The sequence below is a fragment of the Lactuca serriola genome, chromosome 9, assembly GCF_051521515.1.
Source record: "Lactuca serriola cultivar US96UC23 chromosome 9, Lser_US96UC23_V15, whole genome shotgun sequence".
In the NCBI taxonomy this organism is placed as follows: Eukaryota; Viridiplantae; Streptophyta; class Magnoliopsida; order Asterales; family Asteraceae; genus Lactuca; species Lactuca serriola.
In genome coordinates, this window is record NC_136416.1 from 61976752 (window position 1) to 62043461 (window position 66710).

Below are 66710 nucleotides of genomic sequence, written 5' to 3' on the forward strand. Positions count from 1 at the left end.
CGAACAAATATGACCAAGCATTGTTCATGTTCGTGTTCGTTCAATTCATTTACAACAATAGTTACATCCACATCGTCTGCCATGGCTTTGATGAATACATGCACATATACATACACTTACAAAACATATATACATACATACATAATAAATATAAAATAAAAATAAAACTATAACAATATTAAGAATAGAGTAAGTTATTAAAATCGTCCCTATGGTTTGGTTAAAATTGCACGTTTGGTCTCTAACTTTTTTTTGCACTCGGATCGTCCTTTGTTTGATTTTGTTGCGTTTTTGTCCCTACAATTTGATCAAAACAGCACGTTTGGTCCCTAACTTTATGTATGTAAGGGACGAAAAATCAACAAAATCAAACCAAAAGGACGATCCGAGTGCAAAAAAAAAGTTAGGGACCAAAAGTGTAATTTTGACCAAACCATAGGGACCATTTTAGTAATTTACTCTAATAATAATAATAATAATAATAATAATAATAATAATAGTTCTTTTTTGTTGTTGTTGTTGTTGTTGTTGCTGCTGCTGCTGTCGTCATCGTCGTCGTCTTCTTAATATGTATATAAATAGTTTCGTGTTCTATATTGAAAGAGTTTTATTAATGTGATGCTTATCCACGAGAAAATAGTATATGTTTATTTAATTAAGAAATAGTATTCAAGAATAGATCGTGATAAGCTATGTTATCTTTTAACATATAACTCACTCAATCTACACCTTTCGTGTCAAACACGATTTAAGCAACATATTTCTAAGACTAGTGAGTATAGGCAACATGTTATAACACCAAAAAGATGTCACCTCACATGTCACATCACACGTGGTGTTATAACATCATTGTAGGAAATGATCACTATGTTATAATACACCCATGGTGTTATAACGTAATTTGTTCTCGTTCGCATCGCTCCTCCTCCCGTGCTTACCTACAAAGGAAATCTGAGTGCTCAGGTTGCAACTCATTTTTTCTCTTTTTGTAGTAAATTGTGTTCATCAAACTTCGCTTTCCTTTTCACCATATGATGTGCTTTCATCTCAACATCCTCTGCATATTTTGCAGCGTGCTTTGCTTTTCTGCATCCTGCCAGTTGTTGTGGCGGGGAGATCTCTTTGATGTCATCCGGAATCTCATCGGTGTCGGCGTTGAGGTCAATGTGAGTTTGTGTGTCTGAAACGTCTAGCAAACTCGAATTTTGAGACCTCTTCAATTAAACCTCTGTTGATGTAGGAGTTTTAAGCCATTTTGGATCTATTCGGATCATCTCCCATACTTTATCAAACTCAAACACATGACACATCATGACCTAACTGAAGCATGTTGTAAACTGCATTGAATTTTGTGCACTGCCTATTTATTTGAGTCCATTTACTACTAAGCATATCGCAATTGCAATATGGTTTTCTCTTTAAAAGACCATGAAATTTGGTGAGCACTACTTCCCAATAAGCACATTTCTTCTGCCCATTTTTGTGACTTTCATTTTTTGAACTCCCACACCACGCTTCCGCTAAAGTGTATTCCTCCTCTGGTGTCCACCATTGTGGAATTTCTTCATTTTTCGTGACAACTTTTCCTTTTCGTTTCCCTTTTCATTTACATTTCCTTCTCCCTCTCCTATTACCTCCTGCTTATGTTTCGTGTCACACCCCCAAACAATGGATGGCGGAAACGTCCGGGGGTGGAGGACTTCATGTATAGTATCACAACAACGAGTATAATAATGATCAAAGTACAAACAACCAACATAAATATAATTGAAAAAGTTACACCATAGTAGAAGTTTATATGTTTCTAAATCAATTACATTATGTTGACAAAAATGAAATGTTTGACGCCTTAGCGTCCCATCCTCAAAAGCCGATGTTTACCTGTTTTACTGATTCCCTGAGAATACAAGTAGTTTTGAAAAAGTGTCAACAATTAAGTTGGCGAGTTCATAAGCTTTTGAATGAAATGTTGAAATCGTTTCTTTATAAAAGTAATGTTTGTCCCAAAAAAATCCAATATTTTCTTTTTAAAATGTATCGTAGTCTTAAATGCCAAGACTAATAACGTACTAGTATTTTTCCATATAAATTGTAAATCATGCAAGTTTAAATTGACATAAACTCGTTTATTTAAATGGAAATCCCGTAAATCTTATGTTTTGTCAATACCCCCATGTGATACTATGACTTAGTCGGCCTTGTATACGACGTTCTTCAGGCGTCGGAATGTTAATGACATTTGTCACCCCAGACCTGCCGATCTAGCTGTTGCATGAAGCTAAGGTGTGGGTTTGTCAGCCCCAATATAGATCTATACACAACTATCACACTCTCCCTACAACAGATTCTGGTTATAATTACAAGACTTTTGTTGCGCTACTTTGGAAGTAACGTGAAGTGAATGTCTCACAAATTTATTCATTAACAGATTTACGTAGTGTGAAACTAAAAACCCCCCTTTTTGTAGAAATGTACTCTTTCGTAATGTATATGAGACATAAACTATACATATTATAGTTTATCAAAATGTTTGTAATGTATAGTAACCTTTTCTGTGTAAGTAGAATATGTAGCAACATAACTATGTTTACTATGCCTCATCATGCATTAATTGTAATAATAATGGGCTCTTACAATTTAGTGAACATTTTCCTATTATATAGTTATATCCCAACAGAAAACACATGCAAAATATGAAGTCATCAAGGATTAACACTTTGCTCAACATGTTACAAAGTGTTATGAAAGTAGTAATCTGTAAATTCGTTTTTACCATTTCTGCACCGATTTAGAAAAATCACAGAAAAATCATACGAAATCGAAAACTAAATCCGTAAACTCTAAGAGTTTATAAAATGTGTCTAGTTTGTTCATAAATTTCTAGTTTGTTCATAAATTTTATTATGATTTTTAGAAACCCCTAACTGGTGTGAAAACGTTCATATTCACAGACTGGTCCGAATTCGTAGCTACAGTGATAGGCTGTTTTGTAAAAATCACCATAAATTGTAGAAAAATTGTATGGACATGTGCAAGTAGTCAATTTGAAGGTATAAACCTGAACTATTTGTACCTAATACATTTTTAAAAACTAAAAAGTTTAATATGTTCAAAACAGCTCGTGAATGAACATTAACTTTTCTGTTGAAAGTTGAGGTTTGTGTTTAGTTATGTTGTTGGTGTTTTAACTTGTATTCCCACCCTAAAACTTGAAGAAAACATGAAAATGTGGGGGTATGAACTCACCTTGAGTGATTTCAGTAGATGGATGATGAAGAAAAGGAGGTTCCAAGTCAAGAACACTTGGGAGATGCTTGAAGATTTGAAGGTTCTATGAACAAATATGATGATATTTGTGTAAGGAATCCATGTTTTGAGTGAAAGGATGTAAGATAATCAATTGTAGGATGGAAATACTTACCAAAAGTGAGTGAGAAGCTTCAATCACAGCCTTGGAGTCTCGAGTTTGAGAGGGAGAGAGAGAGAGAGAGAGAGAGAGAAAGTGAGAGAGGTGTGTTTGTTCTTCTTGAGAAAGAGTAAATAAAGTGGGGGGAGAGATAAGAATTTACAGCCTTTGATCAGGTTATGAGCTGGAGAAAGATGGTGAAATGACAAATAGTTGACTAAGTATGGATGAATAGTGACTGATTATGGCCCTGGAGTGGGTGTGGAGGATTGCTTGTGTCATAACTTAAAGGTAAAGTCAACACTCCACCTCAATATCTTACCCACTAGATTTTATTCTTAGGCAATGATTTCCCTTAAAATGTGTTTAAATTATGAATATATAGGGTCTCATATGTCAAAATATGAGTTTGGGTGAAAATCCCACGTCAAAATCATGAAAAACAGGCTTAAAACGCGAAAGTGGTCGAAAACCGGGAAAAGGAAGCGAAACTGTGAAAATTCGGATTCAGGGTCGAGGGTTCGGTCCCTGGGAAGCCAAGAACCGAAGGTAGTTTCGGTTGTATGATGAGAACCGAGAGTAGGTTTCGGTCTGGGAAATCTCGCAGGCGAACACGAGGAAAGGAGGCGAAGGCGAAAGTAGGAAGAGAAGCGAAGGCGAGGGTGGGTTCGGTCCGAGCGTCGGTTTCGGTTCCTCCGGGTTTCAGTCCTATTGTTTCGGTTCTTCAAGTTTCAGCTCCCTGGTCTTCGGCTTCGGTCCTTTGGTTTCGCTTCTTAGGGGTTTTGCTTCTTAGGGTTTCGGTCCTAAGAGGGTTCGGCCCTATAAGGCTGTTTTTCAAGTAAACTTCCTGTTTTGCACGGTTTTTGGCTAAGTTAAGGGTCAGGATCCCTCCAAATCATTATAGAAAGTTGGGGGAGGTTGTGAGAGAGATTTGGGAGAGATTTGAGATAAAGAGAGATAGAGTGAGAGAGATTGAGAGAGACTTTGTTTGTGACCTTTGCGAGTCTTTAGCTTCGAAATGCAAGGTTTGTAAACCCCATTAAGCCTTGTTATGAGTGTTATATGTCCCCAAAGGGTATGTAATAGTGTTTTTATCGAGTAGTTCCATCACTTGCCCTGATTAGGGTATAAAATTTCTGAACACATGAAACTTTCAAGTGATTACTTTGTATTAACATGGCGAGTTGTACAACTTTAAACATAATGCAAACCCTAATATACCAGGGTTAGCTACGTTGACCTGTTCGACTTGTTGACTTTATTTGACTTTGGATAAGCCAAGTTTGACAGTTGTCACACTTCGGTAACGATTTCGACCAACGGTTATGTTGGTAGTGGTTAGGTGGTTGTTTGTGTTTGTGGCATCAAAGAGAAAGTCGAGAAAAGGTTTTGTTGTGAACTTGGGTTTTACCAAAAAAAACAATTGTTGAATGGAGGGTGATGAAGGGAATTGGATTGGAGTTGAGGTGAGATTGAAACAAGTTCCTCAGTATGTGATTTGCGGTGAACTTTGAGAGGATAATAAGTTAAAATAATTTTCGTAAACAGTAAATTCGAGAGGAGAGGTTGTGTTTGGTTGTGGGTTTGGGTTTGGTGAAGGGATGTTTGGGTTTTATTCCATTTTTTGGTTGAGGAAGTAATGAATTTTATAAATGTAGAGAGAAAGAAAAGAATTGTGTAAAAAATATAGGGTAAAATGTTTAGTATTTATAGGTAAGAAAATAAGTTTTTTTTATTAAATTGACCGTTTATCAACCGCGTAGTAAGCAACGGTCATAAATCTCCCGTTTCAATCTATCGTAACACGCACGAGAGGCACTATAACGAGGAAGGGGTGGTGTGTTCCCCATTATCATGCCGTTATGGGCATGCCACATCAGCCTTAATGGCATTGTGGTGACCCATACCGCTTCCTCTAATAAATGAATATTTTTTTGTCACATGTCAATCTCTAATGGGTTTTAACACTTGTTATTTTGTGATATTTTTTAAATAAATAATATTCACATATCAATTTATGGTTTTTTTTTAATTTTTAAAATTAAAAAGTCATATAATCTTATACTTTTATATATGAAAGTATCAAATGTAATAAATATAATAAATTGCAATTAACATGTTTCTTCATTCCTTATTTTAAAATTTTATTTAAAAATATACTTATTATTTACATTTTAATATTTTATTTTTTTTAATCAACTCGTATAATACATGTGTTTTACACCTAGTCCTCTCTAATAAATGAATGTTTTTTTTGTCATTTGTCACACTCTCATTTAATTTGTCAAATATCATTTTGTGGTTATAGATGATTAATTTTTTTTCCACATGCCATTTTATAAGTTTTCTTTATTTTATTAAATTCCACATAATATTTTAATGTAATAACTGCAATAAATATAGTAATAAATGGATATTAATTTCACTAATAAACTTATCTTTTAATAGGGATGTTATTCGGGTCGGAACTGAACCGAACCGAACCGACCTGAATAAACCGAAAACCGAATAAGGGTAATTGTATGAACCGAAAACCGGACCAAATAAGCAATACGAGTTCGGTTTGGTTTGGGTATTATTCGGTTCGGTTCGGTTCCGGTCCGAATAACTCAAATAACATGTACAAGATGATTAAGGAGTCGAATAACCCGAATAACCCGAGTAACCCGAATATTTTGTATTACTTTTGTAGCTTATGATTTCATAACAAATCTTTTAAGTAAACAAATTAAACACTAAAAATTAAACATCCAAAACACCCAAAAATCTATCTATAAGTATATAACTCAAATAACTTCATCAATATGGAATGAAACAAGTAAAAGAACATATATAGTTGTTTTCATTAAATTCTCTTATTCAAGGTCAAAGTCCACATTGCTTGGACTTATAGAAAAAAAAATAACTGTTAACATAGCACATTCAAATTTCAATTGATAACATACATAATAACACATTTAAAGATTGAGTAGTAGATTAACACATCCAATTTTCAATGAGTAACATACATAATAACACATTGAAAGATTGATTAGTAGATTAAGATGCAAAAAAGTTAACTGTTAACATAGCACATTCAAATTTCAATTGATAACATACATAATAACACATTTAAAGATTGAGTAGTAGATTAACACATCCAATTTTCAATGAATAACATACATAATAACACATTGAAAGATTGATTAGTAGATTAAGATGCAAATTCTTAGTTGTGTTTCTTGATTTGGAACCCAATTTTCCATGAATTGAATGGAGTAGAAACTAGAAAACAAGATGAGGAGATGATTCACAGAAGTTTGAAGTACGGAAGTCGATCAAAAACTAATGCCGATCAAAGACTAATGTCGCAAGGAGCAATTGTCGATCAAAAAAAATTGTCGGAAGGAGCAATTCGCAATCAGCAACTGTCGATCAAACAAAATTGTCGCAATCATCAATATGGAAGTAGTCGACTCGATTTGGTGTAATAGGATATTCGATTTGGTGTATTAAGTGGGTAACGATCTTCGATTTGGTTTTTTTGGGATCGATTGTGATGATCACAGAACCGAATACGTAAATTGTGCAAGGGAAAAAACGACTCTTCATATTCGGTTCGATTCTTTGGACCGAATAAGCCCTTATTCGGGTAACCCGGACCGAATAACCCGAAAACCGAATCGAATTGCTTATTCGGGTCTAATTCGGTTCGGTTCGGTTCTCGGTTCGGTTCGGGTTTTCGGGCCAAATTCTCATCCCTATCTTTTAATTTCAAAACCTCAAAATTAAAGCTCATTAGCTTTTTTTTATTTAAATTATTTGTTTAAATTTAAAAGATAAAAAACATTTCCATTATAATAAATCATTATTTTTCTTATTTTTTTATAAATTCAAAGTTCTCAAACATTTTGACATTTATATTTAAAAAAAAAATTAATTAACGTGTATAATACATAGGTTTCACAACTAATATATATGATACTAGGTGTGAGACTCGTGTGTTACACGAGTTTATTAAAAATAAAAATTTAATATCAATATATAAATATGAAATATTTTATAATGTAATACTTTACATAACATAACAGAATCTAATCTTTTGAAAATTTGCAAAAAAAATTAAATCGTTTGAAGTATTTATGAGAATTTATTACCCAATTAATATGATGATTTTATTTCCTTATAAAACTCATTACAATTTTATGGAATTTTATTTTAAGAAAATGGAAATCCCTAAAATATGACAAGTGGAAAATAAAATTTCTAAAATTCTCATAAAATGACAAGTGGCAAAATGAAAGAGAAGATGACATGTGGCAAAAAAAAACTTTATTTATTAGAGAGGATACCAAATAAATTATATATCGATTTACCATAATAGCATATTTTAGTAAAGATTATATAGGCACAATATAATTTTAGTCAAAATAACCTATATTGATGTGTATAGTCCAAAAATAAGATTCTAGTTTGAAAAATATCAAAACTAACATATAAACTTGTAGCATAAAATAATAAGTCCGTGATATACCAAAATACATTATATATCAACTTACCATCATAGCATATACTCGTAATTTTATATAGGCATGCTATAGTTTTAGTGAAAATGCCTATATTGCTATATGTATGGTAGCCAAACCTAGGAGTCTAGCTTGAAAAATATCAAAATTAGCAGGCTAATCAATGATTCCTAAAATCGTGAAATCAGCCAAATTAATCTACCTAAACTGTGTAGTGAGTTTCTATATGATTACATATATAAAGAGGGGTCAATTGAGGTATGGAGTGCTATAAGGTATTACCAACAAAGTTGCTATAAGTTAGTTATTAAACGGATTGCTCAACTGTTGAAAATGGGTTCGAGGGAGGAGGATTTCGCATATGCAATGCAACTGGTTACCTCTACATCATTGCCCATGGTGTTGGTGACTACAATCAAGCTCAAGGTATTCGATAAAATAGCCGAGGCGGGGCCCGGTGCACAACTCTCGGCTCATGAGATCGTGTCTCGTTTGTCCATGACAAACCCGAGTGCCCACCAGATGCTTGATCGAATGCTTCGGTTGCTTGCTAGTTATTCGGTTGTCACTTGCAATCAACGAGATCATGATCAGTTGGGGTTGGTTCGAGTGTATGGACTCACCTCTGTTGCAAAATACTTTATTCCAAACAAAGATGGGGTCTCTTTATGTCCTGTTATGGAGTTGCTTCAAGATAAAGTGTTCATCGAAAGTTGGTATGTCGAATTTGTACGCGTAATTTTAGTTTTTGGTTTAATCATATTTTCTACGAATTTTGATTTGCATATTTGATAAAAAAAAAATGAATCAACCATATTTTTATACCGTAAAGATCAATTTAGTTTATTTTAGGTTGTGTTTGGCGCGCCACAGCTAGCTGATAAGCTAGCTTATTTTTCGAACTTTTTTATGTTGTCGTGTTTGGTAAGCCAAAAAGTAGCTGATAAGCTAGCTTTTTGAAAAACTACTTAGGTTGTGTTTGGCGCGCCACAACTAGCTGATAAGCTAGCTTATTTTTCGAACTTTTTTATGTTGTCGTGTTTGGTAAGCCAAAAAGTAGTTTTTAATTTTTGAAAAGCTACTTAGACTAGCTTTTTAGGAGCTTTTTTAAAATTTTCCAAATACACCCCTTAATTAATTATAGAAACACATACTTCTACATGTCCTTTTATGTAATTTTATATATTTCAGCTAGTTTTTCGGCTAGTTTTAACCAAACGTTATTTTTTATCAGCTAGCTTTTTATTTAACAGCTAGCTTTTCAGCTATCAGCTAGCTTTTCAGCTAGTACGCCAAACATAGCCTTAGACTAGCTTTTTAGAAGCTTTTTTAAAATTTTCCAAATACACCCCTTAATTAATTATAGAAACACATATTCTTACATGTCCTTTTATGTAATTTTATATATTTCAGCTAGCTTTTCAACTAGTTTTACCAAACGTTATTTTTTATCAGCTAGCTTTTTATTTAACAACTAGCTTTTCAGCCATAAGCTAGCTTTTCAGCTAACAGCTAGTCCGCCAATGATAAGAGAATTTATCAATCAAGCATTTGATGACATGAGTTATAGACGTATTTAATATGCATAAAGTCTGGTAATAATGTATTTTTTTATTTATCTCACTTAAGTTATTGTTTTTTCTCTTACAAACCTATTCACTTTAGTTTTAAAAAATGTATCATTTAATTCATTCGATAAAAACATCTCACATTCTTTTGTAGGTTCATCAATATTTTGGTTTAATGCAACTATACACTTTAACATTTACGAAGTGTATTAGTTGAAATTCTAACAAGTTATAACAGTTATCCCAACATATTTTCAAAATACTTTGTTGGTAACTAATATATTTTGCCAATTGTTTCGTTTTTTTTTCTTGTTGATTCTTAGCATATGTACTTTGTATATGATCTAGACTGATTGTATTTAACCAAAATATTGATGATGAAATTACCAAAAAGCTAACGTGCCTAATTCTAGTTAAGGTCAAAATTAGGTATTAAACTATTAAATTTATGCTCATTTAATAACTAAACTTTGTTTAAGATTTAAAATGTCCCTGAATTTGTTTTTTAGTTAGTTTGGTCGGCTAGATATCACTAAATTTGTTTTTTTGTTATCTAAGGCCATTGAATTTTTTCTTGACTATCTAGTTTCTTACATTTTTTTACAAATCATTTTTATAACTTCTTTTTTACATTTTCTTTTACTTCATTTTTACATATTTTTCACATTTGGTTTGTTGAAACAAATTATGAAAATGTTTTAAGAGCAAAATAAAGAAAATAAAGTTGCAAAAATGGATTGTGAAAAAAAAAATGAAAAAATGAATTTTTAAAAACATCTAAAAACAAAGTAAAAAAATAAAACATGTAAAAATGAAATTGTAAAAACGAATTGTGAAAATCAATGTAAAAGCAAAGTAAAAAAAAAAAAAAAGTTGTAAAATCATGTTATGAAAAAACTTGTAAAAAAGAAAAATAGATTATGAAAAAACTTGTAAAAAAACAAATCACAAATTAAGTTGTAAAAGGAATAGTAAAAAACACGTAAGAGATCTAGCCAAATAAAAAAGTTTAATGACCTTAAAGCATCTTTAATGGTTAAATCTTCTAAAACTTTTTATATTTTCAGTTACTTTAATTTAACAAAATACTATCATCCTGATCATAAATCGTTTTTCATATTAAAAAAAAAAAACTTATTTTTTATCTTTATTTATATGAAATTTTATAAAACATCATTATCTAATTTTATCTTTTAAGCATACATAACTAGAACATTATATTTTATGTTACTAAATGACATCAAATTTGATGTTACACGATTCACCAACATCAATTCTCTTTAGAGAAACTTTACACCAAATTTAGTATAAAAGTTAGGCTTTAGTGTTTTTATACCAAGTGAGATAAATTTTGAAAGTACAATGACTTTGTTTGTAAGAAAAAAATAAATTAATAAAAAAAATAATAAATAACATCTAATTGGAGACGTCAAAACTATTTTGTTATTTACTTATTTTATGATTGATCTCATTTCATATAATGCTCTATTTAGTCAAATATGTAACACATAAAGTATATATGTATGTATTTGTGTGCATGTATGCGTATGTATGTATATATGTTTGCATGTATGTATGTATTGACGTTACATTTTTTTTCTATTCCTTGAACAAGGTTTAAACTTAAAGATGCGGTGCTAGAAGGTGGTGTTCCATTTGACAAGGTTCATGGAACACATGCATTTGAATATCCAGCATTAGATGCGAGGTTCAACAGGGTTTTTAACAATGGCATGTTAAATTTTACTACGATCATGATGAATGAAATTCTTAAATGCTACCATGGCTTCGACAACCTTAAATGTGTTATTGATGTTGGAGGTGGTCTTGGAGTTGCTCTCAATATCATTACATCAAAATATCCCACCATTAAAGGCATTAACTTTGATTTGCCACATGTGATCCGACATGCACCCGTTTATCCAGGTATATTCATCTAGTCGTTAGGCACAAAATCGAACAAAAACCATTACAATTAGGTTGGTTTCTTGATTTTAGTTTTAACATGATAGAAATTGATGATGAATGTAGGTATAGAACATATGGGAGGAGATATGTTTGAAGAGGTTCCACAAGGTGATGCCATTTTTATGAAGGTAGTTAATTTTCCTCAAAACATGTTATATATGTTTTGAATTTAACATCTTATTAACTAATGGAAATATGAAATCCAATATAATAGTGGATACTACATGACTGGAGCGATGATCATTGTGCAAAGTTGCTAATGAATTGCTACAAGGCTTTGCCAAATGATGGGAAAGTTATTGTAGTTGAATACATTCTTCCTTTTTTGTCAAACACAAGCTCTTTTGACAAAGTCACTACACATATGGATGCAAGCATGATGACACAAAACCAGGGAGGAAAAGAGCGCATGGAGGATGAGTTTCTTGTGCTGGCTAAAGGTGCGGGATTCAAAGGGATTCGAAAAGAATGTTGTGTTTGTAACATGTACGTGATTGAATTTTACAAGTAGAATTATTTATGGGTATGATATTGTTAAAATAATTTATGAGAAATATTTTATGTAATAAAACAAGAACATGTCATTAGGAAAGATGTAACAATCCCTTTAATCATCTCTTCAATACAAAAAAAAATGGGTCATCCTGTTAATTGTGAAACATGTATCATTGTCATTTTACAAGACTACTACTTCATGACATGACAGGTGGCATCAACGTCTTCTTACTGCTGCACTTTGTCCCCGGGGAGCAGCACCAACTGCCTGCGGTGTTGGGGCACCACCACCACCACCAGCCGCCTGTTCCTCAGGCAGGTTCATGGCTTGGGTGACAGCATTCATCACAACAAGTCCAAGAGGAATCAAGTACATCCACTGAAACAAGGGAATTATCAACATCAACTTCATCACAAACACTTTAAAAAAATAATAATAAATAAAGAAATAGAGTTCTCACATATTTAGCCCAAAAGGACCTCTCCTCCAATGGCTTTACACCTTCCTCATTTCCTACTCCTGCCTCAACACCACCAATAATATCTTCTGAAAATGATGGAGTCCTGTTTAAGTTGTTGCAACAAACAACTTTTAATATTAGTATAAAAAAAAATGTGTTCAACTCTTTGTGGCAAATAAACCGGATTCTTTCAATACTCAAAAAGTGAAAAAACATATATACAAAACATGGAAATTTCACCTTGGTGCCAGCTCACTGTACTTTAAGACTGTGTGAGAGTTGAAGGACCACTTTGAAGGCTGGTTAAAAAACAACAAATTACATACCAAATATAAATGGTCAATTTATAAAAACTAAAAAAAAAAAAATTATAACATAGGGTATCCATGTCACTACAAATTAACTTACCAAACTCAACTGCCTAGGATACTGGCATCCCCCCAAAGAACCATAGTTGACAGCTAGAATGTTAACACCTTCCTGTGATGATACAGAATTAGTACAAGATTTACAACTATATGTATATTTGGTGTTATAATGAATGTAGATCAAGGAAATAAATAGGCAGATATATAATTTATAGTTACTGAAAAGTAGAATTACCATGTGTATAATAATATGTTCATCCAAGCTACCCTTTGGGAGACATCTCTGAAGTAAATAGAAAGACAGTGAGCACTTTTAAGTAACTTATATCACAAAAAAGAATGATGTATAATGTCTGGTTAATGGTTTTAAACTTACTGCCTTCACTGAGGAAATGACATACTCTTTCCCAGAAGGATGTAATACATTAGATGGTAACCTAATTCTGTAGAAGTCATCACTTTCCAGTAGTTGCTGAAGAAACATATGATTAAAAAGCAGAATTGAGTCAAAACAGGTAAAGTTTAAACAGAATGGATAAAATCAGAATTCAGAAAGAGTATGTTGATGAAGAATCACTTTAAACTTCTCCTTCTCTGTTGCAGTAAGATCGTTCCTTGAGAACCGAAGCTTTGTAAGAATCTGATTCACATGATAGATGCCAAATCAGCAAAGAGATATAGAACTATACAAGGATCACATGCATATATCAGCTGCAAAGGGACAGTTATACTGAGCTTCATGACATGGCAAAGTAACAACAGTGTATGCTATTTTTATTTGCATTCAGTTACTTTACAAAATATTTCTTTTGACAAGTTATTAATCTTCAGACAGACTAAGAAAGATAGTTATGAAATTTTGAGAGGCAATGGTAAACCCTATGTTTCTTCCATGTGCAATTACCGATAATCATATACGTTTGAAGCCATCAACAACTAGAAAATCCTGAATCAAATAAATAACAAGCCGTGTTCGCCTTCGCAATTGATATGTTTTTTTTTTTTTTTTTGCAATTCAGAGTAAAGAATCAACTACATACAGTAAATCGCATAACAAATAACGCAAAATGAGAAAGCATTTCAGTTTAATTCCTAGCAAATCTAATCAGTAATCAGGTACTAGTTCTGTAGTATAAGATTCAAATTTGCAGCACTCATATACTCCACATCTCCATACAAATTCACCACCAACTATAAAACCATCATACCTGTCCGCCATGAGCAGAAGTCTTAAGTCGAGCAGTAAAAGTGCCGGCGGCGGAGAACTCATCGGAATCCTCGAACGCGTGTTCAAGAGCGAACTGAACTCTAGAGTCAGATTCAGAATCTGCCGATCTCTTCCTAGTAGGTTGTGGAGGGGAATGAGGAAGAGATATGACTGGAGGTGATGATACCGTCACATCGATATCAGGTGAACGGCCGCCTTCTAGACCAAATTCTTCATCGTCGACGAGAAGCTCGTCGGATTGAAAAGATGAATTCGATACTATCAGGAGAGTGAAGAGGAGCAGGAGAATCAAAGATTTGGGGAGTTTCATCGTGGAAGGGTGGAGGATTTGCAGATCAAACCACTGTGCTTGTATACAAGAGTTCCGTACCCAGCCCCTTCTTTTCAACCCTTTTTCTTGTTGCATCTTCAGTATATGATCTGATAACGAATCAAAATGTTTAAACAGTTAAAAAGGGTTAATATCACAATGGTAACTTGAAATACAATTTCAAATATTCTACTTTACCTCTTTACAATTATCTATATGTAATTCATTAAATTAAAGTCCAAAAAATACATTTTTAAAGAAAATAACTACTTTTTAGATTTTAAAAATATCATTTACATTTGAATGCATTATTTCATACTTGTTCTTTAAATTTAAAGTTTTTTTTTTCTTTAAAAAAATGTCAAACAAACTTTTCTAAATATTTATTTTAAAATAATTAATATCACTGTTTTTAAATAAAATGTTTGAATTTATGTTTTTTATAACAGCTTATATATGCACACAATATTTACTCCTAAATCTAAATCTTTTGTGATTGAAAAACATATCGGTATTTCTGTCAGATGTCATTTGATTTTTGATTTTATGCATTAATATTGTATATTAATATTATACATAGTTCTTACTACTATATTTGTTTTGTTAAATTTTAATAAAAACGGATTTTTTTTCTTAAAATTGTGGATTTCTTCATGAAATTCCAAAAACAAATTCAAACTTCAAAATTTTAGTTCGAAATTTGGATGTCAGTCTCGAATTCGGAATGCTGATCCGAAATGTATTTTTTTGTTCGGTCTGGAATACTTTAATCGGGAATTGATGGTTATTTTGCCAAAACATAAATGGTTATTTTTTTAAATACATATTACATTATAGTTAGTTTAGTTAGTTTTCCATTATTTATCTTATTGTAGTTAGCTTTTGAAACATCCGTTTTCCAGAATAAATCGATTGAGGACTTAAATGGATCAAGGTAACGTGGTGAATGGAGCACCATGATGTGGCGCGACGTGGTGAATGGAGCACCGCGATGTAACACTTGTAATGTGGTAAGTTTCCTTTTAGCCCTTATTGAGAAATTCTTTACATTTTGGTCCCCTTGCTAGTACGCGGGGCGTGTGACATTGTGACATCCCCAAAATCTCGGCCAGAAAAGACCGATTTTCATTTATGCTTTTAAAATAATTTCAGAGTAAATCATTTTGATTTGAAAGAGTTGTGGAATTTGTTCCCAATAACAAAACATGATAAAACAATGTTTACCGAAGCATTTCATAAAAGAAATGTATTTTCATTATATAATCAAAACTCGGGGTGTTATGTTCCGATACAGACCAATAAGCATAAACGATAACATTACAAGTCATTCAACAAATATATACATATACAGACTTGTAAACAAAACAACTTGGTGGTTCATCCATCTTATGCTCTTGCGCCACTTCCTGTAATACAAATAAAACTGAGTGGGTCAGGCTTGGGAGCCTGGTGAGCATATAGGGTTTTCAACCCACAATAAATAATTATATTTAATTTCCACCAACCAACAATAACCCAATTACCCATTCCCGTTATTCTCACTTTATGTCCCTAAGACAACTAACATAAGGGACCTAGTCTAAGAATATTTCATCGGGGCGACAACACATGCTTCGGGGGTTCCTCAGCAATATAAGTCAAATAAGGCAACCATGAGGGGGATGGAGTACAGCGAATGAACACCCAAGTTCATTAACACCTACAGGTGGCGAGCCTGCTAATGTTCCACAAGACTGTCTAGAAAAGTCTGTGGTCGTCATCTAAACTCCGCTAGATGACTAAATCAAACAACAACGAGGCCTTTCATCTGTTTATTACACACCAACTATCTACCCATGTTCTACCTAACATATTAGTAGATAAAAATATACATTTTTATACATAGTTTAAAAACCTGTATAGCATGCTTTAATCAATACATATTCCACATAACAGATGAGGCACACACACACACACATAACACGTATTTCATAGAGAATAAATCATATCTATGAGATAGAAGAAACTGAATACACATTCACACACATAACCACAAAATTATACACATAATACGTATTCCGTATAAAATACTTCATAATTATGCGTTAGAAGAAAGTAACTACACACTCACACATATAAACAACAATATACTTAATACACTCAAACCATACTTGTATTATTACCGTGTTTATGAATGGTAGTATACACTCACTTGATCAGAAGATGATCGGACAGCACTACGGCTTACAGAAGTAGTAATCCTCAGCAGATCTGGAAGATCTCTACAAAAATCGAACTTCTCACGGACAGAGCTTCGGCTCGGGAATCGCACTTCTCGGGATCTTCGGGATCTCGGGACTTGCTTCGGGGCTCGAGAATATTACCGGGGCTTCGGGGTACTTCTGGCACGCAAATCGAGGTAACACGGGAGAGAGAAAAGAGAAAGATAGCAAAGGAGTCGGCTGCCTTCGGATCCTATTTATAGAGGCTGGAACCTCAGAGTACGCGGGGCGTACGCCTCGAATCGTCATGACTTACGTATCCGAAATACTCGAGTGCGAATGTCAACATACCTCGGTGTACGCGGGGCGTAGGCTAGTACGCGGGGCGTACTTCGGATGAGTCCGATGACTCGTCTTCGGATAATACCGGGATTTAATAATTAAATTTAATTATTAATTATTTAATAAACTTCGAAAATTCATATCTTCTTCATACGAACTCTGTTTTCGACGTTCTTTATATCCACGCGAAGGTGAGACTACGCTCTACAACTTTTGTTTAGACTCCGTCGGCTAATTTTGACTTTATTTTTATTAATTATTTTTAGTAGGCTGGGACAAAAAAACTTCGTTATAAATTCATAACTTCTTCGTTTGACGTCCGTTCTCACCTAACTTTTCATCGCTTCGATACCAACAACAAGATCTTCGATTCTCGTTTAGATTGATTTGACTAAAAACCGCTCGATCTCAAAGCGAGTATTTCGGGCTGCATACCACTAAGTCGAAACTTCAGAAAATCATAACTTCCTCATACGAAGTCAGATTTGGCGCTCTTTATATATTCGGAAACCTCGTTTCAACTACTACAACATTATCCAAAGATATGAAGTTTATTTTACACTTAAATTTTGACGCTTATTTTTATTCTTAATTAATCAAACCACATAATTAAGCAATTAAGCACAAAACACATAATACTCAAATAATACACTTCTATTATTTCGAAATGGGTTACAAAGGTTAACCTAGACTATTACATCAACGAAAATGCCTAGCCTGGAAACGCGGGCGTTACAGACATCCTCAAATTCACGGTCATTTTAAAAAATTTATTTATGCTTATTTAAAAATCAGAGTATCAATTTTAAAGAATAATATTGCAGAATTTGTTCCCAAAAAACATGATAAAAATATTATCAAAGCATTTCCGAAAAAATGTATTTTGTTTATATTCAAACATTAGAATGTCATCGTCAATACAGAAGCATGAGCATAAACAGACCTTACATTCATTTACACTAATGATTTACATCTTCTTTAATCTCTCAGTGTAATGTATCTTCGTATCGACACCTGTGATATAAATAAATTGAGTGAGTCAGGTTGAAAAACTTGGGAAGTACATAGGATTTTCAACCCACAATAATATAATTATTATGTTTAATCATCAAACAATTAACCCAACTTCTCATCCCCATTATTTTCTTTATTCTTATGAATCTACCCTAAGCATCATATATTTTCATTCATTCATTCATAAGGATTGTCATAAGGAATAGATACGAAGTCCATCGCTGCCAGGATTTATCTAACAGGCACTAAGTCCATAGCTGCCATGGTCTTTAGAGTACATCTGGTGAACACGTAGTTCAAAGGTTATCTATTAGGCACAACTGGCAATATTATCCTTTAGGCGCAGCAGCCAGGATTATGATGTTCTCTATTAGGCACAACTGTCAATATTATCCTTTGTGCGCAGCTACCAGGATTTTTATAGTACATCTGATGAACACGTAATTCAAAAACACATACAAGTTGTGGCGTAGTTGCCAATGTTCATCTATAGGGAACTAAGCCCATAGCTGCAAATGTTCATGTATATCATCTTTCATCTCTAATCATTCATCTACCCATCTTTACCCAATATATTTATATGTATAAAATACATATACATTTTAAATCAAATAAAAGTTGTATATTTTTGTTCATCCAACATAGATATCAAGAACACATCTAATATGCACACATAGCATGTAATTTATATTAAATACTTCATATCTATGTGTAAAATGAAAGTAACTACGCACTCACTTGTTAAAGTGATGACTCCAAACTCGAGCAACGCTTTGCTTCTAACAATTTTATTTTCCTTCGACAAAATCTAGTATCATTATCACTAGATTTTAGTCTAATAGTTATTGCGACTGATTATTAGTCTAGATTAATCATTAAGTCAAGGTCTACGAGCAATATTGTTTTTCTTGTATTATATAAGTGTTAAACAATACTTTTCAACTGCTATGTACAGACAGGGGCCAAACATGAAACACTATAGGGTAGGACCATTTTGGCATTTAAGCTATTATGAAATCCAACAACCCTATGCGGCCATTCAAACTAGATTCCGCATACTGCGAGCAGTTAAAAGGTATTATAATAACACTTTGTATAATTTATATTTTATAATACTTAACACATATATTGTTTATAGGTTCATAATAACGATAGTGAACTTAAACATAAGTTATACTTAAAGTAAGTTAAGTATAACTAACTTACAAGGGGTTTAGCTAGGAGTCGGGCTCTACAGGGGAAAAACTTCTGAGCCAAAAGCTCTTCTTCTCGGAGCCTTCTGGCGCTCCGGGCTTCGCCTCCAGCACTTAGGAAGTGTTAGGGAATGAAAGATAGGGTTTGGGGGTATTGGGAGAGAAATAATGGTTTTGGTGTAAAGAAAATGAGAGATTTGCACCTCTATTTATAGGCTGTCCGGGGCCTCTTACGTCGTGAGACATGCCTCTCACGTTGTGAGTCTTGTGTAGGCACCAAGGTGAAGCCTGGTGCTGACACGCGGCACCGGACGCAGGTAAAACAATCAATTTTAAAAAAATTCATAACTTTCGCATACGAGTTTCGTTTTTTACGTTCTTTATATCCACGTGTAGGTATTGAAAAGATCTACAACTATCCTTTTGACCTCATTGGCCAATTATTGACCAATTTTAAATTTAACATTATGAGAATATTACATTGTTAAAGACCGTGTAAAATTCATAACTTCTACATACGGGCTCCGTTTTCGACTGTCTTTTTATCGTTGAACTCTTATTAATGAGATCTTCAATTCTCATTCAGATCATTTTGGCTAAAAATCGATCGATCTAAAATTCGATTTCTGGGTAGTGCACTGCTATGCTAAATCTTAAAAAAAATCATAACTTCCTCAAAAGATGTCAGATTTGGACGTTCTTTTTATGTACGTTCTCGATTTACATATACTACGACTTTCGTTTAAATTGCTAAGGCTAAAAAGTAGTTTATCGCAAACTCACTTTTTACGATACACAGCGTCGTGTCGGTTTTGTCGTAAAACTTCGACGGGTCATAACTTATTCGTTATAAGTCGGATTTTAGTGTTCTTTATATCTCCGGAATCCTTGTTACGACCACTTCAACTTTCTTCATAGATATTGGGTCTATCTATTATTTTATTTTTGACACATATTTTTATTGTTATTTTATTACATCGTTATAAGCACATAAAGCACATAAATCATATAATACTCAAATAATTCCTCTTCGTTAGTTCAAAATATCTTACAGTTGTTGACCCTGACTATTACATCATTACACTAATGCTTATCCAGAAACACGGGTGTTACATGGCGTACTCTATGAGTACGCTTAACGTACTAGCCCATTAGTTGATCGCGGGTTTCACCCACGTACGCGGGGCGTACGTGGAGTAAACATGACATACGTGGTGCATCTGCAAAACCTAATTTTTAGGGTTTGCACCCTATTTAAACAACTTAAGCCACCTCTTGGACATTTATTGACCAACCTTTATCTCTCTATACCCTGAAAATTGAGACTAATTCCTTGTTCGCATATGTATGTGAGTCAAGTGAAGGACTAAAGGATCTAGTACACTTTGATGTGTACAAGTCATATCCACCACAAAGAATGATAAAGGTTATTCATCATAATTTACTAAAAGTTTAGTAAATATGGTTATACTTACAAGATTAAGTGTAATTCTAATACCTTGAAAAGTTTCAAGGTATAGGAGAACGAATAAGAAGAATCGATTAGGCAGAAACATAAAAGTTTTCTCCAATCTGAAAGGAAAGGATAATACTTTAGTATCGTGTTTTATGATCATCTTAATGATTATGGAACCATGTTACAATTGATCCTCAAATTACACCTTAATGCATTTACATGACTAAGAAAAGGTATCGGAAATTGTTGAAGTGGTTAAATCAAGAAGGTGAGTCATACTTCGTTCCAAAATCGATTCTTAAAGTTATACTTCGAGATTGTGTCTTGAGTGACATATCCTAAGCAGGTTTATAACACATCATGAAATGTGGAGTAGAAAAGTTTTCTTACTCATGCACATTTGAAATTGGTAGTTGTGATGTATTAGATAAGACAAAGACCAACTAAGACCAATTATATGAAGTGTTTTTCTTGACAAGAACCCGCACTAACTCTTGAATATCTGTTTGTCAAGGAATGTTTCTTGACAAGAGAATCTTATATGTCAAGAGGTTAGTGGGAGCCTTAAATATCTTGAAAAGTTTCAAGAACTAATCTAAAGTAAACATATTGTTAATTTCTAGCACACGACTTGACGTTTGTAACCCATCGTGTAGACATATTCTTGTTTATGTGCCATTCCAGTTAAGTCAACTATGCATTGAGTTTTATGAGTCCTCATTTGATTGCATAAGGCAAAGCACCTTGATCAGTAAAAGTACATTGATCAATATGGGTGAGTTGCTCAATAACTTGGAAGCAATGGTAGGCCCTTGTGCTACCAAATGGCAAGAAATTAAGATTGAACAAGTTTAGTCCATATGAGTTTGGATTTGTCACAAACATTGTCTTGTGATTATGGTTATGACAAATTCACATGGATAGGAACATATGCACTATAAAATCTAAATGGCAAATGTTTATCTCCGCTTCTTAAAAGGATTGTGAGGAAACGCTTTCACTAAGTAGGTTTAAGGGGATAGTGATTGTGTTAAGTGTGTTCTCAAATTCGATTATGATTATGACATCCCTCTTCATAGTTCAAATTGTGAGAAATGGAGAAATGAGAAATAGTCTGAACATTCGGGACTTACTGTTGTAAGTTCTAAAATAGTTTAAACACACATATGAGCTATCTAAGGAAAGGAGTATGAGTTTGAGAAGCCTAGATAAAGTCTTATCGAAGCATCTCGTATCAGAAATTTGAACTTTGGAAAGAAAGTCAATAAGTATTGATTTCTAGAAGTCCAACTAATTTTTGGGTACATGTAAAATCTAGTGGGAGCATAAGTGTTATGCTAGTAAGGACATAATTATTATGCTAGTGGGAGCATAATCTTTATGATAGATGTTGCGAGTTGGCAATGCTATTTATAGGAAACAAAGTTTTGACTTGCAAAGTCGCAAAGTTTGAATGTTGTTTTGCTATTGTAATGGGGAGGATACTTATACTTTATTTCGAATCTAAAAGTTTAGATTGAAGTGTTAATCAGACTTAGTCATGAGTATATATGAATAACAGGTTGAAATGTTTCAACATTGGAAATTCTAAATATGGAAATATTATAGCAAATGACTGTCAAGCATCATATCTTTATGTAAAACATTATGAATCGTATTCCATATGTTTCGGGTATAGGATCAATTGCATATGCTGTAATATTCGACCATTTTGTCTATTCCAAATACCTAGGGAATTAAGAGGGAAAAGGACCAGAACCGGATATGACTAAAGTAGTTAAAAAACCATCAAGGACAATCTAAGGTTCGTTAAGGATTGGTCACTTGTGGGGCAGTTGGAAGTATAGTAAATGAATGGATCATATTGACCTTATAATGAATAGATAGGATTCTATTAAGAATGAGTTATCGTATGGTAAATATGGAAATGTTTCCATAATGGGAGTTGGATATTAAGAATCTATGTGTAGGTTAGAAACTTTTATGCAAGAAGGATGTTCAATTGAATGTACTTTAATGTGAGACTTCATATCTATGGAGTTGTCTTGTAACAATCTCCAAATGGAACGCTCTGTAATATCAGTGACAAAGCCTTTGCGACTTTGGTGCCTTGACATTACAAAAGGATAATTGCATGTAAGTTTAGATCTGACGGTATTCTAATAGTGGTAAGAATTTTGTTTTATTACACTTATAACAAGGATTAGGGGATTGTGAAATGAGCATCATTGGAAATGTGTTCGACTGATCTATTTCACAAGGTAATAACCATAGGCAAACATAGTGTGCATGCTTGGAGCATGGCAAAACTAGTGTTTTAATTCAAGTATTGAGTTGATTAGTCGAAACATTATACAATGAATAATGTGTAATCAATATGGGTGAGACTATATTAGATTGGATTATTCTTGTGTTTCTCTTTGCATGTTTTACTTCCCGAATAATAAGATTATTCAAACATCCATAGTCAATCATACTTTGGAAGTAAGTAATAAGGTAAGACTATCATGAATCCGACTGCAGATTTTCTAAGTGTTTAGACATAGCACAAGTTTGTTGCAGTGTTCATGAGTACTCTTGTAATAAGATTTGAGTATTGGATTAAACCCACACTCATCTGAATCACTTCATGGATTTTATCACGAGTGATTATGAGACGATAATATCTTATATTTTTGAAACAGAAACATATGAATTGTAGTTTACAAGTCGGTTGCACATTGATTATACGTAAACGCACCAGTAACTTGGTGTTATAAAACGTATTGTTGTGTGTGATTTGATGAGTAAATTGAGAAAGCATATGAGTCGAAGTTTATCCATTCCTTTTACCCTAATAGGGATAAAAGTGATATCAGTGGGCCCCTTGATGATTTATTGATGACACCCTAAGCCCTTGGCCAAGCCTGGACTAAGGTGTTGTTTGTTTTTTAGAAAAAAACCTATTCAAACCTCTTATTGTTGCACGGCGCAGCACATGTTTATTTTTTAGAAGTCTTCTGAGTCAAAAACATCTGCGCGTGCTCTGTTTAGCGCATCACTTGTACTGCCTCTTCCAACCTCTTCTTCTTTTTTTTTTATTGTTGGAATTTTGATTATATGTTGTTAAAATTTTATTTCACATTTTTTTTCGTTTATTCTTGTTGAATTTATTTTTCGTTTTTTTATATTCAATAATGATAATTTTTTGATAAAATATCATTATTTTTTACTAATATATCTTTATTTTTGTTGAAATATCATTATTTTTTACTGAAATATCATTAATTTTTACCGAAATGTTATACATTATTAAATTTTATGTATTAAAAAGCTATTTCCGGTTTATAAAGTTAGTTTATTTTAATTTTTTAATATCTGCAGCAGTATGCAGATGTTAAAAAAACTAACACGCTTCTTATTACAATATATATGCAGCCGTTTGGTCTACCTCTTCTACCACAAAGGGTTGCAGAGGTGGTCCGCAGACTTCTTGAATTTTTGCTTCAGAAAATCAAACAGCACCTAAGTTGATGTGTTCAATGTAGTATGTTGTCAATCGTCATAAATCGGAAGTTGGGAAACAACACATGGACATAGAGAATGATTATAATCCATGTCTCAGTCCATATAATATCTTGTAGAATGGAGGAATATTTGACCCCTTATCTAAAGGAAGTGTTATTTATCAGAGTTCAACAGTGACTTTTGAGAGCTACGATTGCTAATCGGATTTTGAAGTCGTACTTGCAATAATAGTTATTAGACTTGTCCAAGTTGGAGACTATTTGAGTAGGTTTCTAAGCCCATAACTATAATTGGTATGTACTTGACCTGATAGTAGCATGGTCCATTTTGAGTTGCATTCACCAGAACAATTTGATAGGATGGATATTTGAGAAAGAGGTTATTTGTGATTTATTAATATATTATAAGTATAATATATTAATTGAGAAATCATATTATTTATTTATTATTGATTAAGAATTAATTTGGAATTAATTTAGTGATCAAAAGAGACTGACTAAATTAACGAGGACTGATTATGTAAATCAGTGATACATATGGTTTGGGCTAATGATGCATGATTGATTTGTGATGGACTAAGCTTATGAGACAGTCCATGAAGTCTTAGTCCAAATCAATTGTTGGATCATAAGCCTAAGTGTAAGAATTAGAGTTTACAGGTGACTCTTGGAATTCTACACTATATATGTAACCTCTAAGCCCCTAAAATGTAACGACCATAAAATTCCAACCAATTTAAACTTTTCAAAAACAACCCGATTTCATAAAATTATTACAAAAAGGTTTTCAATACAATTATTTCAGAGTATTCCCAGAATCACTTCACAAAACATAATCATGAGGAGCGGTATGATCATGCCTTTGCCTTGCCACGGTCTCCTGAAGAACCTGAAAAACATTAAACCACAACTGTAAGCCCGAAAGCTTAGTGAGATATCCCCAAAATACCAACCATATATACCATACACACATAACATGCCATAACATAACAGAACACAGAACAGCCATGCACTTCGGGTCTACTGTGTGACTGGTCCGCCGCACCGGCCAACAGTCCACCTGGTCCACCCTCCGAGTCTAGCCATATACGTCGAGTCTATAGTGTGACTGGTCCGCCCGCACCGAGCCTTCAATCCACCTGGTCCACTCTCTGAGTCTACAGTATGACTGGTCCGCCCGCACCGGGCCTTCAGTCGGTCTGGTCCACTCTCCGAGCCTCGGCACGTCTGGTCCGCCCTCTTGGGGCCTGCAGCCTATCCGGACCGCTCGCTGGGCCTTCGGGATAACCGGTCCGCCCTGGGTATGTTGGCCTACAGCACAAAGCAGGTCCCGCCTCAACCCAACCCCAGTCCAACAACCATGTGCACATAAACATTCAATCATATAACATATCGCATCCAATCAAGCCGATCTAACATATCACATAGCATAACATCATCCTAACCAGGATACCGACCTAACCGGTCACTAGCATAGCATCATCCTATGTACCAGGATTCCGACCTTAACCAGGTCTCTAACATGTACCATCCTAACTACTAGGATGCAACATAGCAAAGCAATAACATAACAACGATACCCGGATCACAATCTGATAAAGGGTCGGCCTTGGTGCCGTAGACCCTGTTGATATAGTGAGGATAACTCACCTCGCAACTGCCGACTGAACAGATAAACCCAAGCTGCTCCGACCACTGATATGATCTCCAACACTGGCCAACACCAAAACTCTGAACTCAAAAACAAAAGCCAACAATTACCAAAATGCCCTTGGAAATCAACTGGTCAACCCTTGGTCAAAGTCAAAGTCAAAGTCAACCCCTGACTGACTCTACTCGCCGAGTCAACCCGATGACTCACCGAGTCCCCATGCACAAAACTTCCCCAATCCGCGACTCAACTCGCCGAGTCACCCCGAGACTCGCCGAGTCCAACAACTCTGAGTCCTTTCACACTCGACTCACCGAGTCATCCCTTGACTCACCGATTCACAGCTCAACCAGAAGAAAAGTTAGGACCTCACGACCAGACTCGCCGAGTCCAAGGCTATCTACAACCAACTCGCCGAGTTGTTCTTCCAACTCGCCGAGTTCCTGCCCATATTCAACCAACTCGTCGAGTTGTTCTTCCAACTCGTCGAGTTCCAGTCTATCTTCAAGCAACTCGTCGAGTACACCTTTGTGACTCGCCGAGTACCCCTAGATCTGAAACCATACAGAGGCTTTCCAAGCCATGCAGAAGCTCTAAACCATAGATCTACTCTTTTACAAGCCATCCATCGCATAAAGTGGCAAACTTTATGTGGATCCAAAGAGATCTAGGCATATTACACTCTAGGGCTAGGGTTTGGGACAAAAGAACTTCACCAAACACTCAAGAATCGGGACTTTATGACATATATGACCATCACAAGCTTAGATCTGAAGTAGCATCCTCAGATCCAAGCTTCTATCTCAATTTAGATGTCATATCAACCACCACACATGAACCCATGAAGAAAATAGCTTAAGGAAATGGTTCCTTACCCCTGGAATGAGCCCAACCAACTGTAGATTCCTGATCTCCCCAAGCTTCCTGATACAAGCCTCCAATCTTCAAGCTTAAAGCACCAAAGATCCTTCTCCAAGCTCTAATTCACTCAACAATGGGGTCTCCTCACGAATTTAGGGCTTCTGGAACTCAAGGAATGGTAAAGAGGCTGGGGAGAAGATATGATGTTCTTTATACAGGGCTCAACCCTCGAAATTAGGGTTTTCTCCACTCAGCATCAACTCGTCGAGTCCATCCATGCTACTCGCCGAGTTGGTCACTTAACACGCGACTAGAGTCGCGACCCTACTCGCTGAGTCCACTTGTGGACTCGCCAAGTTGCCCTTTCCCATTTACACTTTTAGCCCTTCAACTCTACTCTTGATATTTCGGGATGTTACATAAAATCGGCACCCAGAGTATTCTAATATGATATAGCTGATTTTTGGAGCTCCAAGCTCTCTCTCATTATCATCCAATTGTTGGTGGTGTTTTGTGAAACATTTGAGGCATCACACTTGAGGTGCTAAGCTCTTGAAAGACCAAATTCTACAGGCTACAACAAGAGGTAATCATCTAACTTGTTTTTATGATTCAAATATCAATTTTGTATGCTAGTTATGCTTCACGCTTTAGGAAAATAATATTGCATGTATAATTGGAGAAAACTTAGATCTAAAGCATTAGGGTTGTATGTGCACCATATGGATGTTATAGTGCTCAAAACCCAACACTTATAGCTATAAATCCTGAACGTTCAAAAATTTCCTTGCCATTTCTCACAATTCGAACTGTGAAAAGGGATGTCGTAATCATATTGCGAATTTGAAAATGCAATTATCACAACCACTAATCATAATGATATTTATCAGATCTTTAAAATCTACTAGTGAAAGTGTTTCCTCATAATCATTTTTATGAATTAGAGCGAAACTTTTTTCCACCTAGATTTTATGGTGTATGTGTCACCATCCATGTGAATCTATCATTTTCAAACCTACAATCACAAGGCAAGGTTTATGAAAAACTCAAATTCCAATTTAGCTTTCATGGAATGAACTTTACTTGTTCTTAATTTATTTCCCTCTGGTAACACAAGGGCCTACCAACGCTTCCATGTTGTTTAAGCAACTCACCCCCATTGACCAATGTACTATCATTGACCAGCGTGCTCTGCCTTTTGCAGTCAAATGAGAACCATAAAACTCATAACCATTGCCAAATCAATTGAAAGGTGCACAAAAACAATAATGTGTCAACTTAACACGATAGGTTATCAACCTCAGGTCATGTCCTAGTGATTACTAAAAGGTTTATTCTTGATTGACTCTGAAACTTTTCAAAATCAATAAGACTCCCACTAACTTCTTGACATATAAGTTTCTCTCTTAAGGAACATTCCTTAACGAGCAAAAACAAATATTCAAAAGTTGGTGTGGATTCTCGACAAGAAACACTTCATGGAATTTGTCTCAGTTTATCCTTTGTTTTAACCAAAACATCATAAATTCCAATTCCAAATGTGTTAGAGTAAGAAAACATTATTACTCCACACTTCATGAGGTGTTATAAACCCACTTAGTACGAAATTAGCTTCAAGATACGGTTTGTAGTTACTAAAGCATGACTCTAAAACCTGATTGGATACGAAGTATGACTCATCTCTTTATTGAACCATTTCAACAATATCTAATTCCTATTCTTAGTTAAACATTTGTGATATAGTTGCACAACCATTAAGATGATCATAAAACATGATACTAAAGTAATCTCATCTTCTTTTAGATTGGAAAAACTTTTATCTTTCCGCCTAATTGATTCTTTTTATTTGTTCTGCTACTCTTTGAACCTTTTCAAAGTGTCAGAATTATGCTTAGTCTTATAAACACAACCATATTTACTGAAACATCAACAAATCATGACAAATATAACTATTGACCCTTGTGGTGGCTCTAAATAGTCCACATCAATATGTACTATATCAATTAACCTTTCATATGAACATGTGATCAATGAATTATTCATAGTCTTCCAAAGACCAAGTTTCTCATACATCACACAATTCGAATTGCATGACTCCAAGTTTCTATCCAATTGAAACTTGAGTGATAAGAATTATTTATCACTTAGTTAATTATGACATTTCCACAAATGAAATAACAAGAATCAAATCCACAATTAATATTATTAATGATAGAAATGTAGCCACCAAATTTCATAAATGTCATTGCAGAGAAATATAAAGTAAACCAACCTGATAAACCAAAATTTCACTTTTATTGATAATAAATGAAAATTTGGAATTTGTCCTTCTAATGCTTAAATACCACCAAAACCCTAAAAATTAGGGTTTCCTCCTGACATTAGTACGCCCCGCGTACATAAGTTTACGCCCAATGTACTAGGGCGTGCCCTAGTACGCTCAGCATACACACATGTACTGTTAGGTGCATTTTATGCACCAATTTTGTAGCTTTATTTCATAAAAGTACATTGCATATAAGCTTAAACTCATGCATTTTGCACGTTTTTCGGGATTTTTCATGAGGCAATTTCATTAACGCATTTTTGGGATATTTCAGAGACTTTTGGAGGTAGGATCTTGTCTGAGGAGGTAAATAAGAGTTGCGGACAAAATTCCGGGACTTGCGGAGCACCGGGGATGAAGATATCAAAGAAATGAAGATTTTGGCTTTTCAGAGATTTACACGGCCGTGTAAATGGAAGCCTTGTGTTTACACGGGCCGTGTAAACGAAGACTCTTGAGTGTTCTACTTTTTGCGTTTACGCGAGCCACGTAAACGACAATGTTAATTTACACGGGCCATGTAAACGTAAATGTGGGTTTTAAAGCAGTTTTTCACATTTCTTAAAAGGGGGAACCCATTTTTTACTTTGGGGGTCGACTTTTGGAGCAGGGAAGACTATTTTCTTGAGGATTTTGAAGTTGATTAACACTTGGGAACATTTGATTTCATTTTGTAAGAACTTTGATTTCATTTTCTAGATTTGTGATCTTGTTTTAGCCATGAGTGGCTAGAACCCTAGTTTCTCTAACTTTATGTCTTGACTTCTTAGTTGATTTCAATCATGTGACTTGATGATTGCTTTAAATTTCTATCTAGTGAATTTGATTTTGTTTCAATAAAATGTTTGATTCTAATTGTGATTCTTATTGGCCATTTGAATTAGGGTTAGGTCATTCAAGTTATTTAATTGAAAAATCCGTAGTTGTTTTGTAAATTGGACTAGGTAACAAGCACTAAACTGATTTCTATTGAATGAATTTAGTGTAAATCTTATCCACACATTATTACGCTCCCGAGCTTATGAGGAGTATTAGGTGTTGTTGGGAGCATTCACATAAATCTTATTGCAACCTTTTGATTTATATCTAAGAGCTTGTTTAGAATTAAATTAGAAGGTTAGGTTATTTTCATAGAGCTTGTTTTGAATTTGACAACTTGGTGAATGAGAAGTGTTAGAGCTTGTTAACACTTTCAAGTACCAACTTAGGTGGAATTGAGTAGATATCATTTCATATTTGGAATCACATTGCTAAATTGTCTTAGATAGAGTTGGAGTTATCACAAATCCTGAATTTTATTTAATTTAATCGATCATTTACTTATTGCCTTATCCTCGTGTTTAAATCATTGCATACCAACCCCTATTTATGTGACCATTATTGTACCTTGCGCAAAAAGGTATAAGCATTTGTCCCGTGTCTCTGTGGATCGGCCATGCTTACCTTGTATTATATTTTAGTGCAAAGGAGCAGTGTTTTTGGAGTCATTTTGTAACCCTTTATTTGTTGGGTTTGACACCCCTAACATGTACGCTTGGTGTACTACTCCTGTCCAAATTACGAAATTGCCACTAGGGCTTTAAAGCATATTTCTTGGACTCATGGACCACTTTGACATGAAATAGAATTATATGGATAAATTTAGAAATACCTAAACTTCAGGATGTTACACAAATATTACATCGATGTGAAAAGTAAAAACAGAAACCCGAACGACCAAACACGATGATAACATAATATTAACCATAACAAAATGAGTAAAATTCTTTTTCTTAGATTTTAAAAAATGTTGTACATAAATAATATTACATTCAAAATATAAACTTGAAAATCCATCAATGCAATATATAAAGTTCTTACCTTCCTAATACTTATTAGTTAATGCTACAAAGAAACGAAGTTATGTAACCTAACTACATACTTAAGTAGCATTAGCCATTAAGGCCTTCCCATTTCTTTGATTTTTGGTTGAAGACTAATCATAATGATATCCCTTTTGAAGTAGTTGAAAGACTTTGATACCAACCTTTAATTCTTCTTAATATATTTCATAATCAAGTACGAAAATAACGATAACAGGCAAAACATTTCTATTAACCAAACAATTATTAAATAAGATATATTGAAAAGTTTTATAAGTTTCAAATGAATATGACAATTAAATAAGTAATTAAGTATAATAAGTTGAAAAACATTTGAAAGGTCATCAAAGTTTCAAATATATGATTCAAAAATTTTGGCTTCTATTATAATACTCCTGTATAGATAGAAAAAAAAAAAAGACAAATTAGTTATTTTAGTTTGGAAACAACAAAAATCACAACAAAACATACCGAAAAGGACGAAATTGAAAATTTAAAACTCAAGGGACTGAAACCAAAGAAATAGGCAAAGCACCGGCACCAAATTTGCAGTTTTCTCTTAAATGTATTATATTGTCGATGGGGCTCTGCCTTGGTTCAGATTTCTCCTGAAAACCAAACCACCAAAACCCTAAGCACTGCGTGCTTGAAATTCCTTCAGATGGATGCAATAAGAAAGCAGCTAGATGTGCTGATGGGGGCAAATCGGAATGGAGATGTTAGAGAAGTCAATCGGAAGTACTACGATCGTGATGTCTGCCGTCTTTTCTTGGTCGGCCTTTGCCCTCATGAACTCTTTCAACTCACTGTAAGCAAACCAAAACCTTTTTCTTTTTATCTGCACATACCGCATACGCACTCGTAAATTATGCGTTCTGACATGAATTTGCGTCTTAGGGTTTCTAAATTATATTGTTGCTACACGAAGTAGGTTATGAGGATTGGGAAAAACCCTATTCTGCAAAGGCAGCAAAACAGATCAATTCATTACAATAGCTCTCTTCTACATAATTTATTTCGTACTTTAGAGGAATCGGAGGTTTACAACAGTTGAGACATGTAGCTTAAAAATGGAAATGACGAAAGCTTGTTTTAAAATCTTCCCTAGGCTGAATTTCATCTGTTGGTTCAATAAGGAGCCATTGACCTCTTTCTTGGTTTGTCATAAGAACTTTATAAGAAAAGTAGGCTGTTGGATAATTCATGGAAGCTCTATTGGCATTCCTGACATCAGTTTAACAAGGAATGAACTTATGAACTATATTGTAATTGAGTTGCATTTTCTGGTTTATTATAGGCATCTAGTGCATATATTTGAGCTATTTTATATTGTTTTGGTGACAAACTTTGCTAAGCTTACTAAAAAAATTTCTTTTTTTTGTTAACTCCAGAAAATGGACATGGGACCATGCCCGAAGGTGCACTCATTTCAGCTGAGGAAAGAGTATCCTTTTTCCCACCCTTATGATATTTTACTGACTTTTATGTTGATTATGGTCTAAAAGTCTAAGAACATTATGATTTGTAGACATTTTATGCTTGAACATTAGGGTTTTGAATATCAGTGTTACTTAACTGCAATCAGATACCAAGAAGCTAAGGCAAAAGGTCAAGATAATTATGATAGAGAATTGGAGGATGTTATAGACAGACTCATTGTTGAATGTGACAGAAAAATTGCCAGAGCTCTTAAACGTCTTAGTGAAGAGGATGCTAAAGCAGCTATTGCTATTTCTGTGTCAGAGGTTACACAGGTGGATTGAACTTACCTAATTTACCCTCATACATGTCTCTTTTACTTCATCTTCTTTGTCTAATTTCCCCATTTGCTAAATGTGCAGACACCTGAGATTTTTGAGTTGTCAAAGCAAATAAAGGAGAAGCTAAAAGAAGCTGATCAAAATGGTAATTCCTTTTAGTAGCAATTAACAATTTCCCATTTTATCTTTTTAATTCACCCATTAACTCATGATTTATGATTGTTTTCTTACTTACTCTTCAGATCTGGAAGGAAAAGCAGATATGAAGATTCGAGCTCTTGAGATGGTTGAAGAACTTAGAACTCAAAGAGCAGATAAACAGGTACAAGTGCTTTTCTAGATCTTTCAAAATAATCATAGTAAAAGATAACTAATGTTTTTTATTTTATTTTTATTTCTATTATCAGTCAATGCTATTATTAGATGCATTCAACAAAGATCGAGCTTCTTTACCTCAACCTCTTCCAAATCCTCCACCATTAGCACCATTGCCTGTTGCTACTCCTGATGCCAGAACCCAAGAATTAATCAATGAAAAGCTGAAAAAAGCAGAAGATCTTGGTAATAAAGTTAAATTTTTAAATTTAATTTTGAGTTCTATTTTCATATGTTTGATGAAATTAATTTGTAATCATTTTTCTAGGTGAGCAAGGAATGGTTGATGAAGCACAAAAAGCACTGGAAGAAGCAGAAGCACTCAAAAAGGTTCACCACTTTCCTAAAATATACATCTTCCAAATTTATTTTTTATTTTTTTTAAATTTCTTTTCTTATTTTCAATATTTTTTTTTGTAGCTTTCAATGCATTTACCTCCTCGTCAAGAACCTGTTACAGACTCCTCTAAGTATACTGCTGCAGATGTGCGAGTTGTAAGTCTTCTATACATTTTTTTTAATCATAAATTTCCTTTTTTTTAAAAAAAAAACTGATTAAAAGATTGTTAGATAAAGTTTAAGTAGCATATTTTTAATATTTTTTTCAGACTGATCAGAAGTTACGTGTATGTGACATATGTGGAGCGTTTTTAAGTGTTTATGACAGGTAAATTGTTTTATTTTTATTTTTATTTTTATTTTCTACATGGTGAATATTTTATTGAAAATAGTTTATTATATAAAAAAAGATGAGACAAAAGAAGTAGTATTTGGGGTTTAAATTTAAAGTACACTTCAGTGTTTGACCTGGCAATTATACCTCCTTGTCACCAGCAGGCTTTTGGGCCCAGTTTTACGAGGATATTCATTCATACTTTTGCAGCTAAAGAATGTGCGTTGTTTTTAATTTCTGATCATTAGATAAACACTTGTTGGACAATTTTTTACAATATTATTATTTTTTATTTGTTATAAATGCGTCATTTTTTTTTCAATCAATGAATTATTACTTTTGTTATTTTTTTTTTCACGTCTCTCTCAGTGATCGCCGCCTAGCAGATCATTTTGGTGGAAAGCTCCACCTTGGCTACATGCAAATCCGTGAAAAGTTAGCTGATCTTCAGGTATTTTTTATTTATTTATTTATTTTACTTTAAGGTTTAGGTTGAAATTAGCCATCTAACTATTTGATGTGTCCACATTTGGTCCCTAAACTCTTCCTTGATGGTCAATAATCGCGTAATCAGTACAACAAAGTATATGTTTTTGCTCACAAAATATCATTATTCTATTAAAATATTAATGGTATTTTGTGAACACAAAGTTCCAGTTGCTTTTATGTTGGTGGGATTTCGTCTTGTTAAGCACTTGTTTTTTGTTTTGAAAATGGCAGGAAGAGAGAAACAATAAAAGGAAGGCGCCTGAAGAAGATAGAAGGTATACTTGTTATTTTATTTGAAAATTTTGAGAGATTATTTATGGTGTGAGAATTACATATATTTTGTGGTGTTACAGATCAAAAGAACGAATCAGGGAAGTGGAGCGGGAAGGAAGCAGAGATAGAGATCGTGACCGAGCAGGTAGCAGAGAGCGTGCACGGGACCACGATCGAAGGAGCCGCGACCGCCATAATAATGACCGTGACCGTGAACGTGATCGTGGGTATGACCGTGATCGGTCCCGTAGCTATGACTCGAGGAGTCGACATAGATCCAGGTCACGCTCAAGGGAACGCGCTCGGGATTATGATCGTCAAAGGTACCATTTATTTATTTATTTATAAAATGGACTTGTTGGTTAGTGTTTGGTATTATATGATGGAATGGAATCACAAAGGAATGGAATGAGGAAGGTAATTAGAAAACTAAATAAAATTAAATCCATGGATAACGTAAAAAAATTTATTTTTGTAACCAAACTTTTAATCAAATAGTGATAACTTCTCCATTCATCTGATCCCATTGTGATTAAATTTGAAAACTTTATGAGCAGGCGTTATGATCGACACTAGCCATGAAGTAAAGCAGATGAGAAAGAAGGTTTCTTTATATTGGTTGGTGGTGTTTTAACCTCAAATCAAATTTACAAGTGCTTCTAATTTGGTACTAAAAAAAGAGACTTCAATTTGTATTTGTTTTTGTTTTTGGATTTCCTTATTATGTTTCCTAGCGCAGCAGCTCTATGTATATTAGTGTTGCATATTTGGAGTTATAAGCGGGGGATTGATTGTGGCATAACCCAAAATTCCTAAACCTTTGTATTCCTGTAACTTTAGTTTATGCTCCAGAGTTACTTTTCATGGGTTGTTGTTTTGAACATCACTTTGATGGAGTAGGAGTGTAGGACAATTACAAAATGGTCTTTCAACTTATACAAGAATTGCAAAATGGAAACATCACTTTCCCCTGTTAAAATCTGATAACGCTGAAAGGACAGATTAGTAAGTTTGATGCTGTCAGTCTTATCAAACGCCACACACATTCGATAAAATTTTGTTGATTCATCTCCAATAATTTTCTTTTGTGTGCCAAATGCTAAACTTATGTGTGACTTGTCTGCAATGTGAAATCTCAAATTTTTACGAGTTGTGGCGAACCATTTCATTTATAAGGTGTGATTTGAGATGATAATTTTGTATGTGTGTGTGTGTATATATATATATATATATATATATATATATATATATATATATATATATATATATATATATATATATATATATAAAGATGTGATTTGAGATAATTATTTATTTTTATATACATATATAACTTAAGGCCAGATATTGTTAAGGCGTGATATCATGAATCATGATGGCCATGATGAGTGACGGCAGACTTTTTAGAACCTTGTAAAATGCCAAAGACATCTAGAAAAAGAGTAAAATATAATTACTTTAGTATGCACATTTTGTTTCAATAATTTTCTTTTTCTCTCTAACAAACAGAAAAATACTACAGGGATTGTATTTTACACCATATTGCCCATGCACAATAAAAATTTATGAAACCTGAACTTTTTTGGGCTTTAATAAAAAAAGAAAAATGAAAACCAACCCATAGGGACTACTTTTGTGGTATCTTCTAAAAAAATAAGACCGGGGAGTTTTGGTGCAAAACACATTGAAAGTATGGCTCCAAAAGCGGGGACTATAAAAAGGTATTTTCGCTCTCAATTTCCCATCTCGATTTCAAAAACCTCTTTCCCATTTCCCCCTTTTCCTCGTCATAAACCCTAACCTAGCACAACCTACCAAAATTCTTCAAGAATCACTCAAATCAAAGAAATGGGTATTCATCTTCTACCCATATTCATATCCTTGTTGTTCACCACCCTGCAATCATCATCATCAGCATCATCACAGCAATCGATTTACGACGCCCTTAGTTCAAATGGTCTCCCAATCGGCCTCCTCCCGAAAGGAATCACAAACTTTACAATCGACCCATCAACTCAACGATTCGAAGTCCATTTAAACAGATCATGCAATACCAAATTCGAAACCAGCGTTCGATTCGATTGGAACTTCTCCGGGTCTCTAAGCTATGGCCAAATCTCTAATCTCTCCGGAATCGCGGCTCAGGATCTTTTCCTTTGGTTTCCTGTTCAAGGCATTCGTGTAGACGTTCCTACGTCTGGTATCATTTACTTTGATGTCGGTGTTGTGTTTAAGCAATTTTCTCTCTCTTCGTTTGAAACCCCCAGAGATTGTACCGAATTTGACGACGTTGATGCTTCCAGAACTGAACTAACTGTACTTAAGGACCATACTCGTGGCTTTCAGGTTAGCTACTTTCTATACATCCCAACATCCTTCAAATTTGTACACTTTCTCTGTTGACGAAAATCACTCTCCAAAATCTTAAAATTCTATTGGATTTCATCGCAAGATGCATGGAATTTGTTAAAAGATTGCCATATTATCTTCCCTTTTCTAATCCAAGTACAAACAATTTTTGTAATTAGTCACTAAACTTAGGAAACTGGTTATATGGGTCATCTGGTAATCAGGTGTTTTCAGTATCTTCCTGTCACCTAGTTGATAAAGTATTTGTTTGGTCACCTAATTGGAATAACTTGTTTGTTTAGCAACCAAATTGACATATGATCGAGCCAACATGCGATTTTTGAATCTTGAACAGTTTTTTTTTCAACCCCCAAATCAACAAGAATTACCAATTTATTTTCAAGAATTTTGTTAACCATATCTGGCTATAAAGAACTAAAATGGAAAAAAATAAAATAACTTCGTTGGAATCTTTAAAATCAAAAGTGGACATATATATTATTGGTTCGAGGGTACATTAAGATAAAAGTTTTGCACCCTATTTGAAGGTTTTATTTGAAAGTTTTTTGAGTTTAGTTTGGAATTTTTTTTATACATATTGGGGGAAAAAGAAAAACATGGGGTTAAATATCATTTCTTTATTGCAGGACAAAAGTGCAAAGCTTATTAAGCAGCATGGTGAGGGGGATGAACAGAGGGCCATTGCATAACTTTTAGAACAAACAGTCAAAAGATTTGAAGAGTGTCTGGATCGATAATTCTAACTTGAGTTGGGTATTGTTCGGTTTTATTTCTGAGTGTAAAGTTGACAGATTAGAAATGATTTGTGTATGATGTGTTTGTTCTTGAATGACTTAGTATGGTGGTATACATGTACATGTAGTCATGTGTTTTGTTTGAAGATTGGGGTTATGTAATACAGTATATTAGTAAGTGAATGGAAAAAATATAGAATGCTATTGGCTTTATTGAATGTACTGGTTGTATTGTGATGTTTAAGATGATTTGATAACAATTTTAATCTGCTAAAATATATGGAGACTTTGGGTACTATTGTGTGTGCAAGAACACGTATTCAGCATAAATTTAGTGACTAATATCGATTACAGGTGTATAATTTGTTTCGAAATCTAACAATATCTAGGGTATTAAGTTCAATGAAAATTGATATGTAGTTTATTAAATTCTTGTGGATTTGAACGATTACAAGTGTATAGTTTATAAAATTCTTGTGGATTTGAACATCTGTAAAACTTTATAATTCAACAGTATGATGTGCAAAAAATATGAACTTTGTAAGTATGTAAAGAAATATTTGAGTGCTATAATATAAGTATGTAACGAAATATAAAAAACGGATTTGGGACAAAAAATATATTATGTTTCATATATGTCCGATTACTATAAATTTATATCATTAAATAGATAAAAATTAGATGTTCCAATGATTATACGGAGTAATATGTAACAAAAGTTATGATATAAAATCACATATAGTAGTTTGAATAAAAATATACATATAAAAACATATTAAAAAATTATTAAAATCATCATGTTGTAAGTAAATTGTTCGTGTTTACAATTATTTATAGATAAAAAGAAACAAAAATATAAAATAAATCTAGCTAATATTAAGCTTTTTTCCCAGATTTGGGTCAAAATTAATCCCCCCTCCCCCGGATGTATTTTATACTTTGTATTTTATTTGTATTAGTTGGTATTTGTCGTTATCGGTAGCATAAGTGTCATGTGTCGATAGATTATATGTCATCTATCGAATATGATGTATAGTTCGTAAGATGTGAGATAAAGTGTGTAACTCTCAATACTCTAATGGGCTATATTGTAAATATGTTTGTCGTGTTGCAATCATACGATTGCAATTCAATTATGTAATCGGCTCTCTTGAGCCTATAAATAGGGCCTTTGCCCATATGAAATAAAACAAATTAAGTTTGAGAGTTATAAGACTTGAGTTGATCTCAAAGTTCTTCATCTGTTGAAATAGTTTGTCTATTCCTGATGAGCCTGGTTGATCTGCCGAACTGTTCGGGCTAAAGACTTGAGTTGATCTCAAGCTAATGATGCTTAGTTGGTCTTTTCGGATGATCAACCACACTGGGACTGAGACGCAGCCCGGACTCCCGTGGGGGGCAGCAGTGGGGAATCTTGGATAATGGGCGAAAGCCTGATCCAGCAATACCGTGTGAGTGAAGAAGAGTAATGCCGCTTGTAAAGCTCTTTCATCGAGTATCATGACAAGACTTGAGGAAGAAGCCTCGACTAACTCCGTGCCAGCAACCGCGGTAAGACGGGGGGGGGGGGGGGGGGGGAAGTGTTCTTCGGAATGACTGGGCTTAAAGGGCACGTAAGCGGTGAATCAGGTTGAAAGTGAAAGTCGCCAAAAAGTGGCGGAATGCTCTCGAAACCAATTCACTTGAGTGAGACATAGGAGAGTGGAATTTGGTGTGTAGGGGTGAAATCCGTAAATATACGAAGGAACGCCAAAAGCGAAGGCAACTCTCTGGGTCCCTACCGACGATGGGGTGCGAAAACATGGGGAGTGAACAGGATTAGATACCCTGGTAGTCCATGTCGTGAACAATGGGTGTTCGCCCTTGGTCTACGCGGATTAGAGGCCCAACTAACGTGTGAAACGCTCCGCTTGGGGAGTATGGTCGCAAGACCGAAACTCAAAGGAATTGACGGGGGCATGTACAAGCGGTAGAGCATGTGGTTTAATTTGATACAACGCACAAAACCTTACCAGCCCTTGACATATGTGTTGGATTAGTGTCTAAGGTTGTAACTATATTTGGTAAGTACTTGACCCGGTTGTGCATGGTCCTTTTGGGTTGTCTTCATCATAGCAACTTGATAGGGTGATTTAGAGAGAAGATATATTATTATTAATGTATTATAAGAATAATATGTTAAAAGAATAATAATATTATTTGATTAATATAAGTCATAAATTAATTAGGAATTAATTTAGTGACTTAAAGAGATTAATTGAATAAAGGGGTATAAACTGTCAAATGTGTGAAAGTTGTATTTTGAGCCAAGAACCCTTATGGATATGGGTTGGACGATTTTAGGGATGTGGATCACCTAGAAATCGTCCAAGGGCCTATTTAGAAGAGGATTTGGATTGCTTTGAGGCTAAGTTATCCAATTAGGGTTTTAAGGTGAAACCCTAGGAGCTGACAGTATAAATAGACCTATAGGGTTGAGGAAATCGGCCAACCTTGCTATTGGAGTAACCCTAGAGCCGATTTCCCTCTTCCTCATCTCTCTCAAATCATCTTCTTGCTAGTTGGTGTTTGTAAGCCATTAGAGGAGTGACATTTGTGACTCTAAGCTCCAAGAAGAAGAAGGTTTTCAAGCAAGTAACTCAAGGTATTGTTCTATATCTGTTTTCATATGTTTGAATTGTTAGTTTACAGTAGATCTAGCCATGAAAGTCTTGGATATGTTGCATGTTCAATTAGTGAAACCTAGATCCAAGCTATAGGGTTGTATGTGCACATAGATAATGTTCTTATGTCCAAAACCCATCAGTGGTATCAGAGCCATGATTGGTTTCAATTGAATATGATGCTTAACTGTTTTGCTTGCTGAAAATCGTTTTTTTTTTTGCCCTCTGTCGACCCAACTCGGCGAGTCAGTGTTTGGACTCGGCGATTTGGCCCTACTCGGCGAGTCCAAAGCTTGACTCGACGAGTCCGAGCGTCAGACAGAGGATAATTCAGGATTTTGTTGTTGTTTTGTCTTGGATTGATACCTAAATCGTTTTATTATGTAAAAATCTGAATTTTAACTTAATTTAATGATTATCCTTGACATAAATATAGATAATTTCAAATCTTTTAAATATTGATTATTTATATGATAAATATTGGACTATTTAAGATTATTTGGTAATTATCTAATGACTAAAATTGGATTAGGTCAAATATAGATAATTATGAAATTAATTGTTTAATTTGAATTATTTGTTATTTGATCCCTATTGTTTGAAAAGTTCAATTTCTATCCTGAAGTTTTGAAATTTGAATTTTGTGATTAATAGTTTAATTTAGAAGAATTTAAATTTCAACCCCTAGAGTTGTACAAGTTTAAAATTCAACCCTATACTATTATATTATTAAAAGCTTAATAAATATATAAGTAAAATTAAAATGCTAGTCTTACCGTTAGTAGGCCTCATTCACGAAGTCGGTCTATAAGGTGGGTATAAGGTTGCTGCCTATAAAATGACGCTTAATGGGTGTACAGTCACACTCACCGTTTGCTTGACCGGTGGAGGGTCGTTAGCCGAACGGGTAGGATAGGGCAACTCTCTCTCCTCATTAATAAGTATAATGAATCTATAAAGTAACTAAACTATTTTATAAAATTCTCAATCTTAGTTACTTTAGGAAAAGTGAATTGATGCAATCCCATGAAATTACACTTTGCACCCTTGCTAAGAAGTTAGTGGAGCGTGTGTGGTTTACCGGCACACTAATTGGTTCTAAGCAAAGGTGGCAAAGGGTGATTCATTGTTTATCATAGTTCGATGGAGCGTGTGTGGTTTACCAGCACATCGAATAAATGATTGTAACAATGAAGGCACCATGTAGATTTGCATGGTAATTCAAACCCGCTTTGTGATCCTCGGTATCCCAGTCACAAACTAGAGGGGCATATCGAGATTTAAACATGCCATTGAAGAGTTCAATGAATCTCTAAAATCTAGGAATTCTCAATAAAACTTAAGGTTATGTTTTCGTGGTGAAGAATTAGTGAGTCGTCATTCACTTACCTCCCAATTGTTTGCATGATTGGATTACGGCATCCCTTTTCTAATATGTAAATAATGTTGTTGGGTCCTAGCCCTAATTTTTCATTTTGGGTGTTTAATTAGGGATCCAAATTCTAATCAAACTTTGTCCTTTCTATTTGTAGATGTCGAACGCAAACAACGCTGCTGCTAACTCATTCACGTTAATGAGTCTTTGCCAAAAGGTGACCTTCGATGGTACGAACTTTAGCGAATGGATAAGATACATTCGCACCATTGCACGCTATGAGGACAAAGAGTATGTCCTCGACGAAAAGCTCGAGAAGGTCAACCCGGAAATCGCTACTCCTGAAGAGATGGTTGTCTTTGAGACACACGAACGTGATGCAACGAAAGTTCGATGCATCATGATAGCCACTATGAACCAAGAATTCCAAAAGTCCTATGAGGACATGTATCCGTATGAAATGCATCAAGACTTGATGGAGAGGTACCACCAAAGCGCGAGGCAAGAGCGCTACGAGATCATCACTAACATGATCACCGCTAAGATGGGAAATGGAGAATCGTTGACTGTGCACTTGCAAAAGATGCAACGATATGTTGATCGTCTTCGCAAGTTAAATGTTAACTTTGGGGAGGATTTGGCCATCGACATCGTTCTTCATTCCTTTCCTTCATGCTACAAACAATTTAGGATGACCTACCACATGAACAAGGAAGAGGTCACCCTAAGCAAACTCCAAGGACTCCTAATGACTGCTGAGAGCAACCTAAAGGACAAGTCTGTTGCACCAACTCCCGCACCAACCGCTGCTCCTATTTTGGCTATAGGGCAGGGAAGGGGCAAGAAGAGGAAGGCTCCGTTAAAGAGCCACCACAAGGGAAAGTCCGAAGATATTTCCTCTTCTAGTGGGACCAAAGTTGATCCCGCTAAGCCCAACCCTAACCCGAAGGAGGCAGAGTGCCATCATTGCCACAAGATAGGGCATTGGAAGAGAAGCTGCCTGGAATATCTGCAAGCCATCAAGGATGGAAAGATCAAGCCATCTTTTGCAAGTATATACATAATTAAATCTAGTAATTCATCTCACACTATTTCTTGGGTTTTTGATACAGGATGTGGTTACAACATTTGTTCTGATTTGTAGGGACTAAGATGAGATAGAGATGTGGAGCAAGGAAGAATAAATCTAATCATGGGAAACAGAAGATCGTCGCCTGTCACCAAGATTGGAGTATATTCTTTAGTGCTTAGTAATGGGTTAGGTCTAGATTTAAATAATTGTTGCTACTCGCCAGATATGGAAAGAAACATCATTTCATTTCATGGTTTGTTTAGACAAGGATTTAGATATTCGTTTAATAATATGAATGGTTCTATTTATGCTTATCTAAATGGTGTTTTATACTTTGAAGCAATGCCTTGTAATGTAATTTATGAAAATTTTATGGTTGTATATAACCTAGGAAATGATGTGTTGTGTATAGATTCTTCCAATAGTATGGATAAAGCATCTTTGTGGCATTTTCGTCTTGGACATGTCAACAAGAAGCGCATAGCCCAACTCCAAAAGGATGGAGTTATGGAGTCATTTGACCTTAGGGAAGATGACACGTGCGGATCTTGTTTACTTGGAAAGATGACCAAGTCACCCTTCACTGGCACTTGTGAGAGGGGTGAGGGTTTATTGGATCTCATACATACCGATGTATGTGGGCCCTTTAGATCCACAACAAAGGATGGAAACCACTTCTACGTGACTTTCACCAATGATTATAGTAGATATGGGTATATTTACTTAATCAAGCACAAGTCTGAAACGTTTGAAAAGTTCAAAGAATTTAAGAATGAAGTGGAGAATCAATTGGGCAGGAAAATCAAGATGCTTCGATCCGATCGAGGAGGATAGTACCTAAGTCTTGAATTCCACGACTATCTCAAGGAATGTGGAATAGTTTCACAATTGACGCCACTTAGGACACCGCAGTTAAATGGTGTGACAGAAAGGTGCAATCGAACCTTGTTGGACATGGTTCGTTCTATGATGAGTCGTGCTTCACTAGCTATCTCATTTTGGGGGTGTGCCTTAGAGACTGCCGCCCATATCCTTAACCGAGTCCCTACGAAGAAGGTTGTCAAAACACCTCATGAGATGTGGATAGGGAAAGCTCCCTCGTTGGCACATATCAAGGTTTGGGGTTGTGAATTTTTCGTAAGACGAGAAACTCATGACAAGCTCGAACCTTGTAGTGAGCGATGTATTTTCATCGGCTACCCGTAGAAATCCTTTGGATATCTCTTCTATAGACCGAGTGACAATGTTGTCTTCGTTGCGAGGAGAGGGGTTTTCCGAGAGAGAGAACTCGTAAGCCAAGGAGATAGTGGGAGGTAGATCGATCTTGAAGAGATTCAAGAGACGAGTGATGAAGGAACCTCTACCACTAGCGTTCAACCCGAGGAGGAAACTCAGGTTGAACCAATTGACGAGTCATTACCTCTTAGACGTTCCGAAAGAGTTAGAGTTCAACCCCAGTTGTATGGTTTTCATATTACTACCGAAGGGGACACATATATTAGTGATAGTACACTAATAAATCTATCAGGAACCTAATTGCTATAAGGAAGCCATGACAGGCCCGGAGTCTGCAAAATGAAAAGAGGCGATGGACAGCGAGATTCAGTCCATGTATGACAACCAAGTTAGGAATTTGGTTGATAATGTGCCCGGACGTAAGACGGTTGGGTGCAAATGGATCTTCAAGAAGAAGACAGACATGGATGGGAATGTGCACACGTACAAGGCGCGATTGGTTGCGAAGGGATTTACTCAAACTCCCGGAGTTGACTATGATGAGACCTTCTCACCAGTTGCGAAGATAAAATCTATTAGGGTGATGCTAGCTATTGCTGCATTTCATAATTATGAGATATGGCAAATGGATGTCAAGACCGGTTTCCTTAATGGGAAGTTGGCTAAAGATGTTTACATGGCTCAACCAGAAGGTTTTGTTGATCCGAAGCATCCAAATAGAGTGTGCAATCTTGAGAAGTCCATTTATGGACTTAAGCAAGCGTCTCGCAGATAGAATCTTTGCTTTGATGAGAAAGTCAAAGAGTTTGGATTTGTATGAAGCGAAGATGAATCATGTGTATATGTCAAAGCCAGTGGGAGCATAGTTAGCTTTCTCGTTTTGTATGTCGATGACATACTGCTCATAGGAAACGACATCCCGACTCTGCAGGAGGTAAAGTCCTGGCTCGGGAAGTGCTTCGCTATGAAGGACCTCGGAGAGGCTTCCTATATTTTGGGAATAAGGATAGTGAGAGAAAGATGTAAGAGACTAATAGGACTTAGTCAGAATACTTACTTAAATAAGGTACTAAAATGTTTTAGTATGGAAAACTCGAAGAAGGGAGAACTACCGATACAGAGTAATACCAAGTTGAGTAAGACTCAAAGTCCGAGTACTGAAGCTGAGACAGCTGAGATGAGCCGAGTACCTTACACTTCTGCAGTTGGCTCGATCATGTATGCTATGACTTGTACTCGACCTGATGTGGCCTTTGCTTTGAGCATGGTCAGTAGATATCAAGGGAATCCTGGTAGACCACATTGGATTGCGGTCAAGAACATCCTTAAGTACCTTCGGAGGACCAAGGAATGGTTTCTAGTCCTCAGAGGGAGTGATGACTTAAAGGTGCGAGGGTATAGTGACGCCAGTTTCCAGATCGACAGGGACAACTACCGTTCGCAGTCGGGATGGGTCTTTACCCTTAATGGAGGAGCATTAACTTGGAAAAGTTCCAAACAGGAAACTGTAGCTGATTCAACGTGCGAATCAGAGTAACTTGCAGCGAGTGAAGCGTCAAAGGAGGCAATATGGTTGAAGAAATTCATTGGCGGTCTTGGAGTTGTGCCTGCCATAAAGGAGCCCATGGAAATTTTCTGTGATAATGAAGGAGCGGTTGCCTTGACCAAGGAACCAAGGGATCATGGTAGATCTCGGCATATCGATAGAAAATATCACTTTATTAGACATCGAGTAGAAGAAGGACACCTCGTTGTTAAGAGGATATCATCAGAAGATAACCCAGCATATCCGCTTACGAAGGGACTGAGCAGGGTTAAGCACTTGCAACATGCTAGGAGTATTGGGCTAAAGGATGATATTAGTATAGATTAGATAGTATTAGAAACGTGTAATAGATAAATGTAATTTAAATTTGATGATTGAATAAAGGAGTATTATTTATAAGTAATGTTACTGTCTTATGTTAATTGTTTAGCTATTGTTTCACTTTGCATGTTTTGACTTCCAAAATAATTGAATTTGTTAAGAATAATCGAATTTTTCAAACAGTCCACAATCGTTCATATGTTGGAAGTATGTATGAATGAAGATTGTCGTGAATTGGTGTGTAGATTGTCTAAATGGTATTAGACATAACAAAGGTTTGCTGCAACGTTCATGAGTGCTTATGAACAAGTTTTGAGCATTGGAATAAACCCGCACTTGCTGGAATCACTTTGGAGTGATATCAAGACGATAATATCATATGGTCCTAAAACCTAGATATATGGTTTATTATTTACTAATTGGTTGTACATTGATAATGCGAAACCGCATCAGTAAATTGATGCCATAAAACGCATTGTTGTGTATAGTTGGTTAGTCGATAAGTAAATGCATATAAGTCGGAGTTTATCTGTTACTTTTATCCTAAGAGGGTAAGAGCGATATCACGGCCGCTCGATGATTTGATTTGACTTATGTGCCAGGCCCGGTTAGGATTGAATTGATGTGTTCAATTAAGTTCTATGTTAAATAAATATGAGATCGAGTAAATAGTTGCTGGACAATGAGTATGACAATGTCTCATGAAATTGTCTGCACGATATCCAAACATAGGACTGTACGATCCCTTATCTAAAGGACATGTTACTGATATGATCAGAGTTGACAGCGTCTTTGAGAGCTACGATTGCTAATCGGATTGTGTTTGCGTTTATAGTTACTTGACTTATCCAAGTGGGAGACTGTTGGATTAGTGTCTAAGGCTGTAACTATATTTGGTAAGTACTTGACCCGGTTGTGCATGGTCCTTTTGGGTTGCCTTCACCATAGCAACTTGATAGGGTGATTTAGAGAGAAGATATATTATTATTAATGTATTATAAGAATAATATGTTAAAAGAATAATAATATTATTTGATTAATATAAGTCATAAATTAATTAGGAATTAATTTAGTGACTTAAAGAGATTAATTGAATAAAGGGGTATAAACTGTCAAATGTGTGAAAGTTGTATTTTGAGCCAAGAACCCTTATGGATATGGGTTGGACGATTTTAGGGATGTGGATCACCTAGAAATCGTCCAAGGGCCTATTTAGAAGAGGATTTGGATTTCTTTGAGGCTAAGTTATCCAATTAGGGTTTTAAGGTGAAACCCTAGGAGCTGACAGTATAAATAGACCTATAGGGTTGAGGAAATCGGCCAACCTTGCTATTGGAGTAACCCTAGAGCCGATTTACCTCTTCCTCATCTCTCTCAAATCATCTTCTTGCTAGTTGGTGTTTGTAAGCCATTAGAGGAGTGACATTTGTGACTCTAGGCTCCAAGAAGAAGAAGGTTTTCAAGCAAGTAACTCAAGGTATTGTTCTATATCTGTTTTCATATGTTTGAATTGTTAGTTTACATTAGATCTAGCCATGAAAGTCTTGGATATGGTGCATGTTCAATTAGTGAAACCTAGATCCAAGCTATAGGGTTGTATGTGCACATAGGTAATGTTCTTATGTCCAAAACTCATCAATATGAACAAGAAAACCTGTCCTTAACGGGATGGTACTGGCTTTCATATAGGTGTTGCATAACTGTCGTCAACTCGTGTCGTGAGATGTTTGGTTAAGTCCTATAACGAGCGAAACCCTTGTTTTGTGTTGCTAAGACATGCGCCTAAGGAGAAAGTCTTTGCAGCCGAAGTCAGCTGAGGAGCCAAGTGACATGCCAACGCTACTAATTGAGTGTCAACACGTAGCTATGCTGTCAGTAAAAAGGTAACCGACGCCTTTTGAAGCCTAAGCCCTTTCTTTTCTAGTGTGCACTGGAGTTTGATTGCAGCTAGCGCGCTTGACTAAGAAGATAGAAATGGCTTTTCTCGCTTGGTTAGTAAAGTTAAGTTTTTGGCCACTACGAATATACAGAAGTTAGGCAGTTGATTGCCTTCGACCATACCGATTGAATTCCCCACTTTCTAATGCAAAAGAATTAAGAACTCAAAGTACATTCCTATCCCTTAAGTTCCCTATTGAGTACCGATACCGCAATAAATCCTTCTTTTGAAACCATCCCGCTAGTCAATCCTGCCATATTGTATTATACAATACCATATACGATTGAATTCCTTATCTCACTAAAAAATATACCCAATTGAGTACCAAAGGAGAGAGCTATCCTTAAAGGCATTCCTAAAGTGAAAGTTGGGAGATAGTCTGTTGCCTTGAAACGGTTTGCATTCATTCCCCACACGAATAATTAGAAACTGACTTTGTACCATACCATATAACAAATACCCTAGATCGAAACCTATCCTTATTGATTAGATCCCCCAGCGAGTGGCCTATCCTTTTTCAATGAAAGTCCTGGCTATCCACGGTAAGACTTCTTTGCCAACAACAACTTTCTGTAACTCGGGTAGGACCTTGCGATTGAGAACTCATTGTAAACAAGGTTTCTTTCAATACTTTTACCTTCTAAAACCTATTTCCTTCCTATCCAAATAGCCCACTTAGGCAATACAATTCCGCACTTTCAATACCAAGATTAAATTCCCTAACTCTCCAAATTGAAATACACCACTTCTTTGCCAACAACAACTTTCTGTAACTCGGGTAGGACCTTGCGATTGAGAACTCATTGTAAACAAGGTTTCTTTCAATACTTTTACCTTCTAAAACCTATTTCCTTCCTATCCAAATAGCCCACTTAGGCAATACAATTCCGCACTTTCAATACCAAGATTAAATTCCCTAACTCTCCAAATTGAAATACACCACTTCGAATGAAATACCATTAATGGCTTCCCTGCCTTATCTCCCTGAAAGTCTCATTTTGCACAATTCCCGCATCAAAATGGCCCTATATTCGCATCAACTTGAGAATTCTCATAATCCTTTACTTCACTAGGATTTGAATAGTCCTCTTAGCCAAGATTGAAAGGATGTCAATCTCCCACTCTTAGTCATGTATTCGAGAAGGAGCACTACCCAACTGAAATATCTCACTACGAAACTTCAATATAGAACTTCTAAACCAACAGACCTTGAACTCGGGTAGTTGCCTTCCCTTCCTAGTCCTAGATCCGAGTTACTAGCTTTCTAGACCGACGGTTGTAGGCCTCCCTTAGGTCGGATTTAGTCGAGCTCCCCAACTCGCTCGATGGTATGACCTCTCCGACTATATATATATATATATATATATATATATATATATATATATATATAGGGAAGAGTTATATGGAAAATGAATGATTAGGGCAACACATATTTGAACCAATGAAAACATGACAACACATCACTTCCACAATAACTTCCACAATACATTACTTGTGAAGAAAGAAATGGACATGTGTCATTTGATTATTGGTTCCGATAGATGTTGCCCTACTTATTTGTTTTCCATAAAACTCATTCCTATATATATATATATATATATATATATATATATATATATATATATATATAAAATCTTTTTTCGTAAAGTTTGACTTGCAAAAATACAAAAAAAAATATATATTTATTTTTCCCATGGTAGGAAATTTCAAAGACAATTTTCATAGCTAATTTACATGCAAAAACTACAATATAGAAAATTTTCCAAGGATGACCTACAAATGTCTAAGTTTTTTTTGGTCAAAAAATCATATTTTTTTATTTGTTGTGTAAGAAATCTTCAATGACCATTCCCAGCAAAAATAAAAAGATTTATATTGTAGTTTTGATCTACAAAAATATAAAAAAATATTTGCAAAGAATTTCACAGGTTTGAAAAAGCGATTTTATAGTTTTTTACTATGTTAGGAACCTTAAAAGCCATTTTTATATTTTTGTAGATCAAGGTAGTGAACTTGGTTAAAGTTCAGTTACAACACCGAAAAAGGCTCAAAGTGGACTTGGGAGCCGGAGATTGAGATGCGCGAGCACTACCCTGATCTGTTTTCCGAGGCTGAATTCGAGGGCGAAGTATGATCCAAGTGGGGGAGAATTGCAACATCCCAAATCTCGAGGTATCAATCTAATTATGTTATTGTTTTATTAAATGATTTTTATATTGAGAAGTGAGGATTTCCGGCGTACTCGACGCGTACTAGCCATGTACGTCGGGTGTAAGTGTTAACAAGGATCAGGTTGGAGGCGACATACGTTGGGCGTACGCTTGCAGGTGGCAAAACCCTAAAGTCGAGCCGTGACCCCTATTTAAACACCTTATGCCTCCCTTGGACATTTCTTATCAGCCTCCTTTCCCACTAAACCCTAGATATCGAACCCTAACCTTGAGAGTGAGGATCTTGGAGTCTTTTTGGTGATTTTGTGCATGCTTGTTAAGGAAGAAGGTCCTTGAATAAGGTGGTGTTGCTTGCAAGCTTGTAGATCATGAATCTCCTTCATTTTATGCATCTTTTGAATGTATAAAGTCCATACATTGCCGGTGTTCTTTCTAGATCTCCTTAGATGGGTTTTTATGAGCTTTTTGTCCCAAAGCTTGGACCTTTGTAGGTATGGGGTACTCCAGAGCATTTTGGCTGTCCTTTTTGATGTATTAGAGTGCTAAGATTCATAAAAATGGTTGCTTGATCGTTTCCCTTGGCTCATGCATGAGTTAAGTGACTTAGAGTGTTGTGGAAGTTAGAGTTTTGTGTATTGAGACCTATCTAGCCATGCAAAGGCTTAAAGCTGGTGACTTTATGGGTTAAGACATTATATAATGGTCAATCTGAAGTTGGGATAAGCGTCTTAAAGGATTAAGACATGAAATTTGTTGGCTATGGACCAGGTAGAGTACGCATGGCGTAATCTTGGCTACGCCCCGCGTAGCCATGCCCGTCCCCTTTGATTGCTGACTCGAGTTGTACGCCTCGCATAGGAAGGTGTATGCCCGACGTACGAACGAGAATGTGGACTTGTTGACTTTTGCTTACTTTTGACTTTGGTCAAAAGATTTAGGGTTTTGGACCATGGAATGGCAAAATGGTCTTTTTGCCCTTCAGGGCGCGTAGTTGTGGGAGTGGACCTATGAGTCGGGTTATAAACTTAATTGACTAGGGTTACTTGTTGTGTTTATTAGGCGGAGTCTAGTTCCGACAATTCGTGTGTGAGACTTCATGTAGTTTCCAGGGTTGCTGATAACTCACAAGGTGTGCTGTTTGCCCACTGAGACTTTGTGTAGTCTTCAGGGTTGCTGATAAACCGTAACTATTTATGTGTTCCGCCGTATGAGATATATTGGAGAACTCACTAAGCTTTGTGCTTACATTTGTTGATTACATGTTTTTCATGTACTTTTGAGGATTGTGGGAAAGCGAATGTATGATTGTACACACTCGCTGAGAGATTTTGTTACTTGACATTTTGTAGCACTTTGATATTTGTGATGATGATTCGTATTTGATACTGGTGATTTTCCGATGATTTGGTTTATGAACAATATTTTGGGTAATTTAAAAATGAAAATTTTGGTTTGAAATTTGAGGTGTTACATATCAATATTAAAATATATGTAGTTGATTACAATTAATCATCTAATTTCAACACTTATTCCGGTTTTTTTTTTTTATTCTTTTTATTTTTTTAAAACTATTTTACACTAACTATATTTGAGTTTATAAATCACATATATCCTTAATCTTTCTAATTCTACATTTTGCACAACAACAAAACCGTTAATAATCAATGCCATATGAGTTTGTTTTCAGGGTTGTTCCAAACATATTCTGGAAATTCCAGCAGGGACGTTAATGAACCGAATTGCTCATGTTTGTTTGCTTTATGTGCATTTGAACTTTCAACATTCAAAACTACCACAAATTTTCAATACATACATCTCCACTCAGACACCCGACACACGACGAAACTTCCATAAGTGAGATTTTTTCTTAATTACTAACAACTCAAACTTCTAAAATTTGTCATACATAATAATGATCAAGTAAGAGAAAATGAACCCACTACACAAAATAGTGATTTAAAGTGTAAAAAATAACTATTTCGCAAAAGGATACAGTAAAGTGGTCAATTTCCACACCAAAAGATGGCCACTACGAAAAATAGATCAATTTGCTTACTGAGAAATAGTCATCAAGAAATAACTTTATTTCTGGATATGAAAAATAACGATTTCCAACACCATAAAATGTTTATGAGAAAATATTAAAACAATAAAAAATACAAACTTAAAATCATCACCTACAGGATATGAGTTTTCAATTCGGAATTTAATTCGAAAATTTTGTTTTAATTTATTAATAAAATAAAATATTTATTTTTATACCGACTTAATTCCACCGACATTCTGCTAAATGGTCAATAATGATGTTCATCGACCATTTCGACTAGCAAAATTTATGGCTATGTAAGAAAAAATTAATATTTTTTTATTAAATCTATCATCTTTTTCATTTAAACCTGTAGATTTCAATTATAATAAAATTTTGAAAATAAAAGTTACGATATGATCAAATACGGTAGGAATGTCCTTCAGGAAAAGGGTCAGCGCTTTACGCTGACGCAAGCAAAAAAGTCCAAAACTTTCATTCAAAAATACAAACTTCACTGTATCATCAACAACACCAGACCTCACTGTCCATACTCTAAATTCGAATAACTTCCACAGAAAGAATCGCTGTGACAAATGCGCTTAAGAACAACAGTAACCACCTTAAGAAACGAGTTTTAAATGCCATTCCATGTTTGCGAACCCCACTCATCTTCCCCCTCTCTTTCTCTCTCTCACAACCATCTAAAACCCTGATACTATTCTACTTCAATTCGTGCGTTCTTTACGTTTTCTCCCGCGCTTTTCATCATTCCCCCTGTTTTTCGTTGAACATTCACAGTGAGAAAGACGATGGCCGCCAATGACGATGGAAGCGGTGGTGAAACATCTGCCGATCAATTCCCGTTTGCCAGAAGGTAAACCGTTTAGTATTCGATCTTCCCTTGATTTATGCGTCATTCAAGTTGTTTTTTTGGGGTTAACCATATATTCACTTAAATCTGCAACGAGATACAAACTTGAAAAAGTAAAGTTGTTTTGCAGGAATCGATGAGTTAATATTTTGTAGGACCTACAATGATCATCGATAATTTTATTTTTTTGGGTTTATTGACATAGATGTGGTTGCAAAACACAAAACTTAGGTTGATCAAAACGGAGAATGCAGGTTAGAGAGAACATCGGAGGGAAATTGTATTAATGAAAGTTCTTGTCGATCTTTTACGAATTTAACTTTTATACGATTGTTTACTCAAAATTTTGATAAGTTCTAAGCGTTCTTGATGCGAAATTTTGTGTATTTTGATCAGTTATCAAATAGAAGCACTGGAGCAAGCGATAAAGCAGAACACAATAGTGTTCTTGGAAACTGGATCAGGCAAAACATTGATTGCCATCATGCTTCTACGCCACTATGCCTATCTGTTGAGAAAACCATCACCTTTTTTTGCAGTTTTTTTGGTTCCTACTGTTGTCTTAGTCAAACAGGTATGTATATATATATATATATATATATATATATATATATATATATATATATATATATATATATATATATATATATATATATATCCCTTACTATGTCTATTAATTTCTGCACTGAAGCACAATCATGAAATTTCGTATATCCTTCTTTGATGTCTAGCAAGCTGATAATGTGAGAAAACATGTCGATCTGAAAGTGGAAGAATACTGGGGCGAAAAAGGTGTTGATTTTTGGAATGCTGCTGACTGGAAGAAACAACAAGATGAAAACCAGGTATAAAAAAGTAATTTTTGTTTTTTTTTAATATATAATCATACATTGTTTCACCTTTCATTAATCATGCTGCAGATAATGGTAATGACACCTCAAATTTTGCTTAATGCCTTGAGCCATAGCTTTTTAAGCTTGGATGACATTAAGCTCTTGATATTTGATGAATGTCATCATGCCAAGAAAAAACATGCAATGGCTCTCATTATGAAGGTGTGTTATATGTTTTACACCTTTTTGTTTTCTTTGTTTTTTTATTGTTAATATTATCATTACTAATACTATTAAATGCTCTTGAAAATCTGAAAAAATCTATCTTTGTAGGAGTTTTATCACAGGCGTTTATGTGATGGTGGTTCTGAGCTTCCTAGGGTACTAGGGATGACAGCTTCACCTGTGGAAGCTAAAGGTATTAAAATTATTTTTAATTTTTACTTTATTTATTTTCCAATTAGTCTTTATTAGTGTTCCTGATTAGCTTGTTTTTTGTATTCTAGTGTCAAACTCGGGAAATGATTACTGGGAACAGATTAACAACCTTGAGACTGTGATGAATTCAAAGGTTTCTAAACAGAATTTCACATTTTCCTTAATCGTTGAAACTTGTTATTTGATTATAATAACTTACATAGATTTCTTTCTTAATGAAGATATATACATGTGCAAGTGAATCTGTTTTATCTGGCTACATTCCCTTTTCAACTGTTAAGCGTAAGTTCTATGAGGACAGAGAACTTCCTTATCATGTTCTCGAGGCTTTAAAAAGCAATCTTTCATTCTTAAGAAAAAAGGTAATCTTGACTTGTTTTGGCTTTTGAATATTTATCAAAATTGTATTATTAACAAATACAAATATTACTTCACAGCATGAAGATAAAGTCAGTACTACAACCCTTTCAACATCTTCAATGCAAAATGCCATGAAAAGATTGTCCAAGTTGCATTCAGCTTTTGTACATTGCTTAACCGAATTGGGCATTTTCTTGGCTTTAAAGGTGTGTTTTTAAACTCTTAATCCTTTCCTCTAAACATAGAAACAGAAAATGACCTTTTTGCCCCTTGTAACAGGCAGCCGAAGCATATTCATGCAAAAAAACCGATCTCTTTTCATGGGGGCAGCTAGATGTACGTGGTGAGAGCATTGCCAGAGATTTTTGTAAAGATGCTACCAAAGTTTTTAGCTTTTACATACCTAAGGGTAAATGAAGACATCCATTTAATCTTTCTTTATAATTAATTAAATATTGCCAATACTTTTCACAATCTTATTATTCAAACTATTTTTTTTTTGGCAATTTCTAGAATGGTCCATCACTCAGGTGAATGAAGCAACTGTAAGCATTGGCTTGCTTTCAACAAAAGTTGTCTGTTTAATCGAATCTCTTGCTGAATACAGGTTTGTGCCTTCTGTTCATTGTACTTTGTTTGTTATTATGAGTAAAGATTTCTAAATATACTGCTATTATGTGTCAAGAAAATCTAAGTAGGAAGCTTATATGTGTGAAGAACAAAATACATTGTCTATATTTCTAAAAAAGTAAACTATGCTATTTTCTGCAATTTGCTATAGTCCTGAACAGTCTTGTAATTGTTTCTATAAATTTCTTTCAGGCATGTGAAGGATATGAGATGCATAATCTTTGTTCAAAGGGTGATAACAGCAAGGGTGCTCACAAGCTTACTTTGTGAATTGCACCCTAAAATTTTTGATTGGACAACAGAATGTATAGCTGGAAATCATTCAGCAATGCAATCACAAAGCCGAGGATTACAAAATAAAATAGTGGAAGAGTTCCATAAAGGAATGGTATGTCTAATGTCTATATTTAATATTATAGTCAAAGTGCATGTGTTAAAACATAATTTGTGATATATACAGGTAAACATCATTGTTGCAACATCAATTCTTGAAGAAGGCTTGGATGTGCAGAAATGCAATCTTGTAATAAGATTTGATCTTGCATCTACTGTTTGCAGTTTCATTCAGTCTCGAGGTCGTGCTCGTATGCAGGATTCTGATTTTCTTTTACTGGTTAAAAGGTGGAGACTTTATTAACTTTTCTTATATGTGATTTACATGGAGATATGTTATTTAATATTTGAGTTATATCTTGTTTTGATGGTTTTTAGTGGGGATGAAAAGACCTTGAATAAGGTGAATAATTACCTTCGGAGTGGAAAGAGGATGCGGGATGAGTCTTTGAGCCATGCTTCTGAACCATGTGGGCCCCTTGAAAAAGACTTGTATGATGAAGTGGTGTATCATGTTGAATCCACAGGGGCGACATTGAGCTTGAGTTCCAGTGTTTCCATGGTGTACTTTTATTGTTCAAGGCTACCTTCTGATGGGTTTGCTCTTTTACCCTTTTAGATGCTTTTTCTTTTCTTTAAGATGACCAAAATTGGAATTGTTATATATTTATATTTTACTATTCTATCACTTTTAGGTACTTTAAGCCTTACCCAAGATTCGTGATTGATAAAGAAACAGGAACTTGTGATATTTATTTTCCTAAAAGCTCCCCACTTCCACACGTGCAAGTTGTGGGCCCCACAAAGATGCTGAAGCAACTTGCGTGTCTTGAAGCATGTAAGAAACTGCATAGTATGGGGGCATTAACGGACAATCTTGTCCCTGATACATTGGAAAAAGAAGCCGATGATGAACAAGAAGCTGGTAAAATAGTGTAAAATTTATTTCATTCACAATCTCTATTTACTTTTAATTTAATATTTTTTTTTAACAGGATTCGAGTATGTCGAAGAACAAGTTCAATACATACCACCAGAGCTTGTTGGATTTGGAGATAATTCAACTAACTTATATTATTTTTACAAAATCAATTTAGAAAAACATTTTGAATATGAGATTCCACTACAAGATATTGTTCTTGCAGTAAGCACAGAGTTAGAGTTTGACAATGAAGGGTTGACCTTTGATCTTGAATCCGATAGAGGAAACATTTCTGTTTCTTTGACTTATATTGGAACGTGTGAGCTTACTTCTGAACAGGTAATACAAAGTTCTTTAAGATCTTATCATAAAGTAGCTATTATGGGTATTAAATAATGAACATTCCACTTCAATATGTTTTTTTTTCAGATAATTCTGACAAAGCAATTTCAATTGATTGTGTTGAGAGTACTTATTGATCGCAACATCAGAAAGTTGCAAAAGCCTGTTGATTTTTTAAAAATAAAAAATGATGATGACGTGGCATATGATTATTTGCTACTCCCATCAGCTGGCCCAGATAAAGCCTGAATGGTTGTGGAGTGGAAGGCTGTTCAGGCTGCTATGTTTGCATATGAAAGAGAAGTGAATGAACGCATGTGTTGTTTAAAGGGAAATGAACATCAAAAAGTGCATACAAAAAACGGTTTAGTTTGCAGTTGTTTTATGGAAAAATCTTTAGTGTGTACCCCTCATAATGGACGTGTGTATTGCACCACTGGAAGATTACCTGGATTAAATGGTAATTCCCCTTTGGAAATAACAGAAGGGGGAGTTGTTTCCTATAAAAGTTACTACAAAAAACGGTATGAATTCCTTTTTATTGATTTATTATTTTGGGGAAGGGTAAAACCATAAAAGCAGTTTGTTTGAAATTGCAGACATGGCATTGACTTGAGACATGAAGAAGAAACGCTTTTTGCTGCTAGACAACTTTTTACGGTTAGAAATGCTCTTCAGAAAAGCAGACACAAGGACAAAGGTTCTGTTACTTTTTTGTTGTTATGATTAATGTTTGAGTATATTACATGTTTGGTCCCTGAGTAGAACTAATTTATTATCAGTTATGGTCACTGAAAGTTTTCTTTTACATTTTTGGTTCTTGTTTGAGGGTTTGCAACAAATGTGGTCCCTGTTGCAAGTAAAATAACGATGTTTTTGCTTAAAATTGCCGAAGAACCAAAATTATTACAATAATTATTTCCTCTAAGAATTGTTAAGAGATTATTATTGTTGTTTTTCAGAAACCAGTAGTAGTGCAGGAGTTGAGCTGCCATCCGAACTGTGTTTCATCATCATGTCTCCCGTTTCTATAAGCACATTTTATTCCTTTTCATTTGTTCCATCAATAATGCATCGAATTGAATCATGGAATATTGCTCTGAATTTGAAAAAGATGCATCTATGTCATAGCATGCCAAATGGAAATGTTCCTGCTATGAAGGTATATTACTTTTCACTTATTTCACTACCCTTCTTTTATTTTTTTCTCTTTTCACCGTTTTGTTGGCTCTTTATAGGTTTTGGAAGCTATCACAACAAAGAAATGTGTAGAAAAGTTTCATCTGGAATCCTTTGAGACTCTAGGTGATTCTTTTCTCAAGTATGCTGCTACTCAACAGTTATTCAAAACACTTCAAGATCAACACGAGGGAATTTTGAGTCCAAAAAGGGAGAAAATTATATCCAACGACTCGTTATGCAGATTAGGATGTAACTGTAATCTTCCGGTAATGTCCTTTTTATACATCTTATTCAACTCATCTAAGAAAAGGGTATTTTGGTAATTAGTTATTGTATTCAGGGGTTTATCCGTAATGAGCCATTCGAGCCAAAAACATGGATTGTCCCCGGAGATCGTTCGAGCAGCTTTAAATTGGAAGAAGAGGTTCTATTGGATGAAAGAAAAATGTATATCAGGGGCAAAAGGGTAATAAAAAAGAAAGTAGTGGCGGATGTTGTGGAAGCATTAATTGGTGTTTTTCTAAGCGAAGGAGGTGAGCTGGCAGCGTTATCTTTTATGAGATGGATCGGTATATCGGTTGACTTTGTCAACACGCCATATACACGAGCTTTGACTTTGCATCCAGAAAAATATGTAAACATTCAGTACTTTGAGTCGTTGCTAAATTACTCATTTAGAGACGTATCTTTACTTGTTGAAGCAATAACTCATGGGTCCTACATGCTACCCGAAATTCCAAAATGTTACCAGGTTTGCTTCCCAAAATAACATCCCACTTTCATTTCTTATTATTTAGGCTTTTAGCACTCTACTTACAAATTTTTTTAAACAATTTTTGCAGAGATTAGAATTTCTTGGGGATGCAGTGTTGGATTATATGATCACAGTGCATTTGTATAATAAATATCCAGGAATGTCTCCTGGAATGTTGACTGATTTGAGGTCAGCTTCTGTGAATAATGATTGTTATGCACAATCTGCTGTAAAATGTGATCTACACAAACATATTCTTCATGGATCTCATGATCTTCACCGAGCTATTGTCACTACTGTTCATGAATTTGACCAGTTGTCCTTGAAAACTACTTTCGGGTGGGAGTCCGAGACCAGTTTTCCTAAGGTCAGCGAGTGTTCTTTTTGTAACTTTATTCTACTTGCATGTAGTTTACTTTTTGTTTGGGGGTATTATTGTAAATAGGTACTTGGAGATGTGATAGAGTCTCTAGCTGGGGCGATTCTTGTGGATTCTGGATACGATAAAGATAGAGTTTTTCAGAGTATTCGGCCTCTTCTTGAACCCTTGGTAACACCCGAGACACTGAAACTGCATCCAGTGAAAGAGTTGCATGATGTTTGTCAGAAGAATCACTGTGAAATTAAAAAATCAGCCAAGCGTACTGAAACTGATGATGGTAGATTCTCTTTCACTATAGAGGTGGTAAAAGACGATATTGTCCTTAAAGATTCTTGCATGGCTGCTGACAAGAAAATGGCTGAAAGACTCGCATCAAAGTCTGTTTTGAAGTTGCTTAAAGAGTATCTGTCAGCTGCATGACAACAATTTCTTTGTTTAATCTGTTTTCGACTAGTTCTTGATGTTAGATCTGCATGGGTTTGAATTACAAAGGTTGGTTTTTTGTTTTTTAGAGAGTAAGTTACAAAAATGGTCTTTGTGGTTTTTGATTTTTAATACCATCATTTTTTGCTGTTGCCGCCCACTAACAATGCATGTTTTACGACTTTTTAGCATAATCTTAGAAAAATAAAAAATTCTTTATATCAATTTACCATTTATATCAATTTCCCAATACGTGACCCATTTTTTTAGTGGTTTAATACCATAAATTGATCAACTTATAAGCTTTTAAAAAAACTTATAAGCTTTAAAAATTGTTTGAGAAATATAAGTTGGCAAGAAGTTACAATGGGTTTTTCAACTCAACCCATTGTTTTTGTTTAGTCCCTCTCCTTAGACCTTGCTTCCAAGCCCATTTCCACTATAGACTTGTGATATTAACGTCATAAATTCTTTGTGAACTTAGATAATCCTTATCGGATTCCACCGTATACAAACTAGGCAGTCCTTCCAAAACTGAGTACCATTCCCACTCTTAACCTTTCTTTTAAAAATATTCTTTAAATCCGTTCTCAATTCCATCAAATCATACTTGATTTTTGTAATTTTAAACCAAAGACCAAAATTGACTTCTGCCATTTTCCTATTATCAAACTTTTTTTAATTGTGCATATAAATATTCCAAGCAACCCAATTAATCTTTCTTTTATTCTCCACTAGCCATAAAGAAACTTTCATGCTTTTCTACAATCCTAATTATTTTTTAGTGCTTTAAAGTTGGAAAATGGTACAATGGCAAGATACTAATCGATCAACCTCTGATGGTAGATTGTTGAGTGAAGTTTCTATTGCAATCTTCGACCAAGAGCAAAGTTATAAAGAGAGAGGTAGACAAAGTCTCAAGAGTGAGGCTTCAAAAGCAAAGTGGCATGCAAGGTTTAAAAGCACAACTTCAATCAATATATCTGGAGCGTAGTCTTGGTTAGTAGATTCAGATCGTAGCCAAAAAGCAAGTATCGGTCAATGCTTGGGAAGCAAAGGTACACATTGATGCTCAGTATCGCTGTCAGTGCTCATGTTAATTTGGTATAGTAACTTGAGGACTAAGTTTGCTATCATAAGCATAATTATGTTGGTGACATCATAGGCTTGTCGGCCTAGTCAATTAGAAGTTAGGTCAAATGGCTACTATAAATAGATATGTCATCATTGATTCTAACCCTAACCTCAAAATTGTGAAAAGGGTGGTGTAAATACTTAATGCTTAGTTCCCAAGTTGTAGCAAGAGAGAGAGAGAGAGAGAGAGAGAGAGAGAGAGAGAGAGAGAGAGAGAGAGAGAGAGAGAGAGAGAGAGAGAGAGAGAGAGAGAGAGAGAGAGAGAGAAAGAAAAGGAAAAGAAATTTCTCTTTTGTGTTTCCGAGTTGGAGAGAAGTTGAAAGAAAATTAAACATTTTGTTCTTTCTATCCAAATCCTTCCAAATCGGAAGGAAAGTTAGGAAGGAAAGTGATCATTCCACTTCCTTCGGTTAATGAAACTCGGAAACACCAATTTCTTTTACTTTCTTCTCACTTCCCTCCATTTCCTTTCTTTTCTCTCATTAAATTGAACTCGGGAATGAGGTGTAAGTGTATCACATTGATTATCAATAAAATCTTTATCTAGTTCTACTTATGGATATAAATTGTTTACTCGGATAAATTGAACTATGTTAAATCCTTGTGTTATTTATGTTATTATACATCTTCATTATTCTATTATGTTTGTCTAAGTTCTTAATCACTAACAACTCTTGCGGTTACACAACAATGAATGGTACAACAGTTAGATGTTTATAGTGTGTTCCTTCACGAAAACTTTAAGGAAAATGTCTATATGGAGCAACCTCATGGTTTCTTTGATCCACTACAACCAAGCCATTTTTTGTCTATTTTACAAGTCTCATATACAACATCGATCCATTATTGACTACTTCATATTCCTTGAACCAACGACGATCTTTACATGTATGACTCATTGCCTCCGAGTCTATCCACCGTCCATAAATTAGTTCCACAAAATCAAATTTTGACCTTATTGTGTTTTTAGACCTTGATCTTGAGATCTTGTCCTGAAGTGCTTGCACCATTCTTGTTCTTCCTCAAACAACAATCTCGTTTCACGTGATCAAGTTTGTTGCAATTCCAACACACATGTTTTGCTTTCTTGTTGGAACCTTTGTGATGATCATCGTTCTTCTTCCTTTTTTCCTTTGTTATTTTTCTGATGTTTGTCATTTTCCACCATATGCATAGAAGATACATGAACTTATTTTTCCTTTTCTTTGCCACTTTCTTGAACCCGAAGGCCCCCTCAATTCTCAAGTGACTGCCAAGTTGTACAAAAGACAACTTTTCGTTTTGGTGTTTCGGAGTGTGCTTGAAATCTTTCTAGGATGGGGACAATTTGTCTATAACACTTGAGACATAAATTGATTCATCCATTTTCATATCGTATTGTTCAAATTGTTCTAAAATCCACATGAGTTTATTGTATGGTTCCATGATAGACTTTGAATCCACCATTTTGTAATTGTTAAAATTACTCACAAGGAACTTCTTACTAGAAACATCCTCTATCATGTATTTGGATTCAAGGGCATCCCATAGGTCTTTTGCAAATTTCTGATTTTGATAGATATCAAAGAAGGAATCAGATGTACCATTCAAGATGTGTCCACGACATATGTAGTAATTGTTTTCCCACTTGCAACTCTTTCTGGTGTGTTCCAATGTCTCGTTCTCTTAGGCTTCAAGGACAGGGGTACTCAAAACATGTACAACTTTCAAAGTATTGAGAAGAAAGTGCATATTCTTCCTACCAATGACGGAAGTCGTTTCCTTCAAACTTTTCCAGTTTTCCAAATTTAGAACTCACGTCCTAGACAAATCCTCCCATTGTTATTCCTTGCAAATCATAGATTTTTGAATGTTAGAATTTGGGTTTCAGAATAACAATAAATAACTTAGATAAATCAGGGATCGTGGTTGGAAAACATTTTCAAAATCTATGATTTGAACCTTATTGCCCAGGGTACCACGAAATATGATTTGAGATAATCCTAGAAAAAATTGACTTGGAATACATGCTTATTCCAAATATGAAAGACATAATATACCTTGCTTTTTTGCGTTTTGAGAGACAAAATGCATAGAGAAGAAGTGTAACGTACCAAAAATAAAAATTTCATTTTTCAAACAAGCAAAACCATTCATTCATTTGTCCAAAAGATAATTAAAGTATAAAATATTCTCAAACATCATAGTAAAATCATAAAATGTATAATGCGGAATAAGACTCTAAGGGATATAGTACGATCAAGCCAGGCCTTTTAATATGTGCATAATTAACTACATATTTAATGCATATTTCTAATAATTTTAGCTCTAATTATGCTTAATATGGAACAAAAAGATACTTATTATGTTTAAAATATGTTTTGTAGCGGTGAAGAGTTGCTTAGGACAAAAAGGAAGCATACGAGGAGCTGGAAGCAGGAAACAAGAGTTAAAACAAAAGAAGAAGAAAAGAGGACTGAAGATCACGTCGTGGTGATCTCCAACATGAAATGGTGATTGGAAAGTTTGCAACCATTAGAGCTGACTTGGAAGACACATGATTTAGCCGAAGACCACGCCGTGGTGGTGGTCAAATTTAGACAATTATAACATCCCAGACATTAGGTCAAATCAGAGGAATGCATTCGCTTTTTTGAGGTGAATTGCAACTAAGAACCCTAGAAACCTAGAAGAAGATCAAAACTCAAGTGAAGCTCAAGGATTGAAGAAGATTTAGAAGAATTCAACAATGATCTAGTTGGTTTGCTTATCATACTCATGTCTAACTTATTTTACATGGATCTATTGTGTTTTTCTGCTACAATGAGAGGATAAATACTTTTACCTCTGTTTGGTGAAGATGAACTTGATCCATATGTGTTGATTTCGATATTGGATGATTATATTTGATTTTACTTGTGTTTGATATTTATAAACCCTAACATGTTTTTGTTCTAGTTTATATTGCTTATAAATCAGATTTTGTGTGTTAATTGATCATATTAATTGCATGAATCTATCCCCTAATTGTTTATGATCATTAAATTGTTAGAGCTAGGATTAATCACATCTTAGATAAAGTAATTAAAGATAGTAACTTTAACTATGTTAGAGATCTTAATTAGTCTTAATTTGTGCTTTGTTGCTTAACTTGATAATATGAGAGTAACTATTATCATTCATAGTCCAATTATGCTATTATCAATTTGGTGTTTAACTTGTGCATGATCATCACTTTGTCATTCATAAATTGGTAGGCCTAGATATTTGATCATAATAGCTAGATGGTTGGTAATCAATACAATTTATCCATTAGAAATCAACCATAGGAGAAAGTGACATCAGATCTAGGCAGAAGTATTCTTTTAATTCTTGAAGTTACTTTGTTTTCTTTGCTTTATTACCTGTTAGGTGATATTAAGTTCTTCGGATTTTGAAAAATCCGTAAAAAAACCCAAATCAAAGTTTGTTTTTAGTTTAATTAGAAGTAGTTAATTTATTTAATTGATTTTCTTCCCTGTGATCGACACCCAACTTACCTGAGCTATACTATAATCTGACTAGGTACACTGCCTATAGGTGCATCGTTAGTAAGAGTTTGTTAGGTTATAAATTTAAGACTAGTAACTACTTTTGTGCACATCACCCTTCCATTTGGAACCAGAAGTACCCGAAAACATTTAAATATGAAACCATAATGTAACGATCTAAAATTTCAAAACAAGTTTTCATTTTCAAACACAACAAAACTCATATAATAATTCTCAAAATCTCATGTATATCAAGTGTCTTCAAAATAAACATATCCCAGAATCTCAAACATAATCCTCTGCCAGTGTGTACAATCATGTCAGCGCCTTCCCGCGATCCTCGCTGGTACCTGAAACACATATCACATAACACGGTAAGCATAAATGCTTAGTGAGTTCCCCAAAATACCACATACAGCACATAAGCCACTCGAGGCTATAACTCGGTATGACCCTCCGGTCAATGTGTCTCAGCGGGACCCTCCAGTAGCTCGTTGGACCCTTTGGTCCGGTCTAGCTCGTTGGATCCTCTAGTCCGGTCTATATAATACATAGCATACATATAACACAATGCACATAAATCTCAAACATACACATACACATAAGACCCTCCGGTCTGCACATAGATACCACTCTAGGTAATGTATAGTGAGAAGACTCACCTCGTATGATGTCTAGTATACTTCTCGTTCTCAATATCCCCGATCTAGCCTCCTCCTATCAAAATGATAATATCTCTAATCAACAATCTCTTTATGTTCTCATCTCTAAAGAATGGGTATAAGACCCTTCTACCCCTCCATGGCCTTTCTTGAATCAGTTTGACCAAAACCCTAAGGTCAAGGGAAGTCAACTCCAGTCAACGGTCCAACTTTGACCAGACACGTCGAATGCACTCGGCGAGTCCATGCATGTCCTCTGAATCCTCCTAAGGCCTTACTCGACTCGTCGAGTTAACCTTTCACTCGACACGTTACCACTGGTCACGAATCGCGGGGCAACCCGATCCGACTCGTCGAGTCCTCTCATGGACTCAGCGAGTTTCCTCCATGACAATACTCATTTGACCTTCTGAGGTCAGATCTGCTTCTCTAACTTATAGATTTGGCCTCCTAGCACTCAAAAGTCACGTAAAGGGTTCAATCTTTATGTTCTTGCATCACACCTCTAGCTCTATTTGATAAAATAACCCTTATAATGGTGTCTTAGGCTCAATACTCTTATGTGACTGCATAAATCTAGGTTGTTGGGACTCTCTAGACCTCTCAAGGTCCAGATCTAATGTGTATACCTCAAAGGGACTCCACATACTCCATATCTCAACTAAAAAGGGGGCAAAGAAACCCTAGATTCATGAGATCTACTATACAAACGAGAATGAGCCTAAAATCATACCTCAAACAGCAACCCTTGATGAAATGATAGCAGATCTGAGTCCCTCAAGTCAGCCTAGCTTAAATCCCCCCTCTCCTTCCTTGCAAGAATGCACAAAAGTGGTGAAATTAGCTCCCCCCCTCTCTCTCTCTATGCTCTCTGGTTCGATTAGGATTTCTCCAGGGTATGTGTGGCCGCAAATGAAGGCCTTAAGGACCCTTAAATAGGGAACATGCCCAAAGATTTAGGGTTACTGTCCATAGCACGGACTCGTCGAGTCGAGTCTACAACTCGTCGAGTCCCTTCATTAATCTGAGTCATTAGTTGCGGTCCTACTCGACGAGTTTAGGCGTCAACTCGTCGAGGCCCCCTTCTTAACTCAAAATAAATACTCAAATTGGGATACCTAGAAATCCGGATGTTACACATAATCACAAAGCTTATAGAGTTTCCAAAAACACCACATACCATACATAACATAACATAACGAGTCTATTTCAACTCCAAGTCAATGCTATGGGCCAAATCATAGTCTTACAATCTGTCACATCCCTGGCCGATGTTAGGATATTATGATTCAGGCCAATGATATACATTGAGTAATACACAAGATGTACTAAACAACATAGCTATTTACTTATTAAATTAAAGATGTTACACAATTGTTCAAGATACAAGTAGGTTACGAAAGCAAGGTACAAAAGTAAAGCACATAAGTTTTGGGTTGCATCACCGGGTTTACCTTCTACTTCAGACGGGTTCATTCTCCCGAGAATACATGTGGTTTGAGGGGTCAACATAATGTTGATGAGTCCATAGGTTTATGATTTTAAGGTATTGAGTGAGTATTTTAGTTTATCTTGTTTATCCTAAACTTGCTTCCTCAAGTTGGTGTGTATTATCACAACTTTCTATGTTTCCTGGCAACTGGCCAACGTGACAACTAGGTATGATCTTATCTATCATTGTGGTTCAGTATAACAAATAGGCATAATATTAGCTACAGATTTTGGGCAGAGTATCTAATAGGAATTATATCATCCTATTGTTATGGACATAATTATCTAACTACAATTAGTAATAACTATGTAAAATTGCATTTTAAACATGTAGTTTTCTTCGTTGTAACTTTTTAATTACGGTAGATATTCATTTACTATAAATGACATATCTCACCCATAATGTGTCGGATTCTCGCTAAATTTTTTATTTTCTGGAATTGCAATGGATTAGGGAGTCTTAATATGCTAACCTGCTCTTAAAGTGACACAACTTTTGTGCATTTATTTTTGAGCCTAATGGTTGATGAAATTAAGGAATTTTTTTTGAATATAGTAAAATATATTGGGTGGTTACAAGATTGTCCTTATTATATTTTTACGTCTATCATTAAAATTAATGGAGGTTGGTGAGATATTCTTTGGATTGTCACATCCTCCCCCCGTTAAAAGAAATTTTGTCCCGTAATTTAACGTG

At 35.1% G+C, this 66710-nt stretch overlaps 4 protein-coding genes and 2 pseudogenes across 5 annotated transcripts; 5 read left to right on the forward strand and 1 right to left on the reverse strand.

The window, feature by feature from the left end:
* Positions 1 to 8166: 8166 nt before the first annotated feature.
* Positions 8167 to 12095, forward strand: LOC145072574 (cathecol O-methyltransferase 1-like). Its single transcript, XM_079019020.1, has 4 exons — positions 8167 to 8627; positions 11095 to 11405; positions 11511 to 11575; positions 11662 to 12095. Exons 1-4 carry the CDS (start codon positions 8245 to 8247, stop codon positions 11956 to 11958), a joined length of 1056 nt encoding a protein of 351 aa, XP_078875146.1. The 5' UTR covers positions 8167 to 8244; the 3' UTR covers positions 11959 to 12095.
* Positions 12032 to 14425, reverse strand: LOC145072576 (uncharacterized). The gene is made up of 8 exons (XM_079019021.1): positions 13980 to 14425; positions 13349 to 13411; positions 13148 to 13243; positions 13007 to 13054; positions 12812 to 12883; positions 12644 to 12702; positions 12404 to 12506; positions 12032 to 12321 (listed from the first exon to the last, which is right to left on the reverse strand). The coding sequence occupies exons 1-8, from the start codon at positions 14403 to 14405 to the stop codon at positions 12160 to 12162; spliced, it is 1029 nt and encodes a 342-aa protein (XP_078875147.1). The 5' UTR covers positions 14406 to 14425; the 3' UTR covers positions 12032 to 12159.
* A 16881-nt stretch (positions 14426 to 31306) lies between these two features.
* On the forward strand, positions 31307 to 35155 carry UNE6 (LUC7 related protein). Its single transcript, XM_079018567.1, has 13 exons — positions 31307 to 31529; positions 32113 to 32165; positions 32307 to 32475; positions 32563 to 32626; positions 32724 to 32803; positions 32889 to 33042; positions 33125 to 33186; positions 33277 to 33351; positions 33465 to 33523; positions 33899 to 33980; positions 34250 to 34293; positions 34372 to 34614; positions 34849 to 35155. The coding sequence occupies exons 1-13, from the start codon at positions 31383 to 31385 to the stop codon at positions 34865 to 34867; spliced, it is 1251 nt and encodes a 416-aa protein (XP_078874693.1). The 5' UTR covers positions 31307 to 31382; the 3' UTR covers positions 34868 to 35155.
* Positions 35156 to 35957: 802 nt separating this feature from the next.
* LOC145072186 (uncharacterized protein At5g01610-like) lies at positions 35958 to 37613 on the forward strand. Its single transcript, XM_079018568.1, has 2 exons — positions 35958 to 36637; positions 37288 to 37613. Exons 1-2 carry the CDS (start codon positions 36140 to 36142, stop codon positions 37348 to 37350), a joined length of 561 nt encoding a protein of 186 aa, XP_078874694.1. The 5' UTR covers positions 35958 to 36139; the 3' UTR covers positions 37351 to 37613.
* A 1055-nt stretch (positions 37614 to 38668) lies between these two features.
* LOC145077366 (18S ribosomal RNA) lies at positions 38669 to 39306 on the forward strand (annotated as a pseudogene).
* A 13002-nt stretch (positions 39307 to 52308) lies between these two features.
* LOC145072306 (endoribonuclease Dicer homolog 2-like) lies at positions 52309 to 59305 on the forward strand (annotated as a pseudogene). Its single transcript, XR_013690973.1, has 22 exons — positions 52309 to 52621; positions 53015 to 53192; positions 53350 to 53463; positions 53539 to 53673; positions 53785 to 53869; positions 53958 to 54022; positions 54111 to 54251; positions 54327 to 54455; positions 54529 to 54658; positions 54763 to 54856; positions 55072 to 55267; positions 55340 to 55500; positions 55591 to 55809; positions 55908 to 56137; positions 56208 to 56473; positions 56564 to 57000; positions 57076 to 57176; positions 57439 to 57638; positions 57715 to 57924; positions 57999 to 58409; positions 58501 to 58779; positions 58858 to 59305. The product of XR_013690973.1 is annotated as an endoribonuclease Dicer homolog 2-like (transcript).
* The last annotated feature ends 7405 nt before the right edge of the window (positions 59306 to 66710 follow it).

What these genes read in the sequence shown, in the direction of transcription:
- LOC145072186 (XM_079018568.1), top strand. Translation starts at nt 36,140, where the DNA reads ATGGGTATTCATCTTCTACCCATATTCATATCCTTGTTGTTCACCACC. An exon ending in ACCATACTCGTGGCTTTCAG is followed by an intron (nt 36,638 to 37,287) that starts GTTAGCTACTTT and finishes TCTTTATTGCAG; the next exon opens with GACAAAAGTGCAAAGCTTAT.
- LOC145072576 (XM_079019021.1), bottom strand. Translation starts at nt 14,405, where the DNA reads ATGCAACAAGAAAAAGGGTTGAAAAGAAGGGGCTGGGTACGGAACTCT. An exon ending in CTTCTGCTCATGGCGGACAG is followed by an intron (nt 13,412 to 13,979) that starts GTATGATGGTTT and finishes CATGTGAATCAG; the next exon opens with ATTCTTACAAAGCTTCGGTT. An exon ending in AACATATTATTATACACATG is followed by an intron (nt 12,884 to 13,006) that starts GTAATTCTACTT and finishes GTATCATCACAG; the next exon opens with GAAGGTGTTAACATTCTAGC.
- LOC145072574 (XM_079019020.1), top strand. Translation starts at nt 8,245, where the DNA reads ATGGGTTCGAGGGAGGAGGATTTCGCATATGCAATGCAACTGGTTACC. An exon ending in AAAGTGTTCATCGAAAGTTG is followed by an intron (nt 8,628 to 11,094) that starts GTATGTCGAATT and finishes TCCTTGAACAAG; the next exon opens with GTTTAAACTTAAAGATGCGG. An exon ending in GTGATGCCATTTTTATGAAG is followed by an intron (nt 11,576 to 11,661) that starts GTAGTTAATTTT and finishes CCAATATAATAG; the next exon opens with TGGATACTACATGACTGGAG.
- UNE6 (XM_079018567.1), top strand. Translation starts at nt 31,383, where the DNA reads ATGGATGCAATAAGAAAGCAGCTAGATGTGCTGATGGGGGCAAATCGG. An exon ending in ATGAACTCTTTCAACTCACT is followed by an intron (nt 31,530 to 32,112) that starts GTAAGCAAACCA and finishes TGTTAACTCCAG; the next exon opens with AAAATGGACATGGGACCATG. An exon ending in TCATTTCAGCTGAGGAAAGA is followed by an intron (nt 32,166 to 32,306) that starts GTATCCTTTTTC and finishes AACTGCAATCAG; the next exon opens with ATACCAAGAAGCTAAGGCAA.